General features: G+C 40.6%; 2 protein-coding genes across 5 annotated transcripts in view; one reads left to right on the plus strand and one right to left on the minus strand.

The window, feature by feature from the left end:
- Positions 1–527: 527 nt before the first annotated feature.
- On the plus strand, positions 528–38,714 carry agpat2 (1-acylglycerol-3-phosphate O-acyltransferase 2 (lysophosphatidic acid acyltransferase, beta)). 4 transcript variants are annotated; one of them, XM_063011923.1, is made up of 6 exons: positions 528–889; positions 15,700–15,833; positions 16,198–16,373; positions 31,626–31,721; positions 33,765–33,837; positions 37,689–38,714. In XM_063011923.1, exons 1-6 carry the CDS (start codon positions 714–716, stop codon positions 37,844–37,846), a joined length of 813 nt encoding a protein of 270 aa, XP_062867993.1. In that variant the 5' UTR covers positions 528–713; the 3' UTR covers positions 37,847–38,714. The 4 variants fall into 4 exon arrangements, with proteins under 4 accessions (XP_062867993.1, XP_062867990.1, XP_062867991.1 ...); XM_063011920.1 differs by lacking the exon at positions 37,689–38,714 and adding an exon at positions 34,186–35,283; XM_063011921.1 differs by lacking the exons at positions 528–889; positions 37,689–38,714 and adding an exon at positions 34,186–35,283 and having other exon boundaries at positions 15,755–15,826.
- Positions 38,715–58,242: 19,528 nt separating this feature from the next.
- Positions 58,243–72,089, minus strand: part of egfl7 (EGF-like-domain, multiple 7) — a 22,457-nt gene continuing 8,610 nt past the window's right edge. The window contains exons 4-9 of the mRNA XM_063011439.1: positions 70,626–70,738; positions 70,174–70,269; positions 69,434–69,625; positions 63,067–63,143; positions 61,652–61,850; positions 58,243–60,242 (exon numbers count right to left, since the gene is read on the minus strand). Coding sequence (XP_062867509.1) covers positions 60,223–60,242; positions 61,652–61,850; positions 63,067–63,143; positions 69,434–69,625; positions 70,174–70,269; positions 70,626–70,738 — 697 coding nt within the window. The 3' untranslated portion in view covers positions 58,243–60,222. The remainder of the gene's footprint in view (positions 60,243–61,651; positions 61,851–63,066; positions 63,144–69,433; positions 69,626–70,173; positions 70,270–70,625; positions 70,739–72,089) is intronic.

The following is a 72,089-nucleotide window of genomic DNA, read 5'->3' on the forward strand; positions in this document are numbered from 1 at the left end:
GACTACAGTCAGTAATTGTAGAACTACAAAGTGCTTCTATATGGTAAGTGGAGCTGATAAAATAAGACAGAGTGTAAAAACAGGGAGGTGGTTTTAATGTTATGGCTGATGGGTGTACATTTCCTAAAAGTTACAACATTTATATGTATAGTTAACAGCTTTTTTAGAACCACATATTCAAATTATTTTAAAGGAAAAAAAAAACAGGATAAAGTTGATGAAAAAAAAAAAAAAAAAGAACCAGACACCAAGCAGCAACATAAACTGCTGGATCGATCGCGACGATTAAAGCATTTCCAGATTGTTTTGGAAACTTCGAACCTCTCAGTTCTACAGCTGAGATCTAAAAGTTAATTTTAGTTCTTGCATATTATAAATTCAGTATTATTTTGCGTATGTGCTGCTTGTAGAACAGAGAGGAAGATGACGTTAAACATAAACAACGAGAACCCGGAAATGCACGAGAAGGGTCCGCGTGCTCCCCCAATTCTGGATTTGCCGTGTTCGTCGTACGATAGGAGGCTCCGAGTTCAGCACGTTTTAACCAACAGGATTTTGACTTGATAATTTCAGTTTTTTTTACACACCTCGCGGTTTTCTCTTCTGCTTGGATTGGTGTTTGCTTTTGGGGAGTGGAGTCCAGTGTAGGCGTCGCTTACGGTTTCTTTAGTGCTGACAGTGTGTGAGAGTAACTGAGTTGGAGAGGAGGCGGTATGGAGGTTCTCTGGATGCTACCGCTGCTCGTTGTGCCGGTCCTGTTTTGGACCAGCACCACGTTTGTGTTCTATTTTAAAAAATGTTTTTACATCGCTTATATGATGTTACTAGCCTTGATCGCTATTCCTATTTGTATACTGAAAAGCGGCGGAAGGGACATTGAAAATATGAGGTGAGTAATCGGTTGTTTTAGCTTTTATGCTATTACGGCATTGCTCCTTGCAGCTTGCCAGACTGCTAAATGCAGAGCTTCAATACAGGGCTTGATTTTAGTGCATCTTAGAGTCTTCGAGATACCAGTCGTTCTAGAATTCTCTTCATTATTTAATATCTGCCTGTATAAAACTTGAGGAGTCAAAGAGAGACGATAGCTGCCGTGAGTCATACCTTTATGTGACATACGTGCCATTTATAAAAATATTTTGGGGTGCTCAATGGCTGACATAACTGTTATGCATTATGTATCGATTACCGTACGGTTTTAAGTTCAGCTACATGTTCCAATCGGGCTTAATCGCAATGCTGGTTTAATAATTGTGCTAAGCTAAATCCTCAGTTATGGCCTTCGGGGCAGAGGTTTTCAACCTATCAATGCACTGCTTGTTTTAGTTTAATACCAAAACATATAATAGTACATAACGCACACGACCTGCAAATAAAATGACATATAGTTAAGGCTAACTGACCAGTGTATTTGTCCTTTCATCTCATGCTTGCAGGCTCTTGTTAGCTTATCACATTTTCATACTCTACGTTTACACCGATCAAGCTTAACATTATGACCACCTCCTTGTTTCTACACTCACTGTCCATTTTATCAGCTCCACTTACCATATAGAAGCACTTTGTAGTTCTATAATTACTGACTAGTCCATCTGTTTCTCTGCATGCTTTGTTAGCCCCCTTTCATGTAGTTCTTCAATGGTCAGGACTCTCCCAGGACCACTACAGAGTAGGTATTATTTGGGTGGTGGATTATTCTCAGCACTGCAGTTACAATGACATGGTGGTGGTGTGTTAGTGTGTGTTGTGCTGGTATGAGTGGATCAGATACAGCAGCTGATAGAGTTTTTAAACACCTCACTGTCACTGCTGGACTGAGAATAGTCCACCAACCAAAAATATCCAGCCAACACACCCACGGGCAGCGTCCTGTGACCACTGATGAAGGTCTAGAAGATGACCATCTCAAACAGCAGCAATAGATGAGCGATCGTCTCTGACTTTACATCTACAAGGTGGACCAACTAGGTATGAGTGTCTAATAGAGTGAACAGTGAGTGGACACAGTATTTAAAAGCTGATGTGTCTGATCCACTCATACCAGCACAACACACACTATGTCATTGTCACTGCAGTGCTGAGAATCATCCACCACCTAAATAATACCTGCTTTGTGGGGGTCCTGTGGGGGTCCTGACCATTGAAGAACAGGGTGAAAGCAGGCTAGAAAGGTATGTAGAGAAAAAGCTGGACTACAGTCTGTAATTGTAGACATACAAAGTGCTTCTATATGGTCAGTGGAGCTGATAAAATGGACAGTGAGTGTAGAAACAAGGAGGTGGTTTAAATGGTATGGCTGAATGGTGTATAACTGTGACATTAAGTGGAGAGAAGTTAAAGCAAATATGTCGGGGGTTCAGGTACAAATGAGCTCAGTGAGACCAAATACAGTCCAAATTTGGGATACTGTCTTATAGTAATATTTTGTACATAAGTCTCAAATTTGGTCCCAGTTGAACAAAGTAGGGTTGAGTTATTACCCAAAACAATTTATAAGCTCTGCCTGGATGGGTTGTTTAACATACTGTAGCTACACTCAGTTAAAAAAATATATTAATAATTTTTAACCAACATGGTGTATTCATCAGTTTTAGATGAAACTCAATCTCACAGGGATCAAGCTCACAGGGATACATTGGTAGAGTGTAACTGCATGAGTATACAATCAACAATTTAAGATATTTAGGTGTTTTAGTGTAGTGCCCCCAGTGGCTGATGTCTTTCATGTTTCGAAGGCTATTAAACGGTCCATAGTTGGAGATGCATTTTAAGTTTCGTGGTGATCTGCCAATTCTTTGGCGGTCAAATACTTCCTGCACTGTGTTTGGTCATAGTGGCCATGTATTTTTGGAAATGATACCAAGAGCATACAACTTGAGGGAGAATATGACACAGAAGCACTATGCCAAATTTCATGTCAATCTGAGTATCTTTGTTTGCGTAGCATCGTCTTGCATTGCGGTTACACACAATATTTTTTGTCATAGCCTTTGAACCTTTTATGGTATAAGCCTTTGAAGTTTAGTGACAATCGATGCCATGCTTTTTGAGTTAGAGCAGTATACACTGATCAGCCATAACATTAAAACCACCTCCTGGTTTCTGCACACACTGTAATTTAGGTGGTGGATGATTCTCAACACTGCAGTGACAATGACATGGTGGTGGCGTGTTAGTGTGTGTTGTGTTGGTATGAGTGGATCAGACACAGCAGACACATTTTTAAATACCGTGTCCACACACTGTCCACTCTATTAGACACTTCTACCTAGTTGGTCCACCTTGTAGATGTAAAGTCAAAGACGATCGCTCATCTATTGCTGCTGTTTGAGTTGGTCATCTTCTAGACCTTCATCAGTGGTCACAGGATGCTGCCCACGGGGCGCTATTGGCTGGATGTTTTTGTTTGGTGGACTATTCTCAGTCCAGCAGTGACAATGAGTTGTTAAAAACTTCATCAGCATTGCTGTGTCTTATCCACTCATACCAGCACAACACACACTAACACACAACCACCATGTTCCACCACCCAAATAATACCTACTCTGTAGTGGTCCTGTGGGGGTCCTGACCATTGAAGAACAGGGTGAAAGCAGGCTAAAAATGTATGTAGAGAAACAGATGGACTACAGTCTGTAATTGTAGAACTACAAAGTGCTTCTATATGGTAAGTGGAGCTAATAAAATGGAGAGTGAGTGTAGAAACAAGGAGGTGGTCGTAATGTTATGCCTCATCGGTTTATGTGTTCTTCATGTTTGGCTTGCTCTACTCATGTTTTAGTTTGGCATCTAGCAATGACATTTACATTTTCAGCATTTAGCAGACGCTTTTATCCAAAGCGACTTACACAGTGAGCGGAACACAATGAGCAATTGAGGGTTAAGGGTCTTGTTTAGGGACCCAACAGTGGCAACTTTTTTTTTTTGTGGTGGCGGGGCTTGAACCGGCAACCTTCTGTTTACTAGTCCAGTACCTTAACCACTGAGCTATCACTGGCCCATACAATGACATTGTATACAAATTCCAAACTTTTTTGTGATGTATAGTTTTCAACTGGTAATAAGCCTCATGGTTCTTGTGCCAGACAAACAACTGATTTCATATGGTCAGACAGTTCCAGTTTTAATCTGGGACAACCAGAATTCTGCAGGCCTATTTAAATTCCAGTCAACCTTTTCAGTGCTTCATTGTTAAGAGTGGCGTGTGTCAGAGAGTCAAACCATGAAGTTCTTGATTGTTAATTGTTGTTCTTTTGGTTGCTTTTGAAACATTTGTCCTAGCCTTCATCAGGTCATCCTCTTAAGTCCAACTCACCACGGTTGTAACACACCTTGAACATACCTCTCTGGCTGCTTATATAACACGAAGCTGATGAAGGGTCATTATTGAGTTTCCAAAGGTTCAGTCATGTTGCAACCCGTCTTTAGGACATGAAGACGAGCAGTAGATTAAGATCGTCAATATATTGTGGGGGTTAAATAATTGTGACATGGCAGTGTCAACAAAATATCCTGCTACTAGAGATGCAGATTTTTGTCCATTTTTATTAACAGATAACCGTCCATTATTAGTCAATGGTTGACTGATAATTGACAAGCTTATATTGTTCCATAGTATAAAACTTGAATGGATTTCATGTAAACCAGTCTTTATTTAATAATAAAAAACATAATGATCGTCTGGAATGTAAAACGGTAAGAATTACTCAGAACCATTCAAAATGTAAAGCAAGCGTTGAACAGTTCAATACAAAAGCTAACTTAAAATGCTTATCATAAACAGTATAGTTGCAATTGGTATATTAAAGTTTTTCCTGGCATCATTAGTGTAGTTATTATCAGATGATAAGAAGAATTTAAACTGGACCACGGTGCAAAATATTCATATCATTTTTCTAAACAAATAAAATTACATGCAGTTTCACATGTGCATAAGCTACCATGCAGTCAGAGTCAGTGCTGGCACAAGATATCTTCTCTGTTTGTAATTTTAATGTGTAATAGTTCTGTCGTTTATGATGCTATCAGATGAAATTTAAATGGAAAAATGTATCTGACAGCATTAACCAGACAATGACTTATTTGTGGGTTAAAGGTTAACTGGTTGATCATTAACGTCCCTATCTGCTATTACTACATCAGTCATTTTCTTTGTTGCTGTATTATTTCATTGACACAATTTAAAGCAAAATCTACCTCTGCAGAAACTTTTAAAGAGTTATGCGTCCTTATTTTTGGGGGGTGGTTATATATATTTTATAATGAAGTTTCATATGCAGAACAGTGTAGGACCACCAGGAAATCAAACCAGACTGGCCTAATACAAAATTACAGTTTTTCTATTTGTATAGCTGGTAAGCACCAGTCCAATGTCCAGTGCTAGATAATGCTTTTTACAACTAGTTAAGTAGCCCTTCAGTAGATGAATAGATACACAGATCAGCTATAATATTAAAACCACCTCCTTGTTTCTACACTCACTGTCCATTTTATCAGCTCCACTTACCACATAGAAGCACTTTGTAGTTCTACAATTATTGACTGTAGTCCATCTGTTTCTCTGCATGCTTTGTTAGCCCCCTTTCAGCCTGTTCTTCAATGGTCAGGACTCTCCCAGGACCACTACAGAGTAGGTATTATTTGGGTGGTGGATCATTCTCAGCACTGCAGTGACACTGACATGGTTGTGGTGTGTTAGTGTGTGTTGTGCTGGTATGAGTGGATCAGACACAGCAGCACTGATGGAGTTTTTAAACACCTCACTGTCACTGCTGGACTGAGAATAGTCCACCAATCAAAAATATATCCAGCCACAGCACAGGGCAGCGTTCTGTGACCACTGATGAAGGTCTAGAAGATGACCAACTCAAACAGCAGCAATAGATGAGCGATCGTCTCTGACTGTACATCTACAAGGTGGACCAACTAGGTAGGAGTGAATAATAGAGTGGACAGTAGGAGTGAATAATAGAGTGGACAGTGAGTGGACATGGTATTTAAAAACTCCATCAGCGCTGCTGTGTCTGATCCACTCATACCAGTACAACAAACACTAACATGTCACCACCATGTCATTGTCACTGCAGTGCTGAGAATGATCCACCACCCAAATAATACCTGTGGGGGTCCTGACCGTTGAAGAACAGGGTGAAAGCAGGCTAAAAATGTATGTAGAGAAACAGATGGACTACAGTCATTAATTGTAGAACTTCAAAGTGCTTCTATATGGTAAGTGGAGCTGATAAAATGGAGAGTGAGTGTAGAAACAAGGAGGTGGTTTTAATGTTATGGCTGATCAGTGTAATTTTTTTTATTATTAAACTTTATTACATAATGTAAGTAGTTGCTATGTAAGTCACACATCGTGTTTACAAGTCCTTTGTGTTTACAGACATCACACAGTTACACATACATAGTGAGATTACATAACTGCAAGTGAGAATGGGGGTAGCACTTTCTTCTCACTGTAAGAAGGTCCTGGGTTTGATTTACAGGTGGAGCGATCTGTGTAGTTTGTATGTTCTCCCAGTGTCTGCATGGGTTTTCCCCGGGAGCTTCAGTTTCCTCTTACAGTAAATTGGAGATTTAAAAGTGTCTCTGATGGTGATGGAACTTGAACTCATCTTGTGTGTTGTATCAATATCTGTCCTTTATGAATGTAACCAAACATAAATAAATTAATGAATGAATAAATAACGAAAGAGAATGCAGGAGACAAACTAGAATGGTTGTGACCTATGGTGTGTGGCTCATTGTCTTAAAGATAATATACTATTGTTTACATGACAGACTAGGTACAGGGTAGCACGCTGGGAGCAGACATTGTGGTGCAGCCAACAGAAATATCCTATTAATATGGGGTTGCCTGCCCTATTTCTAAGTATTTCTAATTGGAATAAAAATTCTATACATTTCTTTTAACTGATAAAATTTCATGGTCGACAGTGAAACACTCCTCACACCACAGGCACCGATATTAAATGAAGGATCCTTACATAAAGGCACGATTTGTTTATTTTTTTCCATTTTAGAATTATTATAATTTCAATAAATGTTAAAATGTATATGTTTTTACCACTGCTTTATCCTGGTCAGCAATGCAGTGGGTCCAGCTTTGTCGAAATGCGTTGCGAAACATCGAGCAGGATGCCTCGGCCATTGAGACGTAGTCAATCATTGAATCACTGACCGTGAACGGAAACAGTTCGGCATTCAGAATGTAGGTTTTAAATAGAGTGAGTAGTAAACAGTTAATTACAAGGGCTAACTATATAATCAAAGAATATAGATGTGGTCAGTATTTTAAAGCTTCTTGTCAACCTTAAAGTATATATATTACAAGATGATAAGTGTGTAATAGTTCCAGCATTCATGATTCAAATTTTTCTTGCATAAAGTTTTTTCTTGTTTCGATTAGAAATGCAGTGTTATACACATTGCTGGCTCATGGCACACTGTGGGTGGGTGAGGTCTCAAATCAGGTGTCAGCTGTTGAAAAATAAATTCAAATGACTGTTTGAACGTACATCATTGAGTGAACCATGACATCTTTGTTGGTTATTGGTTAACCAGTTAATCATTATCATCCATATTTTATTCCAAGTCAATAGCCTTTTTTGAAAACTGAATATGCTAATTGAAAGTAGATGCAGCGAGTATCTCAAAGGTACTTCCAATGGCATTAGCTACTGTAATCAAATAAGTAGTTAAGTCGCATCTTTCTATGGGACCGTGAGGCCAATTTTTTTTGTCAAAACACATATCCACATGTACAGTATTTAATATAATTGTTACATGCATTTAGATTTAAATGCACATTTTTCCCTTTTTCTTCCAATTTTAGCCAGTCAGTTAGTCTTCAGCTGCTGGGGACCCCAATCATGGCCGAGGAGGATATTTTTGCCTGACTCTCTCTCTCTCTCTCTCTCTCTCTCTCTCTCTCGCTCTCTCTCTCTCGCTCTCTCTCTCTCGCGCGTGCGCGTTCAATCTCCGTGCTCCTCCATTTCTGTACAGGTCCCTTGGGCTGCTAACCAGGGTTCTTACACAGTTTTGAAGACCCCATCACCTTTCTAGTCCGGTCTTTTACCACCCAGCAGACTAGTGGCCAATTTTGTCTGCTGCAGACACTGCCATTTGTGCCAACTATGGGGTGCCCGACTGACAGAGCTGAGATTAGAAGAAAAGTAATTTTTTTAACCAATCTATTAGATCTTGCAGCCTGTTCAGGGTTAGTGCATGTGGAAACCTAAACATTGGGCTGTAATGAGATGACAAGAATTCTGTTTGAGGCATATTAATGTTACTCAAGGACATCTGTAATAATAAACACAGTGGGGTGGGGGGTGCTTGAGAGATGCAGTGTTCTAATATACTAGCCCACCACTAGTGTTTTGTTACACTTTTTAACTTGTGCTTCAGTTGCCAGCCCTGACGTTCTCCTAATATATTTTGAATATGACCTTTATTATTGCATGATGCTTCCACCTTGCTTCACAGATGTTTTGGAATTGTTGTACAGTGTCTTTTTTTCCTTTAAAACCTTGTCCATTTCTTACTAAAATAGACTTTTACTTTATCTGTCAGCTGATATTTATTCCAGAAGCACAGGCCTTTTGCAAACTATCTTTATTTTTGACTTAAGGTTGTGTTTATACTTTATAGTTTGATTCCCTTGGTCCCTGGACCAACCAAGAAAATGATACGTTGATACATTTTAGTCCAGATTTAGGCATATTTTGTGAACCAGACGTTGTGCAGCAGACTTTTCTGTAATGCAGTACATTAAGAATGGTCAATGTGGGCCGCTCTGGTGGCGCAGCGGTAAAAAGACACGCTGCAACCAGGGCTGGATTCTGAGTACGTGGTATCGAATCCAGCTCTGCTCTACCGGTTCGAAGCTGAGTGGCTGTATGGGCAACGATTGGCCGGTTGCTCAGTTGGGGGGGTGGGACAAAGAACCGGATGTGGGTCTCTCTCTGTCAGAATGCGATTACGACCTCTGCCGGCTGAATAGAGGCGCCTGCACAAGAGATGAGGAAGAGTGCCCTCCGCATGCAACGCTAGGTGGCGCCAAACTCATCAATGTGTGGGTGGCAAAAATGCATCTGGCTGCTGCTCATGTTTCGGAGGGGATATGGGTTAGCTTCGATCTCCTCGGTCAGGGCAGGGTTCGGCATAGACAGAGAGGAAGCACAATGCAAATTGAACAATTGGATGCGCTAAAGGGGGAGAAAAAGGAAAAAAAAAAAAAGAATGGTCAATGTGTGTGCTTGCATATTGAATTCATTTTGTCTCTTTGGGGTTTCCACAATCGATGGAAAAGTGTATTTGGGCCAACACTCTCTTTCTGTTTTCTGTGTTGTGCTTTGAAACAAACATTAAAGTACAGTTCTGTTCCTCGTAACTCTGTGACAATACACTTTATTTCCTACTTTATGAGTTCAGCGAACCATTAATATGTTCAGTTACAGTCAGAAAAATACACCACGCTGGGCTCAATGCACATATCTGGGTTGTGTATACCTGGTGGTTATTTTACTGAAATTCCTCTGCTGCACATAAAAGAAGGTACTCTGTTCTCCTGCTGCATGTTTAGTGTCGCATCTTGTGACATCATTTACTGTGGTTCATTTAGATGCCTTTGGTTTGTATTGTGTACACTTAAACGCACCAGAATTTGTTTAGAAATGGATCGGGGCCCCCCTTGCTCATGTGCTGTCATTCCACGTATTTGGCATGTACCAAAGTTCAAAAGGAAGTGTTCACACTTACTGTAACATTAACAGAGCAGTCTCACCAGGGTTCATTCGAACTGACTCAAAGCTGACAAGTATAAACACAACTTTAAGGTGTGAGAGCAGTAGTTTCTTTCATTGTTTTGCTTTAGTATATGTAATTCAAATGCTGGCTCATACATTAACACAGTTAATCTGATTATACAGTTTAAATTTACTGCACAGAAAAATTTGGCTCTGCTGTTTTTTTGTCTAGTATCATCACACATGACTGCTTTACTGTACATATGTGCAGGGCTTTTATATAATAATAATAAACTATAATAATAATAACAAAAGAGGGTCCTTTCAGACTTCAACACAAGGCACTAAATTCTTCATTTAGAATCTCTGTTCTGTTTATGGATATATTTTCTCAAGTTCTGCACCTCATGCTTTCCGTTTTCTCTCTGTGTTGAACCCAACTGGAGAAAAAAATGTGTGTCCTTTAATGTCATTGCTTGATCACGTATCCACCACCAGACCTGTAGCCAAGTGTCTGTAGTCATTCATTTGATTGAAGGCGTCAGCATCCCGTCATGCAAATGCTCCTGAGTGATCTCCCCAAAGAATAAGAGGGGGTGTAGATTTACCTGAGCTTCCCAGGGTCAAAGGAATTTTCCTTATCTGGCACATAGCATCACAGTGTTTTCTAACAGCACAAGGATACTGTGTTGTGCTATAGGAGAAGCATAATCGCACATTAGTTACAGTATGGTTACATTTAGATGTGTACTGTATTGTACTGTAGGTAATAGGTGATAGCAAAGGAGCTTTAGTAGCAACTAGAGTGAAAAAGCTTTCTAAATTTCTAATGTGCTCCAAACATTAATTTACGATAATAATAAAGAGGTAGGAACAAAGCCATTTAGTGTTTAATTTAAAAGACTTGCAGGATGACCTAAAACAGCAGAAACAACAGTTTAAAATAAAGATATTCAATAAGCTGCACAACAGTCGTCTTTGCTTCAACACGCAAAACTCCACTGCTTAAAAAAAAAAAGAACAGAGCCTGTCTAAAATGTGGACACAAATGTTCAGATAAATTCAAACAAATGACTGATACAAAAGAAATAAAATTGGTAGTTACAGTGGGGTCAAAAAGTATTTAGTCAGCCACTGATTGTGCAGGTTCTCCTACTTAGAAAGATGAGAGAGGTCTGTATATTTCATCATAGGTACACTTTAACTATGAGAGACAAAATGAGAAAAAAAATCCAGGAAATCACATTGTAGGATTTTTAAAGAATTTATTCGTAAATTATGGTGGAAAATAAGTATTTGGTCAATAACAAACAAGCAAGATTTCTGGCTCTCACAGACCTGTAACTTATTCTTTAAGAAGCTCTTCTGTCCTCCACTCGTTACCTGTATTAATGGCACCTGTTTGACCTCGTTATCTGTATAAAAGACACCTGTCCACAGCCTCAAACAGTCAGACTCCAAACTCAACCATGGCCAAGACCAAAGAGCTGTCGAAGGACACCAGGAAGAAAATTGTAGACTTGCACCAGGCTGGGAAGAGTGAATCTACAATAGGCAAGCAGGTTGGTGTGAATAAATCAACTGTGGGAGCAATTGTAAGAAAATGGAAGACATACAAGACCATTGATAATCTCCCTTGGGGTCAAGATCTCATCCCGTGGGGTCAAAATGATCATGAGAACGGTGAGCAAAAATCCCAGAACTACACGGAGGGACCTGATGAATGACCTGCAGAGAGCTGGGACCAAAGTAACAAAGGCTACCATCAGTATGCACACTACGCCGAGAGGGACTCAAATCCTGCAGTGCCAGGCGTGTCCCCCTGCTTAAGCCAGTACATGTCCAGGCCCGTCTGATGTTTGCCAGAGAGCATATGGATGATCCAGAAGAGGATTGGGAGAATATCATGTGGTCAGATGAAACCAAAATGGAACTTTTTGGTAAAAACTCAACTCGTCGTGTTTGGAGGAAGAAGAAAAACCCAAGAACACCATACCTACTGTGAAGCATGGTGGTGGAAACATCATGCTTTGGGGCTGTTTTTCTGCAAAGGGGACAGGGCGACTGATCCGTGTTAAGGGAAGAATGAACGGGGCCATGTATCGTGAGATTTTAAGCCAAAACCTCCTTCCATCAGTGAGAGCATTGAAGATGGAACGTGGCTGGGTCTTCCAGCATGACAATGATCCCAAACACACCGCTCGGGCAACGAAGGAGTGGCTCCGTAAAAAGCATTTCAAGGCCCTGGAGTGGCCTAGCCAGTCTCCAGACCTCAACCCCATAGAAAATTTGTGGAGTCCGTGTTGCCCAGCGACAGCCCCAAAACATCACTGCTCTAGAGGAGATCTGCATGGAGGAATGGGCCAAAATACCAGCTACAGTGTGTGCAAACCTGGTGAAGACTTACAGGAAACGTTTGGCCTCTGTCATTGCCAACAAAGGTTATGTTACAAAGTATTGAGTTGAACTTTTGTTATTGACCAAATACTTATTTTTCACCATAATTTACAAATAAATTCTTTAAAAATCCTACAATGTGATTTCCTGGATTTTTTTTTCTCATTTTGTCTCTCATAGTTGAAGTGTACCTATGATGAAAATTACAGACCTCTCTCATCTTTCTAAGTAGGAGAACTTGCACAATCAGTGGCTGACTAAATACTTTTTGGCCCCACTGTATTTAGCTTGTCATGTTGGTGACAAGTGTTGTAAGCATTGTCTTTATTTACTTTATTAAGCAGTATAGAGGTGGGAGCATAATCAGTGCAAAGTGAAAGAGGTGGGACTTATGAAGAGTTTTTTTTTTTAAACACAACTTTCAAGTCTAACTCTCTGTGGGCTTTACTGGTTTTGTTTTTAATTTAATTTCCATAAACTGCTTTATTTTGGTTAGGGTTTAGGCAGATCCGGGTCTGCTGGGAAACGCTTGACTCTAGACAGGAATATCCTGGACAGGGTGTCAGTCCATCACAGTGTTTCGGCAAACACCCTTCTTTGACAGCCCAAGCATCTTAATGTGAACACCTAGCCTGCCGATAGCTGAGATTTGAGCCCTAGTGGTGATAGGCTTCCATAAACTGCTGCACCTGAGTGTGTGCATATTTTATTACTTTATTTGTTTTATATTTAACTCTTTTTTTAGTCACGTGATAAAAAAAGCAATAACCAGAACGCAAGTGGAGCTTTATTTTTCCTTTTTCAAAATGGTCATTTTGAGTTTGATACATTTTGTACATGATACATTTTATGGGTTTGTTTTTACCCTTTAGCTTATTTGCAGTGTATTTATCAATTTTTGCCTGTAAAAGCCCACAATCATACACTAATGTGTTTGGACAAAAGTGTAATTTGTAGTCATACAGTATGTGAATTAAAACCCTTCTGGGTTTATAAATGCTTTTTGATCAGATAATATTACACTCCATAGTAATAATGCAATGTCAACATAAACATTTGTGAGCTTCATTTATCTATGGAAACCATAAAAATAAAAGCTCCATATTTGCTCTGATCTGATCTGAAGTGTTTTATTGTGGGTTCTAGTAGGTTATCCAGTTGTACAGTGGTGTTTATCCCAAACAGCTGGGATTCTCCACGTATCACAGCTAACAAAAAAAATGGTTGTACCGTACACATGTATATGTGACACGTAGGTGGGTAACATGACTTTTAAATTTTACTGTAATTCTAATTGTACTGTAATGTGTTTTCCTCCAAAAAAATTGTGGTCACTTATGTAAGATGGAATGTTTTATGTGACAGTTTTACTTTTAGATGAAATATGTTTTTTATTTTGTCTCTTAAACATGCAAAATCTCTTGTGGTGTGATTAATTAAAATGAAGTACAAAATTTTAACATCAGTAACCCCTGTAACTGTTAATAAATGCTTTTAGCATTACTTTATACATATTTACTTTTCCACTATAGGGTTTTAAAATGCACAAGACTCCTACAATAATAATCACAGTAAATAAAGTGTTTAGCTATAAAAAGAATATATCAATATTTTAAATTATTATTACATATTCTTTATTTTAGTGTAATGTGATTTCTCACAGCAAGCTGTTCTTTCCTTGCTTTATAAAAAAGCTAGTAAAATGGTGGATACTTAGCAAACACTAGCAGTTAAGGAGACTTTAGTATTAAAATTTATAATAAAATCCTTATGAAAATGGATTTTGTTTTAAAAAAATGGTTAACTCCATTTAAAATTCTGTTTTACCTTCATTTGTCAAATACAGTATCTCACAAAAGTGAGTACACCCCTCACATTTCTGCAAATATTTTATTATATCTTTTCATGGGACAACACTATAGAAATGAAACTTGGATATAACTTAGAGTAGTCAGTGTACAGCTTGTATAGCAGTGTAGATTTACTGTCTTCTGAAAATAACAACACACAGCCATTCATGTCTAAATAGCTGGCAACACAAGTGAGTACACCTCACAGTGAACATGTCCAAATTGTGCCCAAAGTGTCAATATTTTGTGTGCTCACCATTATTATCCAGCACTGCCTTAACCCTCTTGGGCATGGAATTCACCAGAGCTGCTACTGGAATCCTCTTCTTCTCCTCCATGATGACATCACAGAGCTGGTGGATGTTAGACACCTTGCGCTCCTCCACCTTCCACTTGAGGATGCCCCACAGGTGCTCAATTAGGTTTAGTCCATCACCTTTACCTTCAGCTTCCTTCAACAAGGCAGTTGTCATCTTGGGATGTGTTTGGGGTCGTTATTGTTTTGGAAAACTGCCATGCAGCCCAGTTTCTGAAGGGAGGGGATCATGCTCTGTTTCAGAATGTCATAGTACATGTTGGAATTCATGTTTCCCTCAATGAACCACAGCTCCCCAGTGCCAGCAGCACTCATGCAGCCCAAGACCATGATGCTACCACCACCATTCTTGACTGTAGGCAAGAGACAGTTGTCTTGGTACTCCTCACCAGGGCGCTGCCACACATGCTTAACACCATCTGAGCCAAACGATGGTCTTGTCAGACCACAGGGCATTCCAGTAGTCCATGTTCTTGGACTGCTTGTCTTCAGCAAACTGTTTCTTGTTCATCAGCTTCAGAAGAGGCTTCCTTCTGGGATAACGGCCATGCAGACCGAGTTGATGCAGTGTGCGACATATGGTCTCAGCACTGACAGGCTGACCTCCCACTTCTTCAACCTCTGCAGCAATGCTGGCAGCACTTATGTGTCTATTTTTTAAGCCAACCTCTGGATATGATGCTGAACACGTGGACTCAACTTTGGTTGACCCTGGCGAGGCCTGTTCTGAGTGGAACCTGTCCTGGAAAACCACTGTACGACCTTGGCCACGTGCTGTAGCTCAGTTTCAGGGTGTTAGCAATCTTCTTATAGCCCAGGCCATCTTTGTGGAGAGCAACAATTCTATTTCTCACATCCTCAGAGAGTTATTTGCCATGAGGTGCCATGTTGAATATCCAGTGGCCAGTATGAGAAAATTGTACCCAAAACACCAAATTTAACAGTCCTGCTCCCCAATCACACCTGGAACCTTGACACATGACCCCAGGGAGGGACAACGACACAATTAGGCACAATTTGGACATGTTCACTGTGGGGTGTACTCACTTGTGTTGCCAGCTATTTAGACATTAATGGCTGTGTGTTGAGTTATTTTCAGAAGACAGTAAATCTATACTGCTATACAAGCTGTACACTGACCACTCTTAAGTTATATCCAAGTCTCATTTCTATAGTGTTGTCCGATGAAAATATATAATAAAATATTTGCAGAAATGTGAGGGGTGTACTTACTTTTTTGAGATACTGTATTCATGGATATATGACAAATAAAGGCCTTCCATTCCATCCAGATATTCTTAATTCTTTATGTGAAAGGTTATTTTAGACAATAATTAATTCTAATAATGTCAAATGTGTTCTTAATTTTGTGTTGTAGGATTATTCGCTTCTTGGTGCGCCATGTAAAGTATTTCTTGGGGCTGCGATTTGAGGTCAGCGGCTGGGAGCACCTGCAGACTGAGGGGTCTTACGTCGTCATTTCCAATCATCAGTCATCTCTTGATGTGCTGGGTACACACACTCAAACACAAACATAATAATGCACCTATGCATATGCATTACATTTGCAGATCACCTGCAGTAATGCTTTTAATGCTTCCATCTCTCTATGTTATTTGGGGTATAGTGTTTTTAAAGTCATACGTGCAAGCCTTCTATCTTAAAACATGAGCTGAATTATTAAAAGAGTGTTCTGATTGGTCTAAACGCTTATGTGCAAATATAGACACACTTTTAGTATAAAGTCAAAGTAAATATATTTAATTAAAGTAAACTAAGTAACACATACGTAAACATGCTATAAGTGTAAACGTACAAGTAAAAAATAACAATGTAAGTTGAAGAGGTGCTGTGTCTTCTCTGTCATCACTTGCAGGCCTGATGGAGGTTCTACCTGACCGCTGTACCACCATTGCTAAGAAGGAACTGCTGTGGGCAGGCACAGTGGGCTTGGCTTGCTGGCTGGGTGGCATTGTCTTCATTAATCGCAAGAAGACTAGCGATGCCAAGGGTGTCATGGCTGACACTGCCAAGATCATGCTGCATGATAAGGTGTGTATCATCAATACTTAATTTAAAGGTGTGTGTTGTAATATATCGAAAAATAATTGTAAAAGAGAAAAGAACACATTCACTACAGTCATTGTTGAAAAAAGGACATGAACAGGTATAAACACAAGCAGGATGTGACAAGTGCTCGCATGTTTACACATGCTCTCTGAAGCAGGGTCGAAATGCCGCATAAACAGTTTCAGGAACAGTTTTCACTGTTGACAGTGAAAGATAAGAGGCAAATAACATGGGGGAAAGAGCCTTTGCTTGTACTCATTTGTTAATACTTTGCCTGTTGTAGAAAATTTCTAATAAAATTTTGAAAACAAACTAGTGGGTGGCACAGTGGCACTGCAGGTACTGTTGGTGCAAGGCAATTTTTAAGTTAATAATGACCTACACTACCAGTCAGAAGTTTTATAACGCTTTCATGTTTTCCAGTTTTTATTGATATGTATTAAGTCAGTGTAAGTCCAGTGAATGTCCTGAAAACATACAAAGATAGTTGCTATATGCCAATAAGAGTAGAGTTTAGCTAACCAAAAACTTAAAAAGGGTGTCAATGTCATTTGTAACAAAATGTTTTATTAATGAAGTAGTTGTACAACGCTGGATGTTGATTACGAACTTATAGGTATTTTGCAGCAATAGAAGTAAATCAGGATTTAAAAGTCCATGCAGACAATTTCTACAGATGTCTCAAACATTGCTGATTACTTTCAAACTCCTTGTTGTTTAAAATAGCTTTTAAACAACAAGGAGTTTGAAAGTAATCAGCAATGTTGGAACAGAATGTTACTACACCCTCTAAGTCACTACTTAAATTGACAATATTGCACTGCAGGTTATAGTTAAGGCCCTACCTAACTCATGCCTGTGAAAATCACATCACGGACCGTGAAATGAGCCGCTTCCCATGAAATATGCAATTTGCTCCGATATTCAAAATGTAAAGTTTGTGTTTAGTGATTTAACATTTTTCATTCGGGTAGCGTATGAAATATGAAGCGCAATATGAGGCGATCGTAGCAATCATACTGCATCATAATTACGTGTAACAGACTTTTCTGTGCTGTAGTGTGCCACAGAAGTTTTCGCTTACTAATGCCTAGTTCACACTACACTATTTTTGGCCTGATTTTCGGTCAGTGACTGCTAGATTTACCGGCTTGGGACCAACTCTGCGTTCGCTCGGCGATCGAAACTGGGCTCTCAATTGTATGTGTCTACTGACCGAAGAATATCTGGATCTGAGTTGTCCAACTGGCAGTGAGTGCTATGTCGAACAGCCAATGAGAACGCAAGATACGGTGTGAGGGGAAACGCAGGGGAGGCGTTGTAAAAAGGTGGGACAGGGGCATAATATAGTTTATATCCGAATACATCGGCATACACACAAGTTTTATAGCATTTCTGACCTTATCGTTCTCTACAAAACATAACACTAATGTTTCATTGCAAAAAATATTTATTGTTTTTACGCTGCACATCAGCGCACAAACTTTGATCGCTTGCTACTTGTTGACGTGCATATTTGGACATAGTATCATTAAACCTTTCATCACTTTTCGCGTTTGTTTTCGTGACAAAACGTGGTTTGGGAGACCCAAGAAGCTCGTCTGTGATTCCAGTTGGTGATAGATCGTGTAGTGTGAAACCCCCTATCGCCGTTCAGTCGTGTAGTGTAAAAGCCACATCGACTTGAAAGACTCCTGATTACAAGAGATCCAGTTGTGAAGTGTGAACGTGTTCAGCGACCTGACGACTTGGAATGTCGTGTAGTGTGAACTTGGCATAAGCTAAAACAATTAGCCTCAGGCTATTCAAACCAATGGGCTGAGGCAGCATAACCCACAAGCATGCAATATCCCTCCATGTAGCGAAAATGGTTAAATTGTCACTGACAAGCCTGAATTTGCAAATAAATGACACTCGTCAGGGCTCTAGAGTGCGACCTAATTTCTCAATGGTGCGACTGAAAAAAATCTGAGGTCGCACCGGTGCGACCAGCTGTTCGAGGGGAAAAATAAAGTCTCTGTGACTCTGAAAGTCTCCGGTGCAACAACAGACACACATTAGGCCCATATCTAATCATATCTATATGTCTAAACCAATCAGAGATAGTGAAGGGAGGGACCAGCGTCTTCAACGGTGGGCGTTACACATCGAAAGTTAAGTGTAGTAATATCATGGCAGAGTGTGTAGAATGTGCATGCTGTTACAGATGTTGGTTTTTAATGTAAAAACATCAATCAAATATTGGTGATTAGAAGACGTGATGTGTTTGTCTCAGTTGTTGTTTTCTTTAGTTCACTGACGCGAGAAGAGTTTTGCGCTTCGCTTTCACCGCGACTCTCGACGTAAATAAGCGATTTGCCCAGCGCTCGACTCGAGCGATAAAACATCATTAAAGTTCCACGATACAAACAAACATCTGTGTGAAATAACCATCAAGTCCAGTCTAACAGCTCCACATGTATCTGTGTTTAGCTGGATTTACTTCACGTGTGGTGTTTATATTTCACGTTAAATATAAAGTTAATAAAGTTATCTATCTATCTATCTATCTATCTATCTATCTATCTATCTATCTATCTATCTATCTATCTATCTATCTAAACGTTGTTCGTTCTGTCTGGGTTACTTTTACCACGTCATATCACACAGTTCATCTTTTTTTAAGGCACTTTAAAAATATCAGCGGCAAACTGACTCAAAATGTAATAATGTCATGTAGCCTATGTCAATAATATGCGTATCGTTACTGCATTAATTATACGTAATATTCTTATCATTAAATGAGATGTGCAGTTTGAAGCCCTTAAAACACTTGTACTTTTAATTTAGATTTTCTTTTTATTTCATTTATCTTGAATTTAAATTTCAGCTCAGTGAAGCACCTTAAGCACCAACACTTTTTTAGTAAGTTACCTTTCTTGTAGAATTGTGCTTCAAATAAAGAACTTTATGTTGACCAGATTGTTAGTTAATCATTTACAAGTCAACATTGCCTTTATGGACAGCGATTAAAAAAAAAAAAAAGTGAACCTGTAAAACTGAGGTGTTAAATGCGCTGCGGTCGAAAATTTGGGTGCACCTAACTTTTGTGCTGGTGCACCTAAGAAAAAAAAGTTAGGCACACCAGTGCAAAAAGTTAGTCTAGAGCCCTGCTCGTACACCTTTATACAAATTAAAAATCAGTGAGAATTTATTTACATTTAAACAGAACTCCGTTTGTTGCTTCACATTTGTCCGCCATATTTGAAATCTTCGGTAAGAAAAGCTGTGCCTCTAAGAATGCTAGTAATGTCTTCACGGCTAAGGAAGCGTTGGACGCTCACTCATTATTCAGTCAGTTTATCACTTAGAACTAACATCTTAGTAGGGAACATGTTAAGGTATCTAAAAATTCGTCAGCCTTCTTAATCGGAAGCGTGCGTAGGATGATGTGAAATGCTGTCTATGTAGAGAGCTCACTAGGTTTTCGGACAGACCCAATGTTTGATGTATGTGTTTACGTATCAAGTGCCCTTTGTGGATTCCATAGTTAATAAAAAAGTGTGCTTCTACACACAAAAAACAAGCCAGTAAAGTATTATGCTTCGGATAATGTACTGTTTATTTCTTTTTTTATAAACTCATCAAACCCTAAAGACGCTCGGTTACATTAGTAATTGGTTAGACAAAACTGAGTTTGGAAAACTCCCAACCGATTCTCTGGAACCAGAGGGGTGTGTGTGAAAACACGGACAAGTATTTGCGTATACGTTAAGGTAGGCTGTGCTGTGTATTGTAGCTTCCACTAATTCTATCATTCAATTATAAGTGTAATTTAATGACTGCAGTTAAATGTGGCACTTTGTTTAAAAATCTGTGAAATCTGTGATTTTTAAAAAACGAGGTCTGTGAAATTAAGCACATTTCCCTGTGAATTTAGAAGGGGCCTTGTTATAGTATATTGTTGTTGTAATGGTAAAAAAGGCAGTTGACAAAAACAGAGGCAGACCTTTACGGTCCTTGAACATAAAGACACTATTACAAGAAACTTGAACATTCTGGGGAAACTCTGACCTGGTGTGGTTGACCCAAAGACACAACAGCATAAACAAATCATCGGCTTTCATGATGGGTGGCTTAACACTGGGTGATGTTAGCTAGCATCGGTCCCAAAATAAAAATATCTAGGCTATGTCAAACTACTGTAGGAGGCACAAACAAGATGATGGGCTTTAAATCATAGAATGGTCTCTAGACATAAACCCAAAATCAAGTTGGTTTGGGATGAGCTGGACAAAAGGATAAAAGCTACCAAGTGCAACAAATTTGTGGAAACTTCTGCAACAGTGTTGGGAAGACCTTTCTTTATTTAAGTTTCATTGTGGAAAGAATGCATTTAGTGTATTTAACTGTTACCTGAAACTCGAAAAGCTATAGTTTAGTTCGGGTGTAATTTTTTGATTGAGGAAAAAAGGGTTGAATTCTAGCTTTAATAAGCTGCAGGTTGCTTTCATCCTCAATATTTTAAATACAGTGGTTCATAAGAACAAGGTCAAGCAATGGACACTGGGATTAATGTTCAGACTGGCTTCAGACCAGCACAAGGTGAAAACAATTCTCCAATGATGAGGATGACTGGCAACTTAAAAATCCTACAGAGGAGTCGAATTCCCAGTTCTTGCAGAATAGTGGCCAAAATTTCCTCACATCAATGTACAAGATTAATCTTCATCTAAGTTTTGGTTGCTTAGTTATTCATTCAGGAATGATATGGGTGTTGCCTAACCTTTCTTCTACAATAAATAAAAAGATAAATAACAAGGGCAGCAAGGTGGCTCACTGGGTAGCTCTTACGCCTCACAGCAAGAAGGTCTTGGGTTCATGTTTACACTCTCCCTGTGTCCACATGGGTTTCCCCCAGGTAGTCCAGTTTCCTCTCTCAGTTCAAAGACTTTCAGTCAGGTTCATTGAAGATACTAAAATTGTGAATGTTGGGTGATTGTGTGTTTTGTGTTTGCTCTGTGATGGACTGGCAACCTGTCCAGGGTGTTTCCTACCTTTTACCTGGTAAATTGTACCAACCGCAACCATAAATAGAACAACAGAAAAATGTTTCATCTCATGATCAAGTACAGTGCCTTGCAAAAGTATTCAGCCCCCTTGAACTTTTCAACCTTTTGCCACATTTCAGGCTTCAAACATAACGATATGAAATTGTAATTTTTTGTGAAGAATCAACAACAAGTGGGACACAATCGTGAAGTGGAACGAAATTTATTGGATATTTTAAACTTTTTTTAGAAATATAAAACTGAAAAGTGGGGCGTGCAATATTATTCAGCCCCCTTGCGTTAATACTTTGTAGCACCACCTTTTGCTGCGATTACAGCTGCAAGTCACTTGGGGTATGTCTCTATCAGTTTTGCACATCGAGAGACAGAAATTTTTGCCCATTCTTCCTTGCAAAACAGCTCGAGCTCAGTGAGGTTGGATGGAGAGCGTTTGTGAACAGCAGTTTTCAGCTCTTTCCACAGATTCTCGATGGGATTCAGGTCTGGACTTTGACTTGGCCATTCTAACACCTGGATACGTTTATTTGTGAACCATTCCATTGTAGATTTTGCTTTATGTTTTGGATCATTGTCTTGTTGGAAGATAAATCTCCGTTCCAGTCTCAGGTCTTTTGCAGACTGCAACAGGTTTTCTTCCAGAATGGTCCTGTATTTGGCTCCATCCATCTTCCCATCAATTTTAACCATCTTCCCTGTCCCTGCTGAAAAAAAGCAGGCCCAAACCATGATGCTGCCACCACCATGTTTGACAGTGGGGATGGTGTGTTCAGGGTGATGAGCTGTGTTGCTTTTACGCCAAACATAACGTTTTGCATTGTGGCCAAAAAGTTCGATTTTGGTTTCATCTGACCAGAGCACCTTCTTCCACATGTTTGGTGTGTCTCCCAGGTGACTTTTTATAGATATCTTTGAGAAATGGCTTTCTTCTTGCCACTCTTCCATAAAGGCCAGATTTGTGCAGTGTACGACTGATTGTGTCCTATGGACAGATTCTCCCACCTCAGCTGTAGATCTCTGCAGTTCATTCAGAGTGATCATGGGCCTCTTGGCTGCATCTCTGATCAGTCTTCTCCTTGTTTGAGCTGAAAGTTTAGAGGGACGGCCGGGTCTTGGTAGATTTGCAGTGGTCTGATACTCCTTCCATTTCAATATGATCGCTTGCACAGTGCTCCTTGAGATGTTTAAAGCTTGGGAAATCTTTTTGTATCCAAATCCGGCTTTAAACTTCTCCACAACAGTATCTCGGACCTGCCTGGTGTGTTCCTTCGTCTTCATGATGCTCTCTGCGCTTTAAACAGAACTCTGAGACTGTCACAGAGCAGGTGCATTTATACGGAGACTTGATTACACACAGGTGGATTCTATTTATCACCATCAGTCATTTAGGTCAACATTGGATCATTCAGAGATCCTCACTGAACTTCTGGAGTGAGTTTGCTGCACTGAAAATAAAGGGGCTGAATAATATTGCACGCCCCACTTTTTAGTTTTTTATTTCTAAAAAAAGTTTAAAATATCCAATAAATTTCGTTCTACTTCACGATTGTGTCCCACTTGTTGTTGATTCTTCACAAAAAATTACAATTTCATATCGTTATGTTTGAAGCCTGAAATGTGGCAAAAGGTTGAAAAGTTCAAGGGGGCTGAATACTTTTGCAAGGCACTGTATATTACAGTTTTTCATAGTGATCTAACACCGTTAACTGTAAAACTGTAAAACTGCAAAAATATGCAAAAAATAGAGAAGATTCAGAGGGGTGTTAAACAGTGTTTAGGCTGTGGTGTGGTTTATAAATATCAGTGTCACTCTTGCAGTGCATTCACCCAGGATGTGTAAGTGGGGCAAAGTTGAAGATCATTTTGTTCCACTCCAATGTGCAAAGAGTTTTATAGAAGGACTAAAATTATCAGGGCTGGTAAGTGATGCATATTTATACTGTTTTGGCAGATAAATAAAAGGCTGTCTAATTCTCACAGACACACTACACAATCTTAGTTTTCAGTCAGTGACAAATGCATTTGTGATAAAAGACACTGATGTTTGACTACGCCTGGCTTGCAGTTGACATTCCAATTTATTCCAAGTGTGTTCGAGAGCTCTGTGCAGGCCACTAATGTTCCTTCCCACCTAATTCGTCAAGCCATATATTAATGAACTTCACTTTGTGCACAGGGGAATTTCATGATGAAACAGGAAATCCCTTTGCCCAAACAACATTTATTTTATTTTTTATTTTCAATGTTCTACTTTTTTCCCCCAAATGATGAAAGAAATATTCAACAAAGTATTTCATATATAAAAAGAAAAGACTGAACAATCCTGCCATGAATGTTACATGTTGACATTGTGTTAAATCAATAAATTAACAAATAAGCAACTGTGATGAATATAACTTAATGGGATATAACTCAGGAGTACTTGAGAAAGGTGTACTTGTCAGGAGTACTTGTCTGCCACTGCATCATAAAATGCTGCATCCTCAATCCTGAAGCTCTGTTACGCAAAGTAAATGCCATACATTGATTCTCTTCTGAAATGCTGCTGAGTTCTAAGGGTGAGGCAGGGGTTATACTCGCATTTTAAAGAGATGTTTGCGGCCGCTCAGGTGACGCAGTGGTAAAAACACATGCAGAAACCGGAGCTGGGAATCTCGAATACATCATAACGAAGCTCAGCTCTGCCTGCCGTCTAAGGCTGAGCGGCCACATGAACAACGATTGGCCTGTTGTTCAGATATGGGCAGGACTAAGCCGGATGGGGTCTCTCTCCCATGACTGGTGCAATTACCATTGATGGCGCCTGCACAGAGATGAGAAAAAAGTGCTCTCAGGTTGTGTCTCTCTGTACACAACGCTGAGCTGCACTGCACTCATCAAAGTGTAGGTGATAAAATGCATACGGCATGCTGCCCACGTGTCGGAGGGGGTTAGCTTCATTCTCCTCAATCAGAGCAGGGATCGGCAATGGTGGAGAGGAAGCATGATGCAATCGGGCAATTGGATGAAAAATGGTAGAAAATGCATAAAAAAAAAAAAAAAAAGAGACATTTGCTGCCATCAAGGTGTTATTTTTCATCAAAAGTACATTACTTCAGCAAGACTATGCCAGCCCTCATTCTGCAGGCACTTTAAAGACAGCCCTTGTGCTTGACTGGCCTGCCTGCAGTCCAGTACAGCCTATCAAAGCTGTATAATGCCTTATATATAATAAGAGAATCAGAGATTAGTGACCATGGACTGTTGAACAGCTGAAGTCTTGTTTTGAGCAAGAATGTGCAAAAATTCCACTTGCCAAATTTAAGCAGTTTGTTGTAACAGAATAGACTCTGTCACAGTAGTAGGGTGTGCCTTAGCTTATGAAAGGTTGCAAAGCCTCTCCAAGCCTATAGGGGGCATAGAGGTTTCTATTTCTCTGCTGTACCTAAAGAGAGAAGGAGTAATGGGCAGGGGGGATCAATTGTTTGGTGAGGCCTTCACAAATGTGGCAATGTTTGAGGTGAAGTTTTGTTCCTAAAAGAACTTTTAAACAATCAAGAATTTGTGATTAAAAAGCAGGAGGCCTAGCCTTATAGCCTGTTGATACACCCTTTTGAGGAGCTAGTAAGCTCATCTACTCATAGTAAGTGTATATATTTATACAATGTATTAATCTGTTATGGTTTAAGCAGTGTGGTAAATAGTCACAATGGTGTTGGGGTATCTGTAATGTTTATATAACTACATAAGGTGTTTATGAATGGTTGAAGCTTAATTAATGTTATATTTTTTATTTATAGAGGTTGTTTTTCATGTGCATCTGTGTGTGGTCACCTTGATGATTTCGACCATCAGCTCCTGTTCTGTGAGTCCGATTGGATACATTTTCTATTCTACTGGTTTCATGGCGTATGGACTTTTATTCCAATTATTCATACGGAATAGGAGGACTTCAGTCAGTACCCAGTCGGGAAATATGCCAATATAGACTATACATAATTCAAAGTGGTGGATGTATGAAATGATTTTCTGAGTGTACAGTTATTTGTTGTTGTTTTTTCTATGAAGGTTATGAGAGATGATGGAGCAAATAAATCAATTTAAATGACTTGATCAGAGAGTCCTGACCTTTGAAAACTGCATTTCTTGTTGTAGTTCTGTTAACCTGGTTGCTTAAAGAAGAAAATTAGGTCCAGTGTTACAGTGGCGCCCAAACAGGGACTCTGTTGTTTGTTTGCTTCATATCTCTCTAAGCCTCATGTATTTTTATAAGTACTGAAAGAAAAGTTTTTTTACTGTTTTTGTTACGTGCTGTATAAATAAATAAATAAATAAAATAAAATAAAATAAAATAGAATAAAATAAAATTAAATAAATAAATAAAATGTCTGTATCAGAGACAGAACAGGATAGATTTCCTGAAGTCAGCTTGAACACTGATTTCACTGCTGGACCTTTTGTCACACGACGGGATCCAATCCAGGAGGTCATGGACACACTTAGTCAGTTGTACCTAGGTTCCGAAGACGAAAGCGAGACAGCTGAAAGCGATCTGCTAGAGCCTGCTTTACCACCTCCTCCAGAAGAAGAGGAAGGGAATGAGAGTTTGGTCACTATGATGATGGCCGGGAGGATAAGGCAGTTGGAGAGCCAGATGCAAAGTTTTCAGAGTGAAGTGATGCAGAGGCTTAATGAAGTGGAAAGTCAACTACGGGTCGCTCACCAAAACCAGAGAAGTCAGGCTGATACCTGTGATCATCTTAAAAAGGAATTGGATGATAAGATAAGAGATTTGGGACAAGCAGTCATAGATTGTTTGCAAAGGAAAGATCGGCTGTTGCAAGCCATAACCCAATCGAGACAACCCGTCACCTCCACTCCACAGGCCAGTCAAAGTGTGCAGGCACCAGCCCCTACGTATACTGCTGGTCTAGCCAATAGTTATGGTTACCAACCATCACTGTCGTACAGAGCACCTGTTAAACTCGTGTTCCCTAGCTTTGGCAGCCGAGAGGGAGAAGACCCAGTAGTATTTATTGAACGCTGTGAAGATTATCTAACTGTTCACCCTCTCACGGATGCAGAGATTTTAGCCACCTTAACTTCAGTATTGACACATACAGCAAAAGACTGGTGGGTCGCTGAGAAGAGACGTGTACGGACATGGAGTCAGTTTAAGACTGTTTTTCTGAAATCCTTCCTGTCAGAAGATCAGGAAGAAGAGGCAGAGAGAAGACTTCGAGAAAGAAAACAAGGTAGAGATGAAAACATTCGTACCTTTGCCTTCCAATACAGAGCACTTTGTGTAAGGTGGAAGCCATCCATGACAGATCGAGAAATTCTCCAGGCCATTCTGCGTAACTGTAATCCCCGCCTAGCTAGTATACTCAGAGGTACCGTGACTTCCGTGGACGAGCTAGTACGTGTGGGAACCCTGATAGAGCGGGATCTAACCGAAGAAAAGTCTTTGTGGAGACAGCAGCCGGAGGCAAGGCCTAAAGAGCGGCCTATTAAAAATCAAGAACGTAACCAAGGACATAATTGTATAATTCATGGAGATCCCAGGAGGGTTACGACCAGAGTTCTCACCCTGAATCTGCTGATTAAAGATAAACTTTGTGAAGCCATTATAGACACCGGTAGCACTTTCTCTCTTATTCAACAGTCGTTGTGGGCTAAACTGAAAGAGCTAGGAGAGAGTTTAAGAGGAAGTGGTGGTCAAACGTTTACGATCGCCAATGGAAAGGTCCAAAATTCCCTGGGGAAAGTTAGGTGGAACTGTGTGCTACACGATCACCCATATCAACTAGATCTGTTTGTGATGGGGGATTTAGACCTGGCATTTTCTCTTGTATTGGGATTAGACTTCCTAAGTATGACACAGATGAGCTTAAATTTTGCGGAAATGACATATGCCCTGCCTGGTGAGAACCGTACATGGTCTTTTATAACATCTTACCATGCCATTCCAATTAGTTTGTATCTAGCCATGCCATGTCAAGAAGTTTCCCAACAAACTCTAAATGTCATGAATTGGCTAGCAGAGGAAGCAGATGTAGGACCACAAGAAAGGATTTCCTTAATAGAACTGCTTATGGACTGGCCAACTGTCTGCACTGAAGCCATAGGACGCACTTCGATCATAAAACACACCATATACACCACAGAGGATCTACCAGTAAGAAAGAAACCGTATCCTGTACCTGTGCACAGACAACAACACATTGACAATGAAATCCGTTCTATGCTTGAACAAGGTATTATTAGACCTTCCACTTCCCCATGGGCTGCACCCGTAGTCCTTGTACCAAAAAAAGATGGAACGACTAGGTTCTGCATCGACTACAGGTCTCTCAATGCCAAGACACCTTTGGACGGATTCCCGATGCCCCAAGTGCACGAGATCCTAGAGTCTTTGCATGGAGCTGCGGTATTCAGTACTTTAGACCTAAAGAGTGGATGTTGGCAGGTGGAGGTAGAGGAAGAAAGTATACCAAAAACAGCTTTTGTGACCAAAGAACATCATTATGAATTTGTACGTCTACCTTTTGGCTTAAAAAATTCTGCAGCCACTTTTCAAAGGCTCATGACCAGAGTTCTACAGGATGTAATTGGAAAAATCTGTTTTGTTTATATAGATGACATTGTAGTATACTCTGGTAACTCCCAACAACATTTTCATGATCTGGAAAGAGTATTCAGTAAGTTAAAGGAAGCTGGTTTAACACTAAACCTCAAAAGTGTCAGTTACTGAGACATTCTTTAACATTCTTGGGGCATGTCATCTCTAAGGAAGGCATCCGAACTGACCCTGCAAAAATAGAAGCCATACAGCACTACCCGGTTCCCAGAACTCTAAAGGAGGTCCCGCGTTTCCTAGGATTCACTGGATGGTACCATAAGTTTATACCTCACTTTGCTGAGCGTGCAGCACCACTCCATGCCTTAAAAAGGAAAGGGGCTACCTGGGAATGGACATGCCAGTGCCAAAATGCTTTTGAGGATCTGAGGAAGGCGTTGCAGGAGTCCCCGGTTCTTGTATCTCCCAATTTTAACAAGCCTTTTAAGGTGCAGACTGATGCAAGTGAGATCGGGTTAGGAGCTGTCTTAACGCAAGAAGACGAAGAAGGGGAACATGTTATTGCCTACGCCTCTCGGCTACTGCAAAAAGCTGAAAGGGCGTACTCTGTGACTGAAAAAGAATGCCTGGGAGTAGTGTGGGCAGTAGAGAAATGGAGAAGGTATTTGGAGGGTCAAAAATTTAATATCATCACAGATCACTCTGCTCTAACTTGGGTTTTTAATCACCCTAAGCCGTCCTCACGCCTCACTAGATGGGCCATCCGCCTCCAGGGTTTCGAGTTCGTAGTGGGGTACCGGAAGGGCCAATGTCATGTCGTACCTGACTCTCTCTCACGAAGCCTCAGCAATAACTCCCCGGGTACTCTTGTGGTATGTCGAGCCAACAATGATAGCAACCTGCCTGTTAGCTGGGAGGAGGTTGGTAAAAGCCAAAAAGAGGATCAGGATCTTCAACCTTTATGGAAAGAAGCAAGAATACCCCCATCTGATGCAAACCGCATTCACTATACTGTTTGCAATGATTACCTATTCCGGAGTGTACCTAATGATCAACAAGGTCACACTCTACAACTAGTCATTCCTACAAACCTGCGACCTGCTTTCCTGAAGTTTGCCCATGATAACCCTCTAGCTGGTCATCTGGGCCAAATGAAGACCTTACGCCGTTTATTGAATGGGGCATATTGGCCAGAAATACGGAGAGATGTTTGGTCATATTGTAAGCAATGTCTAACTTGTCAACAGTACAAACCTAGTATTTCAAAGTTGTCAGGTCATTTACAATCCACCCCAGTCAAGGAACCAGGTTACATGCTGGGTGTAGACTTGATGGGACCTTTTCCAAAAAGTGTGAAGTCCAATGAATATCTTCTGGTGGTGGTCGACTATTGCAGCAAGTGGGTTGAGCTGTTTCCTCTTAGGACTGCCAGGGCCAAAGCAATAGCCAGTATTATGACAAGGGAAGTATTCACTCGCTGGGGAACCCCAGTATATCTTGTTTCTGATAGGGGGCCACAATTCACGGCACATCTAATAAATGCAACTTGTAAACAGTGGGGGGTCATACAGAAGCTAACTACGGCTTATCATCCTCAGACCAACCTCACCGAGCGTATAAATAAGACCCTTAAAACCATGATAGCCTCATATGTCAAAGATAACCATAAGACATGGGATCGCTGGCTCCCCGAGTTTCGATTTGCAATAAATTCAGCGTGGCAGGAAACCACCGGTTATACCCCAGCTGAGATCGCACTAGGGCGTAAGCTGAAAGGACCTTTAGAGCGTCTGGCGCAACATCCTCCAGAACCTGGGCATGTGGCATATAACGTGATGGAGCGACAACAGGCTTTGTTTGACAAAGGGAGGGAAAGAGTGGCTAGTGCTCAACAACGCCAGGAGAAATATTACAATTTGCGCGGAACACATGAAGTCCTGCAAGAGGGGGATCTGGTGTGGATCCGGACTCATCCTTTGTCCCGTGCAGGTGATGCAGTCATGGCAAAGTTGGCTCCAAAGTGGCGAGGTCCAGCTAAGGTACTAAAACGACTTAACAAAGTCAATTACCAGGTAGAATTGATTGGGGCTCGGAATCAGGTAGACACTTACCATATAGAAAACCTAAAGAAATATTTGGGTGAAGTTAAACCTTCTTGGTCTGGGGGGAGGGGTATGTAACAGAATAGACTCTGTCACAGTAGTAGGCCCTACCTTAGCTTATGAAAGGTTGCAAAGCCTCTCCAAGCCTATAGGGGGCATAGAGGTTTCTATTTCTCTGCTGTACCTAAAGAGAGAAGGAGTAATGGGCAGGGGGGATCAATTGTTTGGTGAGGCCTTCACAAATGTGGCAATGTTTGAGGTGAAGTTTTGTTCCTAAAAGAACTTTTAAACAATCAAGAATTTGTGATTAAAAAGCAGGAGGCCTAGCCTTATAGCCTGTTGATACACCCTTTTGAGGAGCTAGTAAGCTCATCTACTCATAGTAAGTGTATATATTTATACAATGTATTAATCTGTTATGGTTTAAGCAGTGTGGTAAATAGTCACAATGGTGTTGGGGTATCTGTAATGTTTATATAACTACATAAGGTGTTTATGAATGGTTGAAGCTTAATTAATGTTATATTTTTTATTTATAGAGGTTTTTTTTCATGTGCATCTGTGTGTGGTCACCTTGATGATTTCGACCATCAGCTCCTGTTCTGTGAGTCCGATTGGATACATTTTCTATTCTACTGGTTTCATGGCGTATGGACTTTTATTCCAATTATTCATACGGAATAGGAGGACTTCAGTCAGTACCCAGTCGGGAAATATGCCAATATAGACTATACATAATTCAAAGTGGTGGATGTATGAAATGATTTTCTGAGTGTACAGTTATTTGTTGTTGTTTTTTCTATGAAGGTTATGAGAGATGATGGAGCAAATAAATCAATTTAAATGACTTGATCAGAGAGTCCTGACCTTTGAAAACTGCAATTCTTGTTGTAGTTCTGTTAACCTGGTTGCTTAAAGAAGAAAATTAGGTCCACTGTTAGTGTCTTCATTTCCTCAAAAAAAATCAAAAAGTTTAATTAATAGGAAAGGTGATTTAACACAGTGGTCCAAGCTTTTTTGACTGTATGGCAGGCATAAAATTTTAAATTTTTTTATATTAACAAAATATAAGTTGGTTTGTATAATGATAATGTAATAATTAAGCTTAATCTTTATTTTAGCTTAATTGTTTTATAGTTCTATTATAATCAAAACTAATTTCCAGAAAAAAAGGTTTTAAATAATTTTGGAAAATACAATAAAAACAAAAATCTTTGATTGTAAATCTTCAACTTTTATTTAATCAACGAAAGAATAATATGACTTAATACTACATAAATAAATTATATGTAAATATGAATACATTTTTAATTTGTTACCTTTAATACACAAAAGTTGGGACTTTTGGGACAGGTTTTTATTTTACCAAACATCTCAACTGTTCAAGTAATGAAGTTTGTATTTGAAACCGTGTTGCATCTTTTATTTAATAATACATACAACTTATTTTTGGCTTTGAAGTATACAGTGAATAAATAAACAGTAACTAAACTAACATGATATAATTTACTTTTTCTGTCTCTAGATTCGTCTTTGGGTGTTTCCCGAAGGAACACGGAATCAGAAAGGTGATATTCTGCCGTTTAAGAAGGGTGCATTCCACTTGGCAGTGCAGGCCCAGGTAAGTGATTTTTGCGCGCACACACACACACACGCAGAACAAGTAATTTCCTGCTTATCATACTTTTAATCATTGACTGACTGTTATTGCTGTTTGAGGAACGAGGTTTATCAATCTGATATGAACAGCAGAGGTCAATTCAGTTTTTCCTGCAGTACATTACGTACTTTCCATTCTACTTATGTTAAAACCAAGCAAGACCATTATGAAGTACACAGTATGTAACCAGCGCTAATATTATCAGAATGCCAAAGTTACCTATATGACGTAGTACTTTATGGCAAAATTCCCAATAGAATAGAATAGAATCTTTGTTGTCACTATACACAAGTACAATGAAATTTCGAGTGGCATCTCTCCAATAGAGTAGCAGCAGTAGAAGAAGAAAGACAGTAGTAGTATTAATACAAGTAATTAAAATTATTTACACAGAAAAATTATTTACACTCAAAGATAAAAAAATAAAAAATAAAATCTTTGCTCTCTTGTAAAGTGAATTTACATTTTTGCTTTAAATATTAAATATTAACTGTGTGTGTGCAGATGCTGCATAGTTCGTGTGTGACCCGTAGTCCTGTGTTTGTGTGCTCAGTCTTTTCCAGTTCTGTGGTGTGTGATGGAGGCCACAGCTCTAGGAAAAAAGCTGTTCCTTAGTCTGTTTGTACGTGCTTTTATTGTCCTGAATCGTTTGCCTGATGGTAGTAGCTGGAACAGTGTATGTCCGGAGTGTGTGGTGTCTTTGATGATGCTGCTAGCCTTCTTCCTGAGTCGGCCAGCATACAACACGTCCAGGTGTGAAAGTTCTGTGCCAATAATTCGTTGAGCTGTTTTCACTATGCGATGCAGATCCTTACGCTCGGCGGCAGTGCAGCTTGAATACCACACTGTGAAATTGCTGGTCAGAATACTTTCTATTGTGCTCTTATAGAAGTTTACTAGTAGTTTCTGTGGTAGCTTGGCCTTTTTCAGCTTCCTGAGAAAGAGGAGTCTTTGTTGAGCTTTCTTAATCAGGTGTGAGGTGTTAACGGATGTCAGCTGGTCAGACATGTAGACTCCGAGGAATTTCAGGCTTTCCACCATCTCCACCTTGTCTCCATTGATGTGCAGGGGGAGGTGGTCTATCTCCTTTGTCCTTCGAAAGTCAATGACGATCTCCTTTGTCTTTGAGGTGTTGAGAGCCAGGTTGTTTAATCTACACCAATCAGACAAGTGAGCTACCTCCTGCCTGTAGGCCATCTCCTGATTGTTGGAGATCAGTCCGACTATTGTTGTGTCATCTGCAAATTTAATTATTCTGTTGGAATTGTGAATGGGGGTACAGTCCTGTGTAAAAAGTGTGAAAAGCATAGGGCTTAACACAACCCTGAGGAGTTCCTGTGTTTACGATGAGGGTGGAGGAGGTGTGGTTGCCAATTTTGACCTTTTGTGGCAGTCCAGTGAGAAAGTCAATAATCCAGGTACACATTGAGGAAGTCAGGCCCAGGTTCACCAGTTTGCTGACCAGTTTCTTGGGGATGATCGTGTTAAATGCGGAGCTAAAGTCCACAAATAGAATCCTTACATAGCTGTCAGGTTCCTCCAAATGTGTTAGTGCGGTGTGGAGTGCTGTTGTGATGGCATCCTCTGTGGAGCGATTTGGTCGGTAGGCAAACTGATAACATGTCCAGGCCAGGTGGGATGAATGTTCTGATGTGTGAAAGCATCAATACATCAATACTGCTTCTACAAGCTTTTTACACAGCATACTATAACCCAAAATGCATCACTTTTACTTCAACGTTGAAGTGAAATATTAATAAATAGTAAGTGAAATAGATGCTGCTGTTTCTCAGAATATGTGCATAACTGCTAGGAAAGCAGATTAGTAGTATATTAAGCAAAACAAAATAAAAAAAATAGGAAGCATATTAAAATTAAAACAATTTTCAAATTGTCAGATGGAGGATTTGCTTTCTGTCTTAGCTTTGAAAAACATGCTCATTAAAACATGCTCATTAATGAAATTCATTCTTAACAAGTGGTTGACCTTTTTTTCCATCACAGGCACCAATTATCCCAATCGTGTTTTCCTCATATAGTAACTTCTACCTTCGAAAAGAGAAAGAGTTCAAATCAGGTAAACCTTATAAAATAATTTTCTCTGTATAAATCTATATAAATATATATACAGGGTGGGCCATTTATATGTATACACCTAAATAAAATGGGAATGGTTGGTGATATTATCTTCCTGTTTGTGGCACATTAGTATATGGGAGGGGGAAAACTTTTCAAGATGGGTGGTGACCATGGCGGCCATTTTGAAGTCGGCCATTTTGGATCCAACTTTAGTTTTTTCAATGGGAAGAGGGTCATGTGACACATCAAACTTATTGAGAATTTCACAAGAAAAACAATGGTGTGCTTGGTTTTAACGTAACTTTATTCTTTCATGAGTTATTTACAAGCTTCTCTTTGTTTACAGCCATTGACATGTCGCAGAGGTTAACACGTGAGGAGCGGATAGAAATTGTGTTGATGTCTGGTGAACGCAGTACCCGGGTCATTGCAGCAGATTTCAATGCAAGACACCCTACGAGACCACCCATCTCCCATGCTACAGTTAGCAAACTGCTTGCCAAGTTTCGTGAAACTGGTTCAGTGTTGGATTTGCCAAAATGTGGACGCATGAAAACTGTCACTAATGAAGAAACATCAGTGGCTGTCCTAGCTTCATTCAGCAAGAGCCCACAGCGTAGCACTCGCCGCATGTCACTGGAGAGTGGCATCAGACGAACATCCCTTCGGCAGATATTAGCTACTCACAAATGGCACCCTTACAAACTCCAGCTGCTGCAGCATCTCAACGAGGATGACCCAGATCGGCGCACTGAATTTGCAGAATGGGCAAAACAAAAATTGGAACAGGACCCTCAGTTTACACAGAACATTTTGTTCAGTGATGAGGCAAACTTTTATGTGAATGGTGAAGTTAACAATCAAAACCACCGCTATTGGTCTGACACTAACCCACATTGGATAGATCCCTCCAAGACTGTTGGAACACAAAAATTGATGGTATGGTGTGGTATATGGGGTACAAAGATAGATTCTTCATCAATGGAAACCTCAAGGCCACTGGATATTTCAAATTGCTACATGATGATGTGTTTCCCTCTTTATGCACTGAAGCTGGCACGTTCCCTGAGTTTTTCCAGCAAGATGGTGCACCACCACATTATGGGTGTCAGGTCCGAGCATTCCTAGATGAACAGTTTCCTGGAAAGTGGATTGGTCGTCGTGGGCCAGTTGAATGGCCCCCAAGGTCTCCCGATCTGACCCCCTTAGACTTTTATCTTTGGGGTCATCTGAAAGCAATTGTCTATGCTGTGAAGATACGAGATGTGCAGCACCTGAAACTACGGATACTGGAAGCCTGTGCTAGCATTTCTTCTGCGGTGTTGCTATCAGTGTGTGAAGAGTGGGAGAAGAGGGTTGCATTGACAATCCAACACAATGGGCAGCACTTTGAACACATTTTATAAGTGGTCAGAAACTTGTAAATAACTCATGAAAGAATAAAGTTACGTTAAAACCAAGCACACCATTGTTTTTCTTGTGAAATTCTCAATAAGTTTGATGTGTCACATGACCCTCTTCCCATTGAAAAAACTAAAGTTGGATCCAAAATGGCCGACTTCAAAATGGCCGCCATGGTCACCACCCATCTTGAAAAGTTTTCCTCCTCCCATATACTAATGTGCCACAAACAGGAAGTTAATATCACCAACCATTCCCATTTTATTTAGGTGTATCCATATAAATGGCCCACCCTGTACACACAAATTCGAAGCACAACACTATTGCTCATCTTTAAAAGTTGTTTTAGATATTTAACAAGTTTCAAAACAAAATTAGTCCCAAGCAGTGGATCTCTGCTACCAAAATACTCTGATCAGCCATAACATTAAAACCACCCCCTTTTTTTTTTACACTCACTGTCCATTTTACCAGCTCCACTTACCATATAGAAGCACTTTGTAGTTCTACAATTACTGACTGTAGTCCATCTGTTTCTCTGCATGCTTTTTTTGCGTGCTTACACCCTGTTCTTCAATGGTCAGGACCCCCACAGGACCATCACAGAGCAGGTATTATTTAGGTGGTGGATCATTCTCAGCACTGCAGTGCCAATGACATGGTGGTGGTGTGTCAGTGTGTGTGTTGTGCTGGTATGAGTGGATCACACTCAGCAGCGCTGCTGGAGTTTTTAAATACCGTGTCCACTCACTGTCCACTCTATTAGACACTTCTACCTAGTTGGTCTACCTTGTAGATGTGAAATCAGAGACGATCGCTCATCTATTGCTGCTGTTTGAGTTGGTCATCTTCTAAACCTTCATCAGTGGTCACAGGACGCTGCCCACAGTGCGCTGTTGGCTGGATATTTTTGGTTGGTGGACTATTCTCAGTCCAGCAGTGACAGTGAGGTGTTTAAAAACTCCATCAGCACTGCTGTGTCTGATCCACTCATACCAGCACAACACACACTAACACACCACCACCATGTCAGTGTCACTGCAGTGCTGAGAATGATCCACCACCCAAATAATACCTACTCTGCAGTGGTCCTGGGAGAGTTCTGACCATTGAAGAACAGCATGAAAGGGGGCTAACAAAGCATGCAGAGAAACAGATGGACTACTGTTAGTAATTGTAGAACTACAAAGTGCTTCTATATGGTAAGTGGAGCTGATAAAATGGACAGTGAGTGTAGAAACAATGAGGTGGTTTTAATGTTATGGCTGATTAGTGTATATTTTTTCTTTATTATTGCTAAACAGCAATATAATAACGATACCATGGTATGATAATAATTTGTTAATTAATTTTTTTCTCACTGACACCTAAAGTAAATGTCTGGAAAATTCTACTAGAAGAGCTGAACTTCATATGGGGGTTTATTTAATTGATGGCAGGTGTCAGTAAGTACTATTTAACATGAGTTCAAATGTGATTGGTTACTTCTGAACACAGCCACATCCCCAATTATAAGAATGTGCACACTTATGCAACCACAATATTTCAGTTTTCTTTTATTTTCCTCTCTAAACGATTTTTAATTGAATTGCACAGATTAAAGGTAACATTAAATGGATCGCAATAGACTGTAGACACTTTAACATAGTTAACTATGTGGGTCGACATGACTTTATACGTGTTGCATCTACAAATTGTTCATATTAGTACACTGAGCGCCTGTTTTCAGTGGCTGGGTTACGAACAAAAAAAGATCCTCACTTTTGCCAGATAATGTGAACAGACTTGTCATTTTAAATAACTGGCTGAAAGATGGGTAGCTGTTAACAACTCTATATAGACTTTGGCTGGCTTTCTAAAGATAATTTAGAATTAATAATTTTATTATAATTTTATAAATTTGTTATTTTTTATTGGGAAAAAATTTTTTGCAATAAAAATTTGCATAATTGTTAAAATTTTGCTTAGTTATTTTTGCAGTCGATTAATCTCGATTAAAAAATTGTATCGTGTGACAGCCCTAATTATTAATAAAACTTTCAAAATGACATTTCAAAGTGTGCACCTGTCCCATATCATTTTTTAATTTTTGTTGGTAGAGTTCCCTTGGCATATACATTATGTTAAATATGTAATATACCACCTTTTTTAAATTTCGAGGCTTGTGATAAAACACTCTTCTGATGGTTCTTCGAAATCTTGTGTTTGCATTTTTATTGTCTTCTTCTAGAATACGAATGCATTTCAAATAGTACAATAAGGGTAAGAGGTGCAATTAACATGCAAAATAAGTACAGTAATAATAAAAATACAGTAATAATATGTTGCCAGAATTAGCCATAGATGACACAAAAGGGGTGCCCCTTAAAATAAAAGAAAGTGGAAAACATATCTGGTGTCGGAAATAATAATGTTGCTTATGTTTTTTTTTTTCTTTCTTCCACATAGGGACAATCACTCTAAAGATCCTACCCAAAATCGAGACAAAAGGTATGACAACAGATGATGTATCATCACTCTGTGATAAGTCATACAGCGTGATGCGGGCTGCCTTCCTGGAGATCTCTGGCCAGCCGACTCAGAGCAATGGACCATCCAGTCACTGAGTATTTCCATGGCCTCAACTTGTCCTCTCATTGCCTCTGTCAGCCACAAAGCTTTCCAAGTGGCTTAAGACTTTACAGTCATGGTGAAAAACAGTTGCTGTGGCAACCAGACACTTCCAGTTTTCCTCCTCCAGTGTCCATCTAAAGACACATCTTAACACAACCACATACGCCTATATATACACACACTCTCAATGTGCTCGTTCTGGTCTCCGTTTGGGACTTTCTTAGCTTTTCGGAAGCTAGGGATGTGGGTTAACTAAGGCAACAGCATTTGCCTTTGCCTTTTTAAGACTGTATTTTTAGTTTTGATGGTTTGGGAACTTTTAACATTTCTTATGGATGTTGCATTTATCTTGCATGCCTTTGGATGCTTTGTCTCACCTTTGCTTTTTGGATCCTGGACAGCTTTTTACGTTTATCGTCCTTACAGTTAACGCTTTTATTCTCATTTCTGTATACTTGTAGACATTTTCCTTATATGTGAGTAATTTATCCTTTTGGTTTATGCCTTATTTTTTTTATGCCATTCTTGCCTAGGACTGATGAAAAGTGTTTCTTAACTGTTGCTACCAGTTTATCTTCCACTATTCCAAATTCCATTCAGGTAAAGTTAACAGCTTCTGAAATTCAGAATGGTTTTGCTCCAAAGAATTTGTTTACAAGAACATTCCTGACATTGGTCAGAAAATGTATTATTGTACGTTGAACTTGCATCTCCAATCGCTAATACATGCATATAAATACATAAGTAGTGAAAATTGAGAACACATATTGTGGTGTACTAATATAATATTTAACATGCTGTTTAAGTCACTAAAACAAGAGTAAAGAGCTAATTATAATACTGGTTTATCCTGTAAACCCATATATTCTATCTGTCATTCATTTTTTTTCAGGAATGATTTCACAGATTAAGGTCGTAGTGGGTTTGGATTTTGAAAACAACTAAAAAACGGAAGAAGGCAGTACACACAGTATTTACCCACTGAAGCACTTGTACCTAGGGGGGATTTAGAGTGGAAAATTAATCTACTGGTATGTTTTTGGAAGTATAGAAACCAATGCAGATATAGGGGAAATGTCAAACTTTGCATAAGACAGTAACTGAAGGAGATAAACAATACCAGGTCTAAGGACCCTAGGGTTTTGTGCCACCCACACTATTCCCAAACCACTCTGCTCCCCTCTTATTAGTAACAGAGGAAAAGAAGATTGTTTAGCTTTGGAGGAGAGCTGACAGCAGTTAATTTTACTCACCATCCAAGACTGAAGCCATAACTCTGATATTCTGCTCTAGTGTTTTTTGAGGTCATTCAATCCAAATTTAAACTCTGGCCATTTTTTAATGCCATGTGATGGTCAGTGTGATTCAGTAACACAATAATTTAAACATAATCAGTAGTGTTTTTTTAATAGATGCTGAGAATGACTTTGTAAACACAGTCAAACTCCTGATTCTGTCTGTCCCTTAATCTTAAACATGTAATAGCAGCAACTATTTTTCTTGAACTGAATCGTATTGAAATGATCCTAGAAAGTGTATTCAGTGGTGCTAACCATTTCTTTACAGTAGAACAGTAGTCTACTGCTTGACCTTTATTAATTTTGCCTTTTAACTATGGTATTTACCTGTATAGAAACACATTTTATTGCTGCAGACCCCTACCCTGGCTGAGGATGGCCGTACCTAACATACGCCACATCCGACACGTGCAGTTGCCAACCGCTTCTTTTCACATGCACAAGGCGGGTTCACACAGGGATTAGTGCTGTGTACAGTCACATACTGATCTCCATTTACCCCCGTCTCTGTGCGGACGCCATGGTCCAGCCAGCAGAGGCCGTAACTGTAGCGGTGATGAGGAATTTTTTTGCCCCTCACACTTGACAGACATTGGCCAATAGCAGATCTGAGATTTGACATTGAGAGCTCGAAATCGCAGGACTGGGTGGCCAGCATGTTTTACTGCTCTGTCACCCAAGCTCCCCATAAATTGGGAGTGTTGAAACATTACAATCTATGTTTGCAGATTGTTGCCAAATTAGGTTTAACCCCCATTTACAGTGCCATCAGAAAGTATTCACACCCCTTCACTTTTTCCACATTTTTAAAAAATCTACACGAAAAAGCCCATAATGACAAAGTGAAAACATGTTTTCAGACATTTTTGTAAATCTTTTAAAAATGTAAACATTTAAACATAATAGGTACATAAGTATTCACACCCTTTGCTATGACGCTCAAAATTGAGCTCAGGTGCATCCAGTTTACACTGATCATCCTTGAGATGCTTCTACAACTTGATTGGAGACCACCTGTGGTAAACTCAGTTGATTGAACATAATTTGGAATGGCACACACTTGTCTATAAAAGGTCTCACAGTTGACAGTGCATATCAGAGCAGAAACCAAGCAATGAAGTCAAAGGAATTGTCTTTAGACCTCCGAGATTGGATTGTGTCAAGGCACAAATCTGGGGAAGGATACAAAAAAATTTCGGCAGCATTGAAGGTCCCGAAAAGCACTGTGGTTTCCATTATTCGGAAATGGAGGAAGTTTGGAACCACCAGAACCCTCCCTAGATCTGGCCGCCCGACCAAACTGAGTAATCGGGGAAGAAGGGCCTTGGTCAGAGAGGTGACCAAGAACCCAATGGTCACTAAGGTAGAGCTCCAGTGTTCCCTTGTAGAGATAGGACAACCATCCAGTAGGTAACCATTGCTAACACACTTCACCAATCAGGCCTTTATGGTAGAGTGGCCAGATGGAAGCCACTTCTCACTAAAAGGCACATGGCAGCCCGCTTGGAGTTTGCCAAAAAGCACCTTAAGGATTCTCAGACCAGAGGAATCAAAATTCTCTGGTCTGATGAAACCAAAATAGAACTTTTTGGCCTGAACTACAAGCGTCATGTCTGGGGAAAAAACAGGCACTGCTCATCGACTGGCTAACACCATCCCTACTGTCAAGCATGGTGGTTGCAGCATCATGCTGTGGGGATGTTTTTCTGCGGCAGGAACTGGGCGACTAGTTCACATAGAGGAAAATTCAAGAAAACCTACTCCAGAGTGCTCTGGAACTCAGACTAGAGCGACGATTCATCTTCCAACATGACAATGACCCAAAGCACACAGCCAAGATAACAAAGGAGTGGCTTCAGGAGCAGTCTGTGAATGTCCTTGAGTGGCCCAGCCAGAGCCTGGACTTGAATCTGGAAAGACCTAAAAATGACTGTCTACAGACGCTGCACATCCAACCTGACTGAGCTTGACAGGATCTGCAGAGAAGAATGGGAGAAAATGCCCAAAAACAAGTGTGCCAAGCTTGTACAGACATACCCAAGAAGACTTGAGGCTGTGATTGCTGCCAAAGGTGCTTCAACAAAATATTAAGCCATGGGTGTGAATACTTATGTACCTATTATGTTTAAATGTTTACATTTTTAATAAATTTACAAAAATGTCTGAAGACATGTTTTCACTTTGTCATTATGGGCTATTTCATGTAGATTTTTTAAAAGAAAACTATACTCAAATCGGTTTTCAAATATGCCTGTAACGTAACAAAATGTGGAAAAAGTGAAGGGGTGTGAATACTTTCTGATGGCACGGTAAGTCACTTAAATCAAATGGCTAGGTAGTAAATGCCACTTACATGTTTGACACAATTTGCCAAATTAGGTTTAATCCCAGTAACAAGACAATTCAAATGACTTAAATCCAAAACAAATGGTCTTGATGTGGTTACGTTGTTGGTGTCAGTTACAAGATTTACTGTGCATGTGTGCTATTTTAGGTATGCATACAATGACTCTTGTTTTGTAGCTTTACCTGATATGTAATGCACAATTGTAAACTTTGTATGGCAGTGGCTGATAATTCATGTTTTATTGCTAGATTAACCTTTTATTTAACAGTTTTTAATTTTATTTTAAAATGAAATAAACAATCCAGTTAGAATTTACCTAGTATCATTGGATTGTACCAGTACCGAAAACCAGAAAGTGCAAGCTTTTATGTGCCATGTATTTAAACTCTTTTACCTCCCTATTGCACGCTTCATCACTGAGTCAGTTATTATTCAGTGATGAATAAAAGATGACTAAGTGACTGCTGAATGTAAATAATGGCAAGGTCATAAATAATACTTTTAAGTTTTCCATCAGAGCTTTTTATAATCCTACATATTACTTTAATAATAATAATAATAATAATAATAATAGAATTTTATTTATAAGCGCCTTTCAGGATACACAAGGACACTTTACACATCAAAGAAATTAAAAGAGAACAACAGAAAAGGTATAAAACGAGTAATAAAACATAAGAAAGTAAATAGTACTACTGCAAATATATATATATAACTGAGAATAAAACAAATTAAAAACAAGTATTCAATAAAACTAAGAATTATGGAAAGCAGTTCTAAAGAGATAAGTTTTTAATTAATAAATTGTGGGCGAGCAATTATTACCCTTAAAAAAAGTAAATATAAAAAAAATTATATTCTAAATGGAGCACTAATCGCTCAGACTATAAAACACACGGTTTTAAAAGCATCTGCTTTTTTATAAGAGTTTATGGTTGTCTTAACCACCTAAAGCCCCAGTCTTATTTTAGACATTGGCTTAAATCTTAAGTCATATTCTTTTATGCATTTTCCCCCAATTTTTTTCCCAGTCTGATCATGTCCAACTTGCCTGATTGTATTTCACTGCTGCAGACCGCCACTGACCGAGGAGGGCTGTAATTCACCACATGCCCCCTTTGACACATGTGCAGTAGCCAGTTGCTGCTTTTCACCTTCACCAGTTTATATGGAGAGCTGTATCATGCACAGAAAGTTTCAGACAAGCTAATTATTGTCAGTATAGTAACCTGCCTGGTCATTAACAGAGCTGAGATTTGAACTTCTGAGTTGGAAATGTTAGCACTGCGTGTTTTACTTCTGCACCAACTTTTTTTATATAAAAATTAATATAACTAGCAAATAATTAGTGTTAAATAAATTTTATTCATGTTTTATATCCAATAGCAGCTTGTCAGTCTACCACACACGTTTACGCACACACACAAACACAGAAATCTTGGTTGCTAGTAAATCAAACTTAAGAAGTAGTAACCCAGCAATACTTTATGCTTTAATGGTACTTTTCACTGGTGGTATGCATGGTAGCATAATGTAAGCCAGTAAAACTATATCGAGTAAATTGAGAATCGTAAAAGCTGTCTGATGTTTTAATTTTCCTCTAGTGTCTTTGTAATGGTGTCCATTAATCATTTGGGTTGTGCTGGAAACTGTCCCACTCTAGTGGAACGTAAAAGAACTGGACTGAGCAGAATTGCTTTGTACAGTTTCCATGTGTGAGACGTGATAAAGTGGGACAGATGAAAGTTAGATTTCTATTTCATTTCCACAGCACTGCTGATCTGATTCTGTGGAGTTTCATATGAAAGAAAGAGGAAAAAGAGGAATAGTCAAAAAGAATGAGCTTGTGTGCAGAATCAAAAAATTCAACTGCAAAATTAAGACTAAAAACAAGTATTAAATGTCAATACATTGTATCCATTTCAATTGCTATATTGTATAATGTTTTGGTAATATAAAATTCTCTTACTGTGATATTTTTACACCTCACCTATATGAATATGAAACTAGATGTAGAATCCTTACAGGTTGAAAATAGAGTCCAAACATACTCTTAAGTGTCAAGCAGTTTTTCGTTGTCCAGCAGCACTAAAATGAAAGAATTCTCCACACGCTATAGATGAGGACTATGTGGAGTATTGTAAACTGTCTGTATGTAGTTAACCTGAACAGACTAAATAACTGTAGCCGTGGTGTATATTATTTGTTCTCATGTAACTTAAAATATACATACCATGGACAAGGTTGCATCTATTTTTTGTAAAGCAAAAAAGTCTATTATGCAATCTTAAACTAAAGCTTCCCAGTCTCATACTTTAAAGATATGTGGTTCAAACTAGACATTTCACTAATGTTATACTGTTTTTAACCATATGTGACCCCACCGCGTTCTTTACCCAGTACTAACTAACTAAAAGGCCTACTAGCTTTTATGTGCCAGACAGCAACTGCAGCCATTAACGTGTTTAACTTAGTGACTTCAATTCAATTTATACTGATATTTCAAACATTAAGCTGTGCCTTTTTGCATGCTAAATAGCATTTGTTAGCTAAGGTTACAATACCTGCTGTTGATGGGCCACTACAGGGTCTTCGGATTTCAAGTAGGGAAAGCAGGGACACTCCCAAGATTGTCCCTCTGACAGCAGAGCATCTGGTAAGTGCCGGCCAGGGTTATGCAGGAAAGATCCCCAAGCAAGTGTTCCACATTAGCTTCCGAACAGAAAATTGACTTGCTAGTAATCAGTCTTTTAGTGCAGTTACCACACCCGCTGATATTACCCACCCTGTCCACACCTCGGGGAACTGATGGCTGCTCCAGTGCACAAACTTGACCCACTGGGTTTCTTTAAATCTCTGTTCGATTTTATTTTGTCATAACATGACTGAAGCAACAAGCACTTACTGTGACTGCTGTCCAACTTATTTTGGGACGTAACCACTGACAGGCCAGAGCGAAAACATTTTAGCAACTTAGTGAAAAAGATAAATCTTTAATAATTTAATGTGTAATCCTTTTGCATAATTTTTTTCCTAAATAAATTCTAACACAATTCTGTACAAAACTCATCAAAATTTGGTTTTTCATTTCACCTTTAACAATACGAACTATGACTGCTGGAATTTTAAAACATGCACCAATCAGGGAACTTTGTTTGGTTTTCAAATACAATGTGTACATATAGTTTTATAAATTAGCTCAATAAGCCCTTAAATTTTGTAGAAGTTCATTTTGAATGATGCTGGTCGGTGGACATTCACACTGATTACTTCTTACATTACATTAGAGCCTTGAAGCTCCAGTGCAAATGTTTTGTGTTAATCCATTTGTATGTTAGAGATTATTTTAACTAGTACACCACCCCATTTGAGAGGATTGTGTGGTTTTAAGATGTTAAAAGTAAACCTAATTTGAATAATTTAAATTCTGTTTTGATTCATGTTGCAGCAGACATGTGGCTGTGTTATGTATAATGTTGTGAACATATTTAAATGATTGATGCATTTATGAACTGCATTTATGAATTGATTAAATGTTGGGGAACAATCTGATTATACCACAACTATGGTAATTAATGGTTCAAGTGGTAAGTCCTATTGTTGTTAAAATTTTGACATTAAGTATGATATTAAAGGTTTTATAATGTATTTGATGTCCCATTCTAATACTGAGTATTGGTATTGGGGCATAGTTTGTGTAATAGATCTGTATAATGTTGACTGACAAGCCAGATTGTTCATACAATGTTTTCTATAACTTGCCTGCAGTCAACTCAGTTATTTTAATGATACTGTAAAGGTCCATTTTTTGCCAATTTCTCAAACGTTAACCAACAAGTATTTAATTAAAATATTAAACACATCACTTTTAGTTTCATTAGTCTTTATGCTTTATTGAATAATGCGTCAAGAATTCAGCAGAGATGTAGAACAGTAGGTTGAACATGAACACTATAAAATCTACATTTACAATGGTGAACTCGAACTGTAAATCAAATCAATATATGGTGTGACCACCCTTTGCCTTCAAAACAGCATCAATTCTTCTAGGCACACTTGCACAAAGCCAGGGATTTTGTAGGACTATAGTCAGGTGTATGATTAACCAGTTATACCAAACAGGTGATAATGATCATTTTCATATGTAGGTTGAAACATACTCATTAACTAAAACAGAAACAGCTGTGTAAAGGCTTAAAACCGGGTGTGGAACAGCTAAACTCTGCTGGGTTGAGGTTGTGGTAGAAAGTTTAATGTCACAGGTCATACACCATGGACATACACTACAAGACACAAAGTAGTTATACTGCATCAGTAAGGTCTTACCTAGGCAAATATTTCAAAGCTGACTGAGGTTTCAAGATGTGCATTAAGGACCGTAGATGCAGTGGTAGGCCATCAGTATACAGTAAATACCAAGGTTACACAAGTAACACTTATGAATGGTTTCACAATTTCTATTTTTAGCGTAGTCTTTGCAAGCAAGGATGGGTTGTGGTTTACCACTTTGTAAGATCACTGTCAGGCAGTTCAAAGACAACGTTTCTTAGCACAAATTTAGGTCTTTAACTATCTACAGTGCATAATGTTATTAAAAGATTCAGGAAGTCAGAGGTAATTCCAGTGTGTAAAGGCCAAGGGTGGAAATGCTGCTAAATGTGCCCTCAGGCAGTTATTTGAGAAGTACTTTGAGTTACACCATTTTTAAACATTCCACTGTAAGCAGGTAAAAAGGTAACAGGTGTGGGTATCATGATTGGGTATAAATGTTGATATTCCAAAGGCTTTGCAAGCAAAGATAGGTCATGGCTCACCACTTTGAGCTAAACTTCATAAGAGAATTGTCTCATTAACATTTTTAAATATACATTTGCAAATAATGTAGGTCTCTCACTGTTTACCGTATATTATGGTAGCGGGTGAAATTAAAACACAATCGCCTAGCTTCCTAACTGACAGACTGATATCCCTGATGTTGATTTGGCTTGGTGTTAACTTTTATGATTAAGTGTTCCCTCTTTTATGAGTAGCATATGTACAGTGGGGCCAAAAAGTATTTCGTCAGCCACTGATTGTGCAAGTTCTCCTACTTAGAAAGATGAGAGAGGTCTGTAATTTTCATCATAGGTACACTTCAACTATGAGAGACAAAATGAGAAAAAAAAATTCAAGAAATCACATTGTAGGATTTTTAAAGAATTTATTTGTAAATTATGGTGGAAAATAAGTATTTGGTCAATAACAAAAGTTCAACTCAATACTTTGTAACATAACCTTTGTTGGCAATGACAGAGGTCAAACGTTTCCTGTAAGTCTTCACCAGGTGTGCACACACTGTAGCTGGTATTTTGGCCCATTCCTCCATGCAGATCTCCTCTAGAGCAGTGATGTTTTGGGGCTGTCGCTGGGCAACACGGACTTTCAACTCCCTCCACACCTTTTCTATGGGGTTGAGGTCTGGAGACTGGCTAGGCCACTCCAGGACCTTGAAATGCTTTTTACGGAGCCACTCCTTCGTTGCCCGAGCGGTGTGTTTGGGATCATTGTCATGCTGGAAGACCCAGCCACGTTCCATCTTCAATGCTCTCACTGATGGAAGGAGGTTTTGGCTTAAAATCTCACGATACATGGCCCCGTTCATTCTTCCCTTAACACGGATCAGTCGCCCTGTCCCCTTTGCAGAAAAACAGCCCCAAAGCATGAGGTTTCCACCCCCATGCTTCTTCACAGTAGGTATGGTGTTCTTGGGATGCATTCTTCTTCCTCCAAACACGACGAGTTGAGTTTTTACCAAAAAGTTCCATTTTGGTTTCATCTGACCACATGATATTCTCCCAATCCTCTTCTGGATCATCCATATGCTCTCTGGCAAACTTCAGACGGGCCTGGACATGTACTGGCTTAAGCAGGGGGACACGCCTGGCACTGCAGGATTTGAGTCCCTCTCGGCGTAGTGTGTTACTGATGGTAGCCTTTGTTACTTTGGTCCCAGCTCTCTGCAGGTCATTCATCAGGTCCCTCCGTGTAGTTCTGGGATTTTTGCTCACCGTTCTCATGATCATTTTGACCCCACGGGATGAGATCTTGCGTGGGGCCCCAGATCGAGGGAGATTATCAATGGTCTTGTATGTCTTCCATTTTCTTACAATTGCTCCCACAGTTGATTTATTCACACCAACCTGCTTGCCTATTGTAGATTCACTCTTCCCAGCCTGGTGCAGGTCTACAATTTTCTTCCTGGTGTCCTTCGACAGCTCTTTGGTCTTGGCCATGGTTGAGTTTGGAGTCTGACTGTTTGAGGCTGTGGACAGGTGTCTTTTATACAGATAACGAGGTCAAACAGGTGCCATTAATACAGGTAACGAGTGGAGGACAGAAGAGCTTCTTAAAGAAGAAGTTACAGGTCTGTAAGAGCCAGAAATCTTGCTTGTTTGTGGATGACCAAATACTTATTTTCCACCATAATTTACAAATAAATTCTTTAAAAATTCTACAATGTGATTTCCTGGATTTTTTTTTTCTCATTTTGTCTCTCATAGTTGAAGTGTACCTATGATGAAAATGACAGACCTCTCTCATCTTTCTAAGTAGGAGAACTTGCACAATCAGTGGCTGACTAAATACTTTTTGGTCCCACTGTATATATTTACTAACAAGCTTCATTAGGTACATACCTAATGATTTTAATAATTCTCTGGTACTTCCATTAATTGTTATTTCATTAACCACACTCCCTTTCCCATGGGGACCGGGGTTAGAATAGGTCCTTAGCCCCCTCATGCTGTTTGTGAGAGGTGAACAATTAAATCTCCTAGTTTGCTGTGAGGTGCTACCTGTGTCTACTGAGGAAGAGATCTTGGTACTTGAAAGAAATGGATATCTGCGGCTGTCAGGACCCAACACTGTACTTTGGCTCCTACTTTATATAGACAGCAAGTTGGAGAGGCCAGCTCCAATCAACCACCTGGTCAGCATGTGCCCTAGATCAAATCTTCTATGAGATCTCTTGAAGGTGCTGGCTCAGGGTCAGTTGAGCAGCCTTATTTAATCTACTGTCTGCTCAAGTATATCATCTCTGTATCCCTGGTACACTTCTACTGGGTGTCTGTGGCTATGTGTATTCTCTTGTTAAGCTCCGAGGTGGGCAGGGAGTAGAGATGATAAATCTTTACTCACTAAATATGGTGACTAAACTAAACCCCAAAAGAAAACTTTAAGACCAAGACATGAATCTAACCCCTCTGTCATGACCCCAAATTACATTCTACAACAACTGGAAAGGTTTATCATACTAGAATTGTCTCCTGATTTCCCATTAACCAAGCTTTTCCCATTTGCCATCAATAATGACATCCCAGTTATTTTGGGTTCAGTAAAGGATGCCAAGAAGGATCTTAGGATCCTAGTGAAATGAATAAAAAAGACACAAATGGAACAAGGAGTTATGGCAGTGAAAGGAATGACAATCAGCTGTTTGAACAGATAATCAAAACAAGTATTTATATTGTGACTTTTAACAGGCCACAACCTCCTGAAAAAAATCCTATAGGATACTTAACAGTTGGCCTATACTGTATATGTTAAGAGCTCCTCCTGAGCTGCTGTTCTCTGTGGCCGCTCCTCTGGTGGTTTTGGTGACATCTAGCGGTGGCTGAAGGTACTTCTCCTCCCATTCCAGCCAATAGATCTCTCCCCTGCCTAATTTGACTCACCTGGCCCTAATTACCTTCTCATCAGCCTCCTGGTTATAAGCCCATGCCTTCCTCTCAGTCAGGACCAGATTGTCAGTTGTTGTTTGCTATGCACACTGTCTGGTTTCCCTTGCGCCTGCAATCTGTTCTTGTGTTCCTGCCTTCTCTGCCTGGTTCCTGGATCCCTCACCGGCTCTCTGTTCCTGTGTTCCTGCCTTCCCTGCCTGGTCCCTGGATCTCTCATCCACCTGCCACCTGCGGTTCCTGTCAGCCTCCTACCCCCAAGCGTAGCCACTCGTACCCTCGCCTTCACCCTCGTTCCCTGGTTCTCTTTCTGGACTATTATTCTTAATAAATCACTTAAACCCTGCTCCTGTCTCTGTGGTTGTGTTCGCATCGTGGTTCCAATTCCAAACCCCTCTTAACAGTACAATCTGGTCATCACTATGGAACCCGCGAACCCTTCCACAGATGGACAGGGAACCCTGGAGTCCCTGCTGAGCCACCAGGCCACTCAGCTGGTTCAGCACGACCAATTGCTCAGGTCTCTCATTGAGAGCAACCGCCAGCTTGTGCAGCAATTAGGGCAGGTCTCCCGGCAGGTTGAAGCCCTTACCTCCGCCCAACCTATCTCGTCCCTGAACCCCAGCACCGCGCCACACGTACCTGTTTCCGAGTTTGGTTCCCCAGCCCCGTCCCTGGCTGAGGGTCTCACCACCCATCCGGAGCCTTACCATGGTGAGTTGGATAAATGCCGGGGTTTCCTGTACCAGTGCGGCCTGGTCTTTAGCCAGCGACCCACCACCTTCTCCAACGACGCTAGCAAGATAGCCTATGTGATTGGACTCCTCAGGGGAAGAGCCCTAACTTGGGCCGAGGCCGCCCAGTCATCTGTGGGTCCACATGTGGGTTCTTATGAAGATTTCCTCTGTCGGTTTCAGGCGGTGTTCGATCACCCGAATCATGCCGGAGATGCGGCCAGTCGTCTTTTGGGGCTACACCAGGGCTCCCGGTCTGTTGCTGATTATGCCGTTGAGTTCTGGACGCTTGCGGCTGATGCCGGCTGGAATGACGCCGCCCTCCGGGGAGCTTTCCGCCGTGGCCTAGAAGAGCGTCTTAAAGATGAGTTGGCAGCCCGGGATGAGCCTTCTAGTCTTCAGGGTCTCATTGACCTGGCTATTCGTCTGGACGGCCGGCTCCGGGAGCGCCGCCGGGAGCGGTCGTCACGTCCTGCTCTGACCCCGAGGCCAGTTCTTCCTAGATCCTCCCTTCATGAAACGCCTGTTCCTTTTCCAGCTTCCCCCACTGCTGAGGGGGACGAACCCATGCAGCTTGGACGAGCCCGGCTCGCCCCAGAGGAACGTCTAAAAAGATTGCGTTCGGGCGAATGCCTCTATTGTGGCCAAACCGGGCACCTTCTCGCTTCGTGCCCCATACGCCCAAAAGGGGGAGCTCGCCAGTAGGAGTGGGGATTCTGACGAGCTCAAGAACCACAACCCCACCTCTTCGTCCTCGCCTCCAGGTCCCTGCTACCCTATGCTTCCCCGGGAATCCAGTGTCCCTCCTTGCACTCGTCGACTCCGGATCGGAGGACAATCTTATCGATGAAAGTCTTGTTACCCAGAAAGGGTGCGTCTTGGAGGTTCTCGACACCCCTGTAACCGCTTTTGCTCTGGATGGGCGCATGCTCGCTCGTATTACTCACCGTACGGCCCCGGTAACCCTAGTCCTTTCGGGCAATCATCGCGAGTCCATCCGTTTCTCGGTAGTCAAGACTCCCAAGTCCCCTCTGGTTTTGGGATTCCCATGGCTCTCAACACATAATCCTCAACTTGATTGGCAGCAGGGTAAGATCACTGCTTGGAGCGATCTCTGCCACTCCCGGTGTTTACAGTCAGCAGTCCATCCTTCTAGCCCTCGTACCGACCCCCCTCCTTTCATCGATGATGTTGACCTCTCCCAGGTCCCCTCCAAGTATCATGATCTTCGGGAAGTATTTAGTAAGGACCGAGCTCGATCTCTTCCTCCCCACCGGCCCTACGACTGCGCTATCGATCTCCTCTCCGGAGCCACACTTCCCACCAGCCGTCTTTACCACCTGTCTCATCCGGAGCGTGAAGCCATGGAGAATTACATCTCTGAGTGTCTCGAAACTGGTCTCATCCGTCCTTCCTCCTCTCCCCTCGGTGCAGGGTTCTTCTTTGTGGAGAAGAAGGATAAGTCATTGAGGCCTTGCATAGACTATCGGGCGCTGAACCAGATCACGGTCAGGAACAAGTATCCCCTTCCACTTTCATCCTCTGTTTTCGAATCTCTGCAGGGTGCTGTCATTTTTAGTAAACTTGACCTCCGGAACGCCTACCACCTGGTGCGTATTCGGGAAGGTGATGAGTGGAAGACGGCCTTTAACACCCCCCTCGGCCATTTCGAATACTTGGTGATGCCCTTTGGACTGACCAACGCCCCCGCGGTCTTCCAGGCCCTGGTAAATGACGTCCTACGCGATTTCCTGTACCGGTTCGTGTTTGTTTATTTGGACGACATATTGATTTTTTCCCGGTCCCCTGAGGAGCACATCATTCACGTCCGGCGGGTCCTGTCTCGCCTGTTGGAGAACAGGTTATTCATCAAGGCTGAGAAATGCGAGTTCCACACGAATTCCATCGCCTTCCTCGGCTTTGTCATCCAGCCAGGACGAATTAGGGCTGACCCCGAAAAGATCCGTGCCGTTACTGAGTGGCCTGTTCCTTCCTGCCGTAAGGCCTTGCAACGCTTCCTAGGATTCGCAAACTTTTATAGGAGGTTCATCCGCGACTACAGCAGGGTAGCGGCCCCCCTAACTCGCTTGACCTCCACCAAAGTCCCCTTCTCCTGGCCCCTGGAAGCTCAGGCCGCCTTTGACCGTCTCAAGGTTCTGTTCACCTCTGCTCCCGTTCTTTCTCAACCAGATCCCTCGAAGCAATTCCTTGTGGAGGTTGACGCATCTTCTTGTGGAGTTGGAGCGGTCCTTTCCCAACGCTCTAGCCCGGACAACAAGTTTCATCCCTGTGCATTCTTCTCCAAACGGCTCACCCCCTCGGAGGTCAATTACGATGTGGGTAATCGCGAGCTCCTGGCAGTCAAACTCGCCCTGGAAGAGTGGAGGCACTTGCTGGAGGGAGCAAGACAGCCTTTTGTGGTCTGCACGGATCATAAGAATCTTTCTTATGTCCAGACAGCAAAACGGCTGAACTCCCGCCAAGCCAGATGGGCTCTATTCTTTAGTCGTTTCGACTTTACCCTGACTTACCGCCCAGGCTCCCGCAACACCAAACCTGACGCGCTCTCGCGCCAGTTCATTTCCGAGGACACTCCACCCTCCGACGACTCCATCTTGCCTCCCAATTGCGTCCTAGCCGGTGTCACCTGGGATATCCAGGAAGCTATTAAAGAGGCCCTAGAACAGGAACCCGACCCTGGAGATGGGCCTTCCAACCGCCTGTTTGTCCCGACTGCTGTACGACCGGCTGTCCTCAGATGGGGCCACTGCTCCAATTTCGCCAGCCATCCTGGAGCTAATCGCACTGAGTCCCTCCTTAAGTGCCATTTCTGGTGGCCTTCCCTGGAAGCAGACACCAGGCAGTTTGTGGCTGCCTGCGCCACCTGCGCCCGCAGTAAGTCCTCCCACACACCCCCTGCGGGTCTGCTCCAGCCTCTTTCTGTCCCTGGACGTCCCTGGTCTCACATCGCCCTGGATTTCGTCACTGGCCTTCCGGAGTCTCAGGGAATGACGACCATTTTGACGGTAGTGGACCGTTTCTCCAAGGCGGTTCGGCTGGTAGCCTTACCCAAGCTCCCTTCAGCCCTTGAAATGGCTCAGCTCTTATTTGACCAGGTCTTCAAGATCCACGGTATTCCCCTGGACATTGTATCCGACCGGGGTCCCCAATTCGTGTCCCAGGTCTGGCGTGCTTTTTGTAAAGCCCTGGGAGCCACAGTCAGCCTCTCGTCCGGTTTCCACCCCCAATCCAACGGGCAAGCGGAAAGAGCTAACCAGGAGGTGGAAGCCGCCCTGCGTTGTATGTCGGCCAACAGCCCCTCTCTCTGGAGCACCCACCTCGCCTGGGCCGAATATGCCCATAATACCCTCATCTGCTCTGCCACCGGCCGATCCCCGTTTGAGGCCTCCCTTGGCTACCAGCCACCACTATTCTCTGAACAAGAGGCAGAGGTGGCAGTTCCCTCAGTTGAGCACCACTTACGGCGCTGCAGGAAGATCTGGAGGTCCGTACGAGCTACCCTGCTTAAGTCCCAGACCGTCACCCAGCGTTCGGCCAACCGCCACAGAAGACCCAGTCCGCAGTATCTCCCGGGCCAGTCTGTTTGGTTGTCCTCCAGAAACATACCCCTACACTCTGAGTCCAGGAAGCTGGCGCCTCGTTTTATTGGACCTTATACCATCCAAAGGATCATTAACCCCACTGCTGTCCGGCTCAAGTTGCCCAAACATATGCGGATTCATCCTACTTTCCACGTCTCGCAGTTGAAACCGGTCAAACAGTCCAATCTGTGCCCTCCGTCCAAACCCCCTCCACCCGCCCGACTTATTGATGGGCACCCGGCCTACACAGTCCGCCGCCTCCTGGATTCCAGACGCCGCGGCCGGGGCCTCCAATATCTGGTGGACTGGGAAGGCTATGGTCCAGAGGAACGCTCCTGGATTCCCCGCTCTGCCATTTTGGACCCTCACCTTATTCGGGAATTTCACCGGGACAACCCCGACAAGCCTGGTAGGTCGCCTAGAGGCGCCGTTAAAGGGGAGGGTACTGTTAAGAGCTCCTCCTGAGCTGCTGTTCTCTGTGGCCGCTCCTCTGGTGGTTTTGGTGACATCTAGCGGTGGCTGAAGGTACTTCTCCTCCCATTCCAGCCAATAGATCTCTCCCCTGCCTAATTTGACTCACCTGGCCCTAATTACCTTCTCATCAGCCTCCTGGTTATAAGCCCATGCCTTCCTCTCAGTCAGGACCAGATTGTCAGTTGTTGTTTGCTATGCACACTGTCTGGTTTCCCTTGCGCCTGCAATCTGTTCTTGTGTTCCTGCCTTCTCTGCCTGGTTCCTGGATCCCTCACCGGCTCTCTGTTCCTGTGTTCCTGCCTTCCCTGCCTGGTCCCTGGATCTCTCATCCACCTGCCACCTGCGGTTCCTGTCAGCCTCCTACCCCCAAGCGTAGCCACTCGTACCCTCGCCTTCACCCTCGTTCCCTGGTTCTCTTTCTGGACTATTATTCTTAATAAATCACTTAAACCCTGCTCCTGTCTCTGTGGTTGTGTTCGCATCGTGGTTCCAATTCCAAACCCCTCTTAACAGTATATCCTTAATCCATTAAGTTGTTTTAACTTTGAAAGATTTGGCCATGGCTCAACTCACTGCAAGAGTAAAAGAGCAAATTGTCAACATGTTGTAACTGTGGGGGCAAACACAATACAGCCTCCAAACAATGTCACACACTGCAAATAGAAAAAGAAATACAAAGCACAAGGTATAATAAGAAAATCTGTTACCCAGAAGCTCAGAAGCTATTACTGGGCCCCTCATTCAGTTCCCTACCCAAATCATAAACTGCAGTGTTAAAACCTCTAGACCAACAAAACTCCAAGCTGTAGCAGAAGCCATTTCCCAAAGAAAAGCTAAAATCACGTGTTCCCATTCTACCAACATAATGGAGAAAAACACATTACAATGGAACTGTCGTGGTTACTTCACAGAACTAATACTTCACAGAACTACAGTATAAACTCTCTAAACCCAATCACTTTCTGCTTGCAGGAAATCCTACTACCCCCAACCACATTAAAAGGATACATGATCTACCTGAACCAAACCCCAAAGACACAATGCGTCTCTGATGGCTTAAATATTCTGTTTAGGAGAAAAATTATCCACTAACTAATCCCAGTTTACATTTTACATTTACATTTTCAGCATTTAGCAGACGCTTTTATCCAAAGCGACTTACACAATGAGCAATTGAGGGTTAAGGGCCTTGCTCAGGGACCCAACAGTGGCAACTTGGTGGTGGCGGGGCTTGAACCGGCAACCTTCTGTTTACTAGTCCAGTACCTTAACCACTGAGCTATCACTGGCCAGTTAAACTTACCACAGCCACCATATCACCACAGCTAGCTAAACTTTACAACGACCCATAACCCTGTGCTCAATCTACACCGTACTTTATCAGCTCCTCCCTCACATCATCCTCATGGGTGACTTCAACAGTCACAACCTGGGTCGCTCAGGTGGCGCAGCGGTAAAAACACACGCTGGAACCAGAGCTGGGATCTTGAATACATCGTTACGAGTGTTATGTCCTCTGTGTTTTTGTGCTAGTGTGTTTTGTATATGTTCCAGAGATCCAGTACACGCTTTGCCGTACTCACTCCAGATCCAGATTCCATCACTGGATTTCCCCTTCACCAGCCACCCTCTAAAAGGCACCAAGAAGAGCGGCGGGAAAAAAGTGGAGGGAGAGAGAGAACGTGGATAGTCTGCTTGTGTTTGTGATTAAACCTTTTTGATACCGTGTAAATTAGTTTGTCCGTACTTTTGTTGTGTTGCCTGATACCTGACCTTGCCTGTTATGACCACGATTTAGCCCGCTGTTTTGGAACTTTGTTTTTGTTGTACATATTGTAAATAATCTTCTTTTCATCAGTTGTAGGGAGTGGCTGCCATTTTTGTTGGGATTCGGGGTTTGTTTTGTCTCTGTTTTTGGGTTAGCTAGGGAGCAAGGTAAGACCCTGTATCTTTTGTTGTTGTTTTTTTGTTAGGAAAGCTAGCTTTGGTTTATGCTAGTTAGAGGGGGTTTTTGTTTATTATTTTGGCCACTCCTAAAGTCTTATTCGAATGTTCAATACATTTTTGAACTCATCTGTTGTGTTGTCAGTCTGTAATTTCACCTTTTCCCCTCCCATTCATAAACAATTTACTTGTTACGGCCTAACCCTAGACTGGGTCGTAATAACGAGTCAAATAACAAAGTAGAATTCCTAGCAAAGTATCTTGAATGAGAAATCAAAACATGTCTACATTCAGCACATAAGACCTGCAATTGCTGCAACCAGTTAATGCAACCAATTAATGCAACCATATGCAGCCCTGAAGTCTTACTTGACTTGTCCCGGAAAACCCCAGAAGATGTCTGTGGGAGCTTTCCACTTTCTCTTGACCACCTAAAAAGCAAGCAACCATATAGCTCTTTCAATCTGGAGAAGACGTATGACAACACATGGAAACACTTAATCCTCAGTGACCTCCATGACATGGGCCATAAAGTTAGACTATCTATTTTCATTCAAAACTTCTTGTCTAATTACTACTTCAAGGTAGAATTGGTCACTACACTATCCAAAAAACACACTCTAGAGATGGGAGTCCCTCAAGAGAAGAGAGTCCTGACAGTCACCCGCTTTAGTATAAACAATATTCCAAATGTTATAGACCCCAATATAATATAATGAGCTCCATAACACTCCAAACCCAGAACAATCTAACTAAAATGTATAAATCAGCAATAGAAAACTGCTTCAACTTCTCCAAAACAAAAACTGTTTGCATACATTTCTGTCAACCTGTCAACAAAAAAACCTGACATCCACACCCAGAACAATTCCTAGGCTCCGACCCCATCCAAGTATCGGATAAAAAGAATCCTAGGTTTTACCCTTGATAGCAGATTGTCCTTCATTCCTCATGTAAAAGTAATAAAAACTAAAAGCCTTAAATCATTAGACATTATAAAAATGCTAGAACTTTATATAACACTGGTTAGATGTTAGAGATGATCTCGACTATGCTAGCATGATTTATAGAGCAGCCCAAAAATCCTACATCAAAAGGCTGGACCCTGTTCACCACCTAGGCCTATGCTTAGCCCTGGGAACTTTCAGAACCTCCCAGACGCACAGCCTTTACACTGAAGCTAATGAGCTACCCCTCGAAATCAGGTGTCTAAAACTAGCTCTTAAATATGCAGTTAAAATATCTAACAAATCAAACCCAGCATACCTACCAGTCATCCACCCAAACCTTAGCCCAACGATTAGCAGCTATCTCAAATTTCACAAAATCCTGTCCTGCCTGGGGGAACTTCAAAACCCAGCTATCATCTCTGATAAAAAAACTCAATAATATATCATCAACACTTCATGGACATTAAAAACAGACCTACCTCTCACATTCCCATCAACATAGACAGGTCCATTACAAATCAAGTTGTCTCCGCTGCCATAGCCAAACCACTTTTCCATCTTTATGGCAGAGGCTTGTGCCATACAACTAGCCTTAGACCATATTTAAGATAAAAACCAATTCAAAATTTCTGCCTTCAGAAATTAGCATCTCTTAATTTCACACACTCAATAATAACAATCATCTAACTGTCCTGGGTCCCGGGACAGTGCAGCCTTAAAGCAACTTACAATTCAAGCAAGTGAGGACTAAGAGCCTTGCTGGCAGCATTAATGCAGAAAAGTACATCAAGATCTTAGAGCAACATGTGCTGCCTTCAAGACGTCATCTTTTTTAGGGACGTCCATGCTTTTTCAACAAGACAATGCATTACAAAGGCATGGCTGCGGAAGAAGAGGGTACAAGTACCAAAACGTCTTTTAAGTGTGGTGAAAAGGAATGGCAACATTAGAAAGTGGTAAATGCTTTACTGTCCCAACTTTTTTTGGACTGTGTTGCAGGCCTGAAATGCAGGAATTGATGTTTATAATAAAGTTATAAATAATAATAATAATAATAATAAATGAAGTTGACCAGACAAAACATGAAATATCTCAGGTTTATCCTGTCTGCAAAGAAATAAAAGTCAGAGCAAATGTAAGAAACTCTGTGTTTTTATTATTTGCATTTTCCATCCTGTCCCAAAGTTTTCTGATTTGGGGTTGTAAATGGGAATGGGCTTTTTGCCAATGCAATGTCATTGTGCTCTGTGTATTTTGTTTTGACTGTAAAAAAGAAAAAGCATTCGTTTTTACTTAAAAATGTACTTTATTACAAAAACTGTAGTATAAAAAGAAAAAAAAAACATTCATAAACTATCACTGATACTATTGATCACAAATGCATCATCAATACAAGTAGCATATTATATACTGAGTTTCCAGCATTATATAAAAACAACTTCACAGCTATATTTTAACCCCCATACATACCTGAACAATATGTGTTTTAAAAAATACCAAGGTGCTTTATTATTTGGTCATTGCATAGTGTACTTGGTTAATAGTGGTAATTGCTTGGTGTTTTTAGACTTGCTTTGAAAACCTCATACACAAGAATTAACTATGGAGCCAAATTTATAACAAATGTTTTGTTAATTTGAAGAAAAAAAAATCCTAAAACTAAAAGAAATGACCATTACACATTATAGCTTTAGCATGTTATTAGCTAGTGTTTGTAAATTGTATACTCCTTAGTGTTCAGCTCAAGTTTTTGCCTTAATGTGTATGTCTTATGCCAAGTTCACACTACACGACTTTCTGATTTGTCGGGTCGCTGTACAGTTCACACTACACGACTGAACCTTTGGCACTCGGGAATCTTTCAGTCGGTGTATATTTCACACTACACGACTGATCGGCGATAGGGGGTTTCACACTACACGATCTATCACCAACTGGAATCACAGGCGAGCTTCTCTGGTCTCCCAAACTACGTTTTGTCACGAAAACAAACGCGAGAAGTGACGAGGGGTTTAATGATACCACGTCCAAAAATGCACGTCAACAAGTAGCGAGTGATCAAAGTGTTTGTGCGCTGATGTGCAGCGTAAAATCAAGGAGGAAAGATAAATGAATCTGAGTGGATTTGGCAACACGAACAGTATGGATTGTTCTATAGTAAGTTGGAGGTTAATTAATATTTTTGCAATGCAACGTTGGTGTTTTGTAGAGAACGATCAAGTCAGAAATACTGTAAAGCTTGTGTGTGTGCTGGTGTATTCTGATTTAAACTATATTATGTCCTTGTCTATATTATGTACCGGTACCCTCCTCTCCTGCGTTTCCCCTCACACCGTATCTTGCGTTCTCATTGGCTGTTCGACAGAGCACTCATTGCCAGACGTGCAACTGAGATCAGATATCTGACATGCTAGATATCTCAATCTGGTCGCCGAGTGCTCGGCGAGCTGTTCGGATCGAGTTGTTGGATAGTTCACACATAGCGACTGAGAGCCAAATTTCGATCGGCGAGCGAACGCCGAGTTGCTCCCAAGCCGGCAAATCTAGCGCCGACCAGTCGCCGAGCGAAATCTGGCCAAAAATCGTGTAGTGTGAACTTTTGTTTGTCAGAATGTCGACTGTAAATCGACAGTGGCTGCAGCTGCACAAACCTTGATAAATGTGCTAACTAATTAGTAGCAATAGTGCTATGCCTAATTTCCAACTATTTTCCCTAACTAAAAAAAGTATTTCCTTTTATGGCAGTTTAACTGCACACTGTCAGTTTATCACTTTTAAACTATAATTGTGTCATGCTGTCTAAAACAACTTGCTAAACGTAACTTTGTCACTAGCATCAGTTTTTAATACAGTGTATATAAAGTGTTGAGTCATAATTAATGTAGTCATTTTTTATTGTTAACTTGTATTTTAGACTTAAATACAATATCGGGTAGGTTTTTTGAATTGTTCATAGTCATCACACCAAAGTAGGTCCAGCACTGCTGAAATCTTGTAGGTGCTGAAATAAACATCTACATTCCTAAAAAGAGTAAATAATGCAAATCATCCTGTTTACAGTTAAGGAAATGGCATCCATTAAAAATGTATGGAAACCCTAATTAAAAAGCACAAGCCTTTCTTTTAACATGCACACTCACTTGAAGAACGTCATGCATTTAAACTATAAAATGTGCAAAATGTATTTTGTATTGGAATTGCAAACTTGGAGAAGTGTTGGGTTACTCGTTCTTCCCTCTTGAAGTAGGACTTGTTCGGATGTGTGCAGGAAAGAATGGGGGGTCCAGCCTTTTCTAACTGATTATCTAGTTTTCCTGACAAGAGCCTGAAACAGAAAGGTTGTAAACAGCTTAATAAGAATAGTATTTACCTGTATACAGTCAGATTCAAGTATACTGGAGGTGGAGCAGTAAACTCCAAAATATAAGTGGTACACCATAACAAGAAATGATCCTGCAATATGCAATCAATAAGGAAAAAATATATAACAAATCATTTTAAGTATCCACTTTATTCTGCTCAGGATTGCAGTGAGTCTGGAGCCTATCCTGTAAACACTGAGTACAAGGTTGGAAAACACCATGTCACAAAGTTTGTTTCCAACTCACACATAGAGACAGTTAAACCACAGACGTGCTTCAAAACTGGGTTTGTAGGTACCCAGGTGGCACAGCGGGATATTCTGCTAGCACACCGAGATTCTGAACTCCACGGTTCAAAACTTGGCATTGCCACTAGTCAGCTGCGCACCATCTAGCAGGCATAATTGGCAGTGCCTGCAGCAGACACGTTTCTGCTAGGGCAGGATGACCGGAATATGTGGGTGGGGTCTTCAAATGCTTTGTAAGGGCCCTGATTAGCAGATAGAGAGGCGCCTGTGCAGAATGCATGGGTGAAAAAGGGTTCCGCTAAGGACTGCGCGTGGGTCGGAGCAGCAATATACCCACCTCGACTGCAACAAGGGATCCTCCAGCAGCGGAAGACAAACAGACTACAGTAAATTTGGAGAAATTGGGAGAAAATGTAAAAGTAAAATAGAAAAAAACTGGGTTTGTACATATACTCATTAATGAAATAAAAAAATAAAATAACTACAAAATAAAAATACAAAAAACCTTTTCGAAAAGCATCAGCAATATTTATTAATTCATTCAAATTTATTAAACACTTTCATCTGGTAAGTAACCAATGTACCTTCTGGCATGCTATTGAGAGTATCTGGATAAACCCCCATAGAATTGTATCGAACATTATGTGGCAAAATGTGTGGGTTTATCCTGAATCCCTGAAGCTGTGGAACACCTCCTATGACACTAGACTGCCTCTATTCACTTATTATCACTCACACCTACATACTGTACATGCATACCAACACTTTTTTTTGTCTCATTGCTTTGAGATAATGTCTATTGTAAAAAGCCCTATACAAATTTGATACACACCTCTAAGTGTGAGTGAATAAAGGCAGCCTGGTGGCACAGACGTTGCATAGCTTAAGGGATAGACCCTTGCCTTTGGTTACTGTGCGTTGCCAAATCATATTCTATACATTTCTATACAGTTTGTCCCATCATGTTCTATACATTATATATACTTTAAATGATTTCCAAGCAGTTTCCCTATCCCAGTAATTAAATACTGGCCCTGTTATCTGCTATCATTAAAAAAAATAAGACTGATTACAAGAAATTTTGTCTTTTCTACTCCAACCCTAATAAACACACACATACTCACATTTTCCAATGCGTTCTTCCAGAAAGCCAACCTGCTCACTAAGAGAATCAATTCTGTCCAGCTGCCGCAATGAGTGTGACAGGAAGTTGTTCTGGTCTGACAGAAAACTCGTCTTGTCTAGTGTTAAGCTGTTTTGGTCTGCCGTATCCTCTTCTGGTGGAAAGAGGGTGGAGAGTGGTGCTAGAAACATCTCTAATTTCTGTGAGAAAAGACACAATTGATTTGAACTTATTTTTGAGTTTTAATTTGAAATATTGTTTTTTTTTTTAATGACAGAAAAAGGAAAACATTTCTAAAATTCTGCAAAAAAACACTTTTACAATACTAAAGCTATTGTTATTCTACACATATTTAAATTCAAACCAGTAAAATTAAGTTTGTGAGCTGTGTTATTTTTCTGTGTTTTATAGTAGTTTTATAACACTTAGACCTCTACTGCACATGGATTAAATGCTATGCCAAATGTTTTTTATATATCTGTAAAATCATTAAATTTTTTCCATTGGGTGTGTTTAAGGCAGCAAGTGAACATTTTATCCTCAAAGTTGATGTGTTAGAAGCAGGAAAAATAGGCAAGCGTAAGGATTTGTGCGAGTTTGACAAGGGCCAAATTGTGATTGCTAGACGACTGGGTCAGAGCATCTCCAAAACTGCAGCTTTTGTGGGGTGTTCCCGGTCTGCAGTGGTCAGTATCTATCAAAACAGGTCCAAGAAGGGAACAGTGGTAAACCGGCGACAGGGTCATGGGCGGCTAAGGCTCACTGATGCACATGGGGAGCGAAGGCTGGCCCGTGTGGTCAGATCCAACAAACGAGCTACTGTAGCTCAAATTGCTGAAGAAGTTAATGCTGGTTCTGATAGAAAGGTGTCAGAATACACAGTGCATCGCAGTTTGTTGCGTATGGGGCTGCATAGCCGCAGACCAGTCAGGGTACCCATGCTTACCCCTGCCACCGCCGAAAGCACCAACAATAGGCATGTGAGCATCAGAACTGGACCACGGAGCAATGAAAGAAGGTGGCCTGGTCTGATGAATCATGTTTTCTTTTACATCATGTGGATGCCCGGGTGAGTGTGCGTCGCTTACCTGATGAACACATGGCACCAAAATGCACTGTGGGAAGAAGGCAAGCTGGCGGAGGCGGTGTGATGCTTTGGGCAATGTTCTGCTGAGAAACCTTGGTTCCTGCCATCCATGTGGATGTTACTTTAAAATGTACCACCTACCTACGCATTGTTGCAGACTATGTACATCCTTTCATGGAAACGGTATTCCCTGATGTTTTGGCAGCAAAAGGGGGACCAACACAATATTAGGAAGGTGGTCATAATGTTATGCCTGATCGGTGTATATAAGTAGAGATCAACTGTCTGAAATATAAGGTATATGGCATATAGTGTTTGCACTGTATTACTTGTTCCAGTAGCTGAACTCTGTTTCTGAGGATTTCAACCTCTTCTGTAACATTTTCCACCAGTTCCAAACCTCTACCTGTAAAGACAGAAATATATCCAGGAATATGGTACTGTTCTTTAGTCTTACTTTAAATCACATACAAAACAGGACCAGTTCTTCACAAAACAGACATTTTACGATAATTTTTAATTAGAATATAGATGCCCAGAGTGAATCTGTGTGGGTGTGTGTACTTTTTTTCTTTTTTGGGTCAGTGTGTGGAGTGTAATACCCCCACTCCACTAATGCTCTGGTCTATATGTTCTTTCGCCTCTTTGCTTTGGGCTGCGGTTTTTAGTTGGCTGCTTTTTAAAAATTATTATTTCTATCTTTTTAGCCACCTTTTACTTTGTCGTTTCCATTTAGTTTGTGGCTTTTTAGCCACAATATTGTTCTTCCTTGGCCAAGCATCCTGCATATTGGGTCTAGGCTTCCCTGTCTCGCAGGTATGGGGCTACACATAAAGTTGCTTCAGGGATAAGACGCGAAACATTTCCCCTCACCCAGTTTCTTCTATTTTACGTTTCAAATCTTCCAACTAATTTTAACATAAGATAAAGACAACATGAGTAATCACAAAATGCTGATTTTAAATGATCATTCTATTTATTGACCATATGTGAAAAAAGTAATTGACCCCCCCATCCCCCCAAAAAAGACCTGACTGGTTGTGCCACCCTTGGCAGTAACATCTGCAATCAAACCTTTGTGATAACTTGTGAGGAGTCTTGTCAGTGTAAATGAATTCTTCTTTATTTTAATACTGCTCCATTGGAGGGCTTTCAAGTAATAACTGTTTAGAGATTGGCAACAGCATCTCCAAAGGATTCTAGTCAGAATTTTGACACAGCCAACTGTGGGCAGTCATTCCTTTAGGATTTTCTTTTTTTTTAAATTGTTTACTATTTGTTGCGACTTTTAAGCGCATCCAATTACCCAATTGCATTGTGCTTCCTCTCCACTGATGCCAACCCAGGCCCTGACTGAGGAGAACAAGACTGACACACGCCCCCTCCGACAAGTGTGCAGTAGCCGACTGCATCTTTTCACCTGCACAAGGCAAGTTCATATGCGGATCAACGCATTATTCCTCGACTTTTGTGCAGGCACCATCAATCAGCCGGCAGAGGTCATAATTGCATCAGTTATGAGGTTCCTATCCGGCTCCCATCCTGTATGAACAACAGCGTGTTTTACCGCTACGCCACCTGAGTCTTTTAGGATTTTCTGATTGAGAGCAGAATTTATGGTTCCATCAGTTATAACAAGTAGTCCAGGTTCTGCTGAAGCAAAACAGTCCCAGATCACCACACTACCAACACCATGTTTGTCCATTGATATAATGGTGGAGTTCTTTAGGTGGAATGCAGTGTTTGTTAGCTGTACGCCAGGTGTAACAGTTCCCATAGCTTCCGAAAAGTTCCACCTTTGACTCTTTAGTCTGCAGAATATTCTCTCAAAAGTCTTTGTGGTCACCTAAATGCCTTTTGCTAAATCTTGCAAAAGACATTCAGATCTTGATGCCTTTTTTTGTCCAGTGTTTGTAGAATTGCGTACATTGACCTTAACTGATGCAAGAGAGGCTTCTTGAGATGTTTGTCTTGGTTCTCTTTAGCCTCTTGAATGTGTCACAGATTCTCCTTGGTGAAATATTGGTAGGATGGTCACTTTTAGAAAGGTTTTCCACTGTTCCAAAAATGGCTCCAGTGGTCAATGGCTTTGTAACTGTTTTCAGACAGCTACATTTAATGACTTTGTTCTGCATCTTAACTTAGAATATGGCAACATGTGCTGCTTTTTGAAACCTTCTAGCCTGTTTTACATTGCCAGACAGGTTCTTTAAAGTAAAGATACTTTAGATTCAACAGTTTTGGCTGTAGTCATTCCTGGGTAAGGCTAATGAAATCAAAATTAAATCCACTTGTCATTTGGCTGAATGCATTTTGTGTTTATTTCTGTCTAATAATAACAGTTTGACAATCTGAAACATAGAAGTGTGACAAATATGCACAAATAGAAGAAATTAAAAAGTATAATAATCCAGTTGTTGTATGTATTGCATATTTTTTGACTTAACAGATTTTTACAAAATCACATAAAATTATGTAAATACTAAAGTGTTTGTAGTAAAAATTGAATAAAGAAGGTTTTGTCAATCATTTAATTATGGAGAAAAAAATTCAATCATTTTGACAGCTATGTTAGACTGGTAGGTATACACAACCACACTGATAGTAAAACAGGCATAATATTACAGGCAAATACATTTGTCAATATTTTGTTGACATGTACCTCGAAGAATTGAATATTTAATCTGTTATAATAAAGTAATTAATTTAGCATAAATTTAAAATAGATTAATATTTTGTGCAGTTCTAACACACACACACACACACACACATACACACTTTTTAGTGTTATTTATAAAAGGTATGAAAGAGGGTGATTGGTTGGATTGTAACCAATCTAAGAAGAAAAAAAAACGTTTAAGCACATCTTGGTTGCTGATTTTTAAGTCAACATGCGAATATAAGCCAGTCCGTGACATACTGCATACTCAGACATGGTCCAAGTGGGGCTTGATTTGAAACTTACACACACACAGCAAAATTATGTCTCGACAATCTGTCCCAGATGTGATTTGTGTGTGTGTGCATATGAGGAAGAAAGACAGAGAGAGAGAGAGAGAGAGAGAGAGAGTAACCCCCTGCAGCTAGAGATTGATGGATTTGGAAGCAAATACACCGTGTTGAGCCAAAAATGAGTACAAAAATAGATACAATACAAAAAAAGATAAAAGTTTGAATTGTCTCAGTATATGAACCATATATCCAAAAAGTTGGTACATGCCGTAAAAGGAGTACGGTAATCTGTGAATTGTTAATTACCAACAAAAGTGGAAAGAAAAGATTTTCAATGTTTTTACTGATCAGCTTCATTGTATTTTGTAAATAAAACACATTTAGAATTTAATGCCTGCAACACACTCCAAAAAAATGGAAAAGAGGCAAAATAAGCAAGAAAAGAATATTTCAAGTACAGGGTTTTCACAATAAGCAGGTAGGTTAGTAACATGTAAAGGAATCATGACTGGGTATAAAAGTAGGATCCACCAAAGGGTTAGTCAGTAATGATGGGCCATGGCTCACCACTGTGTTCCCCAATTCTTAAGAGAATTGTCAATTATTTCAGAAAGAACATTTTTAATGCAAGATTGCATATAACATAGGTCTAGCCTACATAATATTATAACATGATTCTGGAGAACTTGGAGGAATCTCTCCAGAGATTTGTGTAGGGCAAGTACAGGGCAAGTGTAGGGCAAGAAAAGCATACAGTGGGAGTTGCAATACAACCTACATATTTAATCTTACCACATGAATCAGAATGCTTAATGTCCTGATTTTTTTTACTAGTACAGAGATTTAAATACTGTAATTAAACTGAATGTTTGCTTATTTTCATGGCTTAGAGATTAAACAATATAAAGAAGCTTTATTTCAAATTACCTAAAGTGAAATACTGTTCCCTTACTTATTGGATACATTAACCTTAAAGCTAATGCAAATATTTTCCATGAAGAATTTAAGACACCACAAGCCCCTTTCACACCAAAACCCATGTAAATTATGGCTTACCTAATCACTATTAGCAGTTGTAGCATAGCGGTTAAGGTAATGGACCTGAACGTTCGCTAATTCAAGGCCCACCACTGCCAGGTTACCACTGTTGGGCCCTTGAGAAAAACCTTTTACCCTTAATTGCTTACACTGTAAACTGGCACAGTACTGTAAGCTGCATAGGATAAAAGCGTCTCCTAAATGCTGAAAAAGTCAATGTAAAATGTATCTATCTTTATAGATACTTTAGGACAACTTCTTCAAAATGAAATCCTTTTTCACTTAATGACCTCGTACAGCAAAATATGCATACAACAATTCCACATACAATGGATCCATTTACATTTTTACATTACGGCATTTAGCAGACGTTTATATCCGAAGTGACTTACAGTATACAATCTAAGCAATTGAGGGTTAAGGGCCTTGCTCAAGGGCCCAACAGTGACAACCTGGCAGTGGTGGGGTTTGAACCAGCAACCTTCTGCTTACTAGTCCATTACCTTAACCGCTAGGCTACAATGCTTTAGGATTAAGATGCTAATTAAGTTTAAAATACTTGACTCTAAGCCTTTCCTTACATGCTAACAGTTGTCCTCTAAGCTGGTGTTTGATATATTGTTTATTGGTTGGGCTCCAGTGAATGGTCCAGTCGCTGAAAGCACCAGTCACAGTGCACTATTACTCACGGTACGAGTTGAGAGTGGCATATCGCGTACCAAAAGTAATAATGAACCGTGAGACTGGCCAACTTGCTTCATCTACCAGGAATATGCTACAACCCCAATAAAATAAAAATGGGATCATAGAGAAAAATGAACAACAACAGTGCAGTTAAAGCATGGGCAAATCTTTTAATCTGTTTTTAGCTGAAAACAGTACATTTTTGATATTTGCATCTTTCTCGGGTTGAGCATTTGCATTTGCTTGACCCAGATCCCCATGATTCTAGAGGCAAGGACCACTTATATGTGACGCTGGTGCAGTCTCTATCAGAATTTATTTTAAAAGGCAGGGTCAGTGCTATATAGGGAGGACATGTGATGAACCAGAAATCTGCCCCTTGGATCTCAGGGGTCTTCTTAAGGTCTACTCTTGTGTGGGGTGACCAACACGAGAAAAGTGCATTTCTGTAATCCTGAGCAGCTGGTAACTTTCTGACACTGCCCTGGCCAGAGACCTAGGTATGTTGACCATACCCCCAACCCTCAGTCATGTAGAGAAGAGTCCTGACCCAAGCTCCAGATTTGCCTCTTATCCTAGGGTTTCTGGTTACAACAGCACAACCCCGGGATTGACTGTTCATTCGATTCATCTGATTTCTCTTTGTGAGGAACATGCCTTAACAGGGATCCGAACACCCCTCTCCAAGCCAAGGCTCCTAAGGAAACTATCAACCTGTCTATGGTACCTCTGGAGTACCATGACCTCTGAGAAGTTTTTAGTAACTGCAGGGCCCAAGTCCTCCCGCCTCATCACCCAATGAAAACCTCCTACTGGGTACTGCACCTTCTCGTGGAGAGCTGTTCTCCCTTTTCCTTTCTAACCAGCAAGGTGATAGACAAATATATTCAAGAGGCACTGGAAGGCCAATGCTGGTGTACCTTCAGACAACATTGGGGGTCTCTGGGAGCCCAAAGAACAAGGCAGTTAAGTCAATGTCAACAGAACACTTTGATTAAGTTGCAGGTGCAGAGTACAAGACAACTGAAACACTATGCAGAATGATCTAAGGCTCACCTAATTTTTATCCTTAGGACAATAAAATTTTTATTTATTTTGTCTTATTTTACTTCTGTCTGTTCTTGTTTAAGCTATTTTTAAGTTTTTGAATGTAATTTTAAGTTTTATTTTTTCCCTACATTTTAAAGTTGTATTATTTTACCAATTTGGTTGTTTTATTATTTATGAGTTTAAATAAAAGTAAGTACAAAGTACATTGGGCAGTGTTTACTTTGCTATGCTCAGAAAGTCACCCAAACTGCTAGACTTTGAATCTCAGCAGTGCTATTGGCCTGCAGGGTGTCTACGTAGACATAATCAGCTATATTTTATGGGGAGAGATGCCTAAAGCCCTGTGATGGATTAGTTTCGCTATGACCCTGACAAAGATAAAATGGCAATTTCCCTGAAAATTTGACATGTTGACCAATGGGTCTGTACATGTACATAAGTACACACACTTTTCGGTCGGCCACTTTGCTTCTGTCTTTTGTAGCTACCAGTTTCACAGATCTTACATAGCAATTTTTTAAGTTCTGCTTTTTCCCAGTTTTCCTCTGAAAATTCAGCAAGGAATCTCAAACAGTTTATAGTGTTTAAGTACATACAAATTCTTAATTACAATTCTGTTCTCAGTGGTAAAAAAACATTTTATCTTTTGTTACAATATGAAACAAAAATAGTTGTCATGGTAACCAATATTTTGAATAAATAAAATGACCTTGTTGTGTCCAACAGTGAAGTAATTTTGAAAGCTGATCAGCATTTGTCAAAGTTATAGGCAGAGATACCATTTTGACTAACAGTGTATAGAGGAAAATAAAAGAGAAAGAAGAAAACAGAGAAGCTGTCACAAACACATCACAGAAAATAATTTATGTTAAATAAAAGAAGGGATAAGAGATGTTGAATTAAGGATTTCAAGGCTAACCAAGGAACACTGTTTGCCCTCTTGTGTTTTACGGAAATTGATTGTATAATTACCTCTATCGCTGCTTGTGGTTGCTTTGGGTTGGCTGGCGAGAGTTGGAGGAGGTGGAGGAGCAGCAAGTCTCCAACATGACTTTCCATCTCTCTCTAGTTGGAATCCATCTGAGCACAAACACTGATAGCTTCCTATGGAGTTTACACACAGCTGACTGCAACCATGTGTCCCTTCTTTACATTCATCCACATCTAGGATGAAAGGGAGAGTAAGAGAGAAAGTTAGAATTATTACTTTTTGTTAGGCTGTGTGTGTGTGTATGTGTGTGTGTGTGTGTGTGTGTGTGTGTGCAGAAGTACATTGTCATCAGAAAGATTTATTTAAAGATACATAAACATTAAACAGTGCAAATGAGTATCCTAGTTTTAAATCTCAGTGTTTTGTCAATGTATAAAATATGTACAGTAGATATTACCATTTGTGTAATTTATACAGATGCTAATAAATCTAAGTTACTAAATAATTCACTAAATAACTAATAATAACTCACTGAATAATTTCAGACATATGTATAACCCAGAATGGAAGCCCTAATATGACTGTTAACAAGTCAACAGACAAGCAATTCATTTGCATTTGTTAGCTTGCATGTATCTCTGGTTTTGGTAAAGGGAATTTGGGCATAATGCTCTTAAATTTGGCCAAAAAATTTTAACTGCGAAAGATATTATAGATACACAAGTGCTATCAAAATATGTGTATACTGTGTCTGTGTGTTTGTGTGTTTGTGTTTAAAAACCTGTCTGGCAGTAGCGACCTGTCCAGCCTACTGGACAAGCACACTGATTTGGCCTCACGCAGGACCCTCCGTTAACACATGGCTGCACACACAGTGCTGTATAAATACAAACACACAGATGTAAGGACAATAGGAGTGAATTTGGTTTCACCATTTTACATACAATAGCTGTTAAAGTACATACTTTTAAAATCAAGTTGTCATATTTTTATAATGTAACAAACTAAATTGGATAAATATATTTTATGTAATTAATCCTTTTAATGGCAGTGTCATCAAATCCACATGTTTGAAAATATGCCTATTGACTACTCTTTTAACAGAACAGATCAGAATCAGTAAATTGGCTTAGGACCAGAATCAGTTGGCATAATTGGCTGTCTATTTCTCTAAAATATTGTGTTTTAACATTGTGTTTTAATGGTGAAAAAAGTACAGAAAAATCTTCTCACCATGGTTACAGTTGTGTGAGTAGCGTCTCTGCCATCCTGGGCAACAGTCTGAGTAAATGTGTTGGCTTGAAACTCCTCTACTCACCTGTCTGTAGGACAACTTGTACACTGTCCTGTAACACACATAAAATCAGGAACCTTGTATTCTCCCCAACAAACACACATCCAACATACACACATAAACCAATCTAAAGTATGCAACATGGCTTAGATTTCTAAATGTTATTACCACACCCACAAAAAAAGCAAGATGGAAATGAACAACAACCCCAAACGACTAGGCATAATATTATGACCACTGACAGGTGAAGTGAATAACACTAATTATCTCTTCATCACGGCACGGATACTTACATTTTATCCTTCGAGGTTGATGTGTTAGAAGCAGGAAAAATGGACAAGCGTAAGGATTTGAGCGAGTTTGACAAGGGCCAAATTGTGATGTCTAGACAACTGGGTCAGAGCATCTCCAAAACTGCAGCTCTTGTGGGGTGTAGCCGGTCTGCAGTGGTCAGCATCTATCAAAAGTGGTCCAAGGAAGGAACAGTGGTAAACTGGCGACAGGGTCATGGCCGGCCAAAGCTCACTGATGCACATGGGGAACGAAGGCTGGCCCATGTAGTCCGATCCAACAGACGAGCTACTATAGCTCAAATTGCTGAAGAAGTTAATGCTGGTTCTGATAGAAAGGTGTCAGAATACACAGTGCATCTCAGTTTGTTGCATATGGGGCTGCATAGCTGCAGACCAGTCAGGGTGCCCATGCTGACCCCTGTCCACCGCCGAAAGCGCCAACAGTGGGCACGTGAGCATCAGAACTGGACCACAGAGCAATGGAAGAAGGTAGCCTGGTCTGATTTATCACGTTTTTTTTACATTACTGGATGCGGAACACCAGGATGCACTATGGAAATAAGGCAAACTGGCAGAGGCTGTGTGATGCTTTGGGCAATGTTCTGCTGGGAAACCTTGGGTCCTGCCATCCATGTGGATGTTACTATGACATGTACCACCTACCTAAGCGTTGTTGCAGACCATGTACACCCTTTCATGGAAACGGTATTCCCTGATGGCTGTGGCCTCTTTCAGCAGGATAATGCGCCCTGCCACAAAGCAAAAATGGTTCAGGAATGGTTTGAGGAGCATAGCAACGAGGACAACGAGTTTGAGGTGTTGACTTGGCCTCCAAATTCCCCAGATCTCAATGCAATCGAGCATCTGTGGGATGTGCTAGACAAACAAGTCCGATCCATAGAGGCCCCTCCTCACAACTTATAACATCTTGGTGCCAGATACCACAGCACACCTTCAGGGGTCTAGTGGAGTCCATGCCTCGATGGGTCAGGGCTGTTTTGGCAGCGAAAGAGGGACCAAGACAAAATTAAGAAGGTGGTCATAATGTTATGCCTAATCGGTGTATACAACATATATGGCACTACAGCTCTGAATACAGATTTCTGTATT

This window comes from Trichomycterus rosablanca, chromosome 16 (assembly GCF_030014385.1).
Source record: "Trichomycterus rosablanca isolate fTriRos1 chromosome 16, fTriRos1.hap1, whole genome shotgun sequence".
In the NCBI taxonomy this organism is placed as follows: domain Eukaryota; kingdom Metazoa; phylum Chordata; class Actinopteri; order Siluriformes; family Trichomycteridae; genus Trichomycterus; species Trichomycterus rosablanca.

Bases quoted from the DNA above. Each gene is read 5' to 3' on its own strand.
- agpat2 (XM_063011920.1), top strand. From the start codon at position 714: ATGGAGGTTCTCTGGATGCTACCGCTGCTCGTTGTGCCGGTCCTGTTT. The intron at 16,374-31,625 runs GTGTGTATCATC...TTCTGTCTCTAG, and splicing joins AGATCATGCTGCATGATAAG to ATTCGTCTTTGGGTGTTTCC. The intron at 31,722-33,764 runs GTAAGTGATTTT...TTTCCATCACAG, and splicing joins ACTTGGCAGTGCAGGCCCAG to GCACCAATTATCCCAATCGT.